This window comes from Heteronotia binoei, chromosome 15, assembly GCF_032191835.1.
Source record: "Heteronotia binoei isolate CCM8104 ecotype False Entrance Well chromosome 15, APGP_CSIRO_Hbin_v1, whole genome shotgun sequence".
Taxonomy (NCBI): Eukaryota; Metazoa; Chordata; class Lepidosauria; order Squamata; family Gekkonidae; genus Heteronotia; species Heteronotia binoei.
Window position 1 is genome coordinate 34,754,292 of NC_083237.1, and position 71,051 is coordinate 34,825,342.

The following is a 71,051-nucleotide window of genomic DNA, read 5'->3' on the forward strand; positions in this document are numbered from 1 at the left end:
AAGGAACTGTGCCCCTGCCACCTGCACCAGTGCCCCTGCCTCCTCCTGAAGAAGATCCAAGCCCCCCTGCCTCGCCCTCTCGGGTGGCTCGTGTGCGTGACCGCCTTCGTCAGGACCTCAGGGATCGGAGGAGGGCGGCACGCTCACAAGCAAGACGCTCCCTGAGCCCTGAGTGGTGAAAGGATTCTGGCCCTTCTAAGTGTGAGGATGCTTAAGTTTCGGCAGGATCCTGGCTGCTGCTCTGAGACAGCAATTAGCCCAAATGAGCAACAGGCAGCAGAGGGCTATATAGCTGTGGGCTTTGGGAGGAGGCTTTGTGGAAGCAACTAGTCACATACCTGACATCCTAGCATCCACTCCGGCTCTTGACTTTGGCTTTTGGATTCCTGACTTTGGCTTGGACCTCTGGACCCCCTGACTTCGGCTTCTGAACCTCTGACCTGTGATACCTGGATTACGATTCTGTTTTGGCGCCTTGGACCCTCCTTGCTCACGAGTTGCTGACCTTGGACTGCCCCTGGACTTTGCCTGACTCAGCCCCAGCTCGTGACAGATTGCTTCCACCCACAACCAACACCCATTCCACAGGATGGATGCTGAAGCAAGTGGAACCACAGGACTACTGGCTGCGCTCCAAGCCCAGGTACAGCAGCTGACACAGGCAGTAGTACACTTGCAGCAACAACCTGTGGCCAGTGCTCCAGCCAAGTGCCCAGTTCCCCCACCTGACAGATTTGGGGGTGCCGTGGAAGAATTTCCTGCTTTCCTAGCGCAGTGCCGGCTGTACTTCAAACTAAGAGCTCAGGACTTCCCCAACGACAAAACAAAGGTGTGTTTCATCATCAGCCTGTTAAAGGGGCAGGCGGCCAAATGGGCCACACCCTTGCTGGTTGCGTCCTCTCCCCTGCTGACTGATTACCAGGGGTTTGAGGCCCACCTGTCTGCTGCCTTCTCAAACCCAGTCCAAGCAGCCACAGCCAACCGGAAGATCAGGGCGCTGAAACAAGGCAAATCCTCAGTGGCTCAGTATGCCACCGAATTCAAGCTCCTGGCCCAAGACTTGGCGTGGAATGAGGCTGCCCAGATGGACCAGTTTACCGAGGGGCTGGCAGAGGAAGTCCTGGATGAACTGGCCAGGGTGGAGTCGCCACCCACGCTCCAAGGACTTATCACCCTCTGCCTCCGCATCGATGGCCGCCTGGAAAGTCGCCGCCAAGCCAAGACCAGAGGGCGCCAGCTCCCTGCGCCGTGCCACTTGGCTCCTCGCCCATCCCCAGTTAGTACCAGAGCCGAGGAGGAGCCTATGCAGCTTGGAGCTGCTCGACCCCGCCTGACTCCAGAAGAAAAGGCCAGACGCCGCACGCAGAATCTGTGCCTTTACTGCGGTACGGCAGGCCACTATGCCTCTGGCTGCCCTGCTAAGCATCGGATACCCGGACCCTCGTTGCCACCGCCGCCAAAAGAGCAGCCCGAGGCGTAAGTGGGCCCTCCAGCCTGGGGCGACTAGCTGGGTCCTCCGAACAGCAGACTGATACCCCGGGCCCATTCCTGCTACCAGTCAAACTCCGTCTGCCTGATGAACGCTGGCTGTTTGTATATGCCATGCTGGACTCGGGAGCGGCCCACTGTTTTGTAGATGCTGCCTTTGTAAAGCAGCACCAGATACCAGTGCAGACAAAAGAGACTCCGACGCTGGTGGAGGCTATCGACGGGTGCCTCCTCCGTTCTGGCCCCGTCACCCAGGAGACCTGCCCCATCACCTTCCACGTCCAGCAGCACCAAGAACAGCTGCAGTTTAATGTCGCCCGCATGCCTCGCTTCCCGCTGATTCTGGGCCTTTCCTGGCTGAAGCTGCACAACCCCATCGTGGACTGGGCCCAGCAGGAACTACGTTTCCGAGACCCATGCCCCCATCTGACTCCTCCCACCACTCTAGCAGCCGGCATCCTGAGTGGTGGTCCTCAGCTCCCTCAGAACTATGCGGAGTTCGCCGATGTCTTCGAAGAGACAGGAGCGGATCAGCTTCCCCCTCACCGGCCCTATGACTGTGCCATTGACCTAGTACCTGGGGCACCACTCCCGGTGGGGCGTCTGTACCCGATGTCAGAGCCTGAGTTGGCAGCCCTGCGAGACTACCTGGACAAGAACCTAAAACGCGGATTCATCCGACCCTCAACCTCTCCCCTGTCTGCTCCAGTCCTCTTCGTGAAGAAGAAAAGTGGGGAGCTGCGGCTGTGCAATGACTACCGGGCCCTGAACAAGATCACCATCCGCGACCGGTACCCTCTACCACTGATCCCTGAACTCTTGGATCGCTTAAAGGGGGCCCAGATTTACACCAAGCTGGACCTCCGTGGAGCGTACAATTTGGTGCGCATACGGCCCGGAGACGAGTGGAAGACCGCGTTTGGGACCCGATACGGGCAGTACGAGCACCTGGTGATGCCCTTCGGATTGACCAATGCCCCCGCTGTCTTCCAGAGGTTCATGAACGACATATTCCGGGACCTGCTCGACCGCTTCGCGATCATATACCTGGATGACATCCTAATTTACTCCCGCAATCCTGCCCAGCACGCCGAGCACGTCCGCCAGGTCCTGCAGCGCCTACGAGCCCATGGCCTCTACGCCAAGCTGGAGAAGTGCGACTTCGACCTGCGCTCCGTCGAGTTCCTTGGGCACATTGTGTCACCGCAGGGGATCCTCATGGACCCGAAAAAAGTAGAAGCGGTCCTGACCTGGCAGGCTCCTCAGAATCGCAAAGACCTGCAGCGGTTCCTTGGTTTTGCCAACTACTATCGGCAATTCATCCCGGCCTACGCATCCCTGACCACACCCCTGACTCAACTACTCCGCCCCAAAGAACCCTTCCGCTGGTCCCCAGAGGCCGATAACGCCTTCTCCACCCTGAAGACTCGCTTTGCCACCGGGCCACTCCTGAGATACCCTGACTCCCAGCTTCCCTTTACGGTGGAAGCTGATGCCTCCAACGTGGCCCTGGGAGCAGTGCTGTCCCAGCGCAAGGAGCCGTCCCAGCCACTCCAGCCCTGCGCCTATTACTCGCGCCAGCTCACTGCTGCAGAGAGGAACTATACCATCTGGGAGAGGGAGTTGCTCGCGATCAAGGCGGCGTTTGAGGTTTGGCGACATTACCTCGAAGGGGCTCGCCACCCTGTTCAAGTGCTCACCGATCACCGGAACTTGGAACACCTCCAGACCACCCGCCGTCTCAACCAGCGCCAGATCCGGTGGTCCCTATTCTTCTCTCGCTTCGACTTCCGGATCTCCTACATCCCCCATACCCAGAACTGGAAAGCAGACGCGCTCTCCCGGAAACCGGAATACGCCCCTGCCTCAACTGAGACCGTGCCCGCTGCTCCAATCCCGGGCACTTTGGACAGCATAAGACCACCCACTTGCTGACAAGGGAATTCTGGTGAACACGAGTTCGCGCTGATGTTGCCCGTTATGTCAGCTCCTGTGACGTCTGCTGACGGGCCAAAGACATCCCAGCCAAACCCTCAGGGTTGCTACAGCCCTTGCCCACATCTTCAGGACCCTGGGAGACCATCTCGATGGACTTCATCACGGAACTTCCGCGCTCCAAGGGTCAGACTTGTATCTGGGTGGTCGTCGACCTATTTACCAAGATGGCCCACTTTGTTCCGTGCCCGAAACTTCCCACAGCTCAGGAGACGGCCCAGCTTTACCTGCAACACATCTTTCATCTGCACGGACTCCCAGCCCATCTGATCTCCGATCGGGGCCCTCAGTTCTCCTCTCGGTTCTGGCAAGCCCTCCATTCCAGCCTGGGTACTCGAGTGCACCTGTCCTCAGCCTACCACCCACAGACAGATGGCCAGACAGAGCGCACCAATGCCACGCTAGAGCAATATCTCCGCTGTTACACCTGTTACCAGCAGGATGACTGGACCACCCTATTGCCCCTAGCGGAGTTTGCATACAACAATGCGGTCCATTCATCCACCCAAATGACCCCGTTTGCTGCAACCTACGGGTACCACCCTCGGTTCTTCCCGGCAATCCTACCACCCACGAATGTCCCCGCCGTTGATGCCTACCTGCAAGAACTCCGCGCCAGCCAAGACTTGCTCCGAGAGCAGCTACAGCAGGCCAAGGAGGCATATAAATGGGCTGCGGACCGAAAGAGGCAAGAAGGCCCTCCAGTGCAGCCGGGGGATCAGGTGTGGCTCTCAACTCGCTACCTGCGCCGGCCTGGTCGGTCTCACAAGCTGGATGCACGGTTCATTGGACCCTACCCCGTCGTAGAACAAATAAACCCCGTCGCCTTCAGGCTCCAGTTGCCACCCCACCTCCGCATTCACCCTGTGTTCCATCGCTCCCTCCTTGTTCCAGCTGCACCCCCTGACCCAGCTCGGCCTCCTTCCCCACCGCCGCCACCACCGGTGTTGGTGGATGACGAGGAAGAATATGAGGTGCGCCAGATTCTGGACTCCCGGTACCATCGTGGAGGCCTCCAGTACCTTGTGGACTGGGAGGGGTACGGCCCAGAAGACCGGTCCTGGGAACCTGTGGACAATCTTCATGCCCCGGACTTGGTGCAACGATTCCACAGCGACCACCCCGACCTTCCAGGCCCCTCGACGGAGGGGGGCCCTGGGGGGGGATAGTGTCATGGGTGCTGGGGACCCTGCAGAAGAAACCGAGCCTGCAGAGCCTGCAGAAGGAACTGTGCCCCTGCCACCTGCACCAGTGCCCCTGCCTCCTCCTGAAGAAGATCCAAGCCCTCTGCCTCGCCCTCTCGGGTGGCTCGTGTGCGTGACCGCCTTCGTCAGGACCTCAGGGATCGGAGGAGGGCGGCACGCTCACAAGCAAGACGCTCCCTGAGCCCTGAGTGGTGAAAGGATTCTGGCCCTTCTAAGTGTGAGGATGCTTAAGTTTCGGCAGGATCCTGGCTGCTGCTCTGAGACAGCAATTAGCCCAAATGAGCAACAGGCAGCAGAGGGCTATATAGCTGTGGGCTTTGGGAGGAGGCTTTGTGGAAGCAACTAGTCACATACCTGACATCCTAGCATCCACTCCGGCTCTTGACTTTGGCTTTTGGATTCCTGACTTTGGCTTGGACCTCTGGACCCCCTGACTTCGGCTTCTGAACCTCTGACCTGTGATACCTGGATTACGATTCTGTTTTGGCGCCTTGGACCCTCCTTGCTCACGAGTTGCTGACCTTGGACTGCCCCTGGACTTTGCCTGACTCAGCCCCAGCTCGTGACAGATTGCTTCCACCCACAACCAACACCCATTCCACAGGATGGATGCTGAAACAAGTGGAACCACAGGACTACTGGCTGCGCTCCAAGCCCAGGTACAGCAGCTGACACAGGCAGTAGTACACTTGCAGCAACAACCTGTGGCCAGTGCTCCAGCCAAGTGCCCAGTTCCCCCACCTGACAGATTTGGGGGTGCCGTGGAAGAATTTCCTGCTTTCCTAGCGCAGTGCCGGCTGTACTTCAAACTAAGAGCTCAGGACTTCCCCAACGACAAAACAAAGGTGTGTTTCATCATCAGCCTGTTAAAGGGGCAGGCGGCCAAATGGGCCACACCCTTGCTGGTTGCGTCCTCTCCCCTGCTGACTGATTACCAGGGGTTTGAGGCCCACCTGTCTGCTGCCTTCTCAAACCCAGTCCAAGCAGCCACAGCCAACCGGAAGATCAGGGCGCTGAAACAAGGCAAATCCTCAGTGGCTCAGTATGCCACCGAATTCAAGCTCCTGGCCCAAGACTTGGCGTGGAATGAGGCTGCCCAGATGGACCATGTGCAGTTAGTCCGGAAGGTGCTTTCCACCCTTTACCAGCACAAACTATATGCAAAACTGTCCAAATGTGAATTCCACCAGACGGAATTGGACTACCTGGGGTTCAGGATGTCCAGGAAGGGACCGGCAATGGATCCGGCCAAGATTCAGGAGGTGTTAGACTGGGAACCCCCAAGGAACGTAGGCAACTCCAGTCCTTCCTCGGGTTCGCGAATTTTTACAGGGGGTTCATTCAGGGGTTTGCAAAGGTGATGCTACCCCTAACGGACTTGCTCAAGACTAAGGGGAAGGGGCCCAAAGTTAAAAAACTAGGGGCCTGGCTGCTGTGGTCAACCGAATGCCAGGCGGCTTTCGATGAACTGAAGAGACTGTTCACTAGTGAACCTGTGCTGGCCCACCCGAATGAGCTAAAGCCCTTTGTGATCCAATGCAACGCCTCCGATGTAGCCGTTGGAGCCATATTAATGCAAAGGGACGAGGAGGGGAGGTTGAGACCCTGCGCTTATATCTCTCGAAAATTCTCACAAGAGCAGCGCAACTGGTCGGTCTGGAACAAAGAGGCGTTTGCAGTCACATTCGCCTTAAAAACATGGCGGTGCTGGCTGGAAGGGGCGAGAGTACCATTCAAAATCTGGACTGACCACAAAAACTTAGATGCGCTCACGGATCGCCGAAAACTGACCGCCAAACAAATTCGGTGGGCAGGATTTTTTGCAAAATTCAATTTCAACCTCTGGCACATCCCCGGTTCAAAAAATTTCTTGGCCGATGCGCTATCTTGCCTGCCCCAACACAAGAGTCAGAGAGAAGAAGTCATGGACTCTATCATCCCCCCATCGGCAGTGGCTGGAGGGGTGACCACTCGGTCTGGAAAGAAAACAGGGCAATCAGAACCCTGGGGGGGGGGGGCAAGAAGCTAATTGAAGAAACTGAAAAAGAGGGGGAAGGGAGACCAGAGGGAATTGTTAAAGGAGAAGGTGGCTTTTGGTACTACGAGGGGAAATTGTACGTGCCTAAAATCCTCTGTCAAGAAGTACTATAGCACTGTCACTGCACCAAACTGGCTGGCCACTTCGGCTACGTGAAAACTTTACACCTAGTGAATCGCCAGTTTTGGTGGTCACAAATGAAAAAAGACATTTCGGAGTTTTTGGGATCATGCCCCATTTGTATCATGGCGAAACGGGGGGGGGGGCGGACCTCCGGGGCTCCTACAATCAACCCCTACAGCCACAAGACCCTGGTCGGTAGTGTCAATGAATTTTATAGTGGAGCTCCCAGCTTCACAGGGAAAGACTGATTCTGGTGGTGGTGGACACGTTTTCAAAGCAGGCACATTTTATTCCTTGCAAGCAGCTCCCTACGTCCAAGAAGTTGGCTTATTTATTCTTTCAGCACATTGTTAGACTACACTCATTCCCAGACAAAGTCATTAGTGACCGGGGGCCACAGTTCGTTGCCAACTTCTGGCGGGAGTTTTGCAAAATGGCAGGTATAGAGCAGGGGCTAAGTTCCACCTACCATCCACAGACGGACAGGCAGACGGAACACGTGAATGGGCTTCTGGAACAATATCTAAGGTGCTATGTAAACTACCAGCAGTCAAATTGGGTAGAGCTGCTCCCGTTTGCAGAATATGGATACAAGAACAGCTTGCACAGTTCTACCAAAGCTTCACCCTTTCAGATAGTGAATGGCTACGAAGGGAAGCCTTTCCCCTTACTGCCTAGTCAAGAGGGGACAGCGCCACCTACCTCTTGTCAGCAATGGTGGGAAGACATTAAGAAAGGCTGGGCAGCCATACAGGAGAACTTGGAGGTGGCTAAAAAGGACTATAAAATGTACTTTGACAAAAAGCACTCTCCAGAATGGGACTTTAAAGTGGGAGAGAGTGTGTTTTTGTCCACAAAAACCCTACCTTTACCACAGACCTGTAGAAAGCTAGCGTACAAATTCTTGGGTCTGTTCAAGATCAAAAGGATGATAAATAAAGTAACTGTGGAATTGGAGCTACCTAAAATGTTTAGTAAAATTCATCCTGTTTTCCATTGCAGTCTTATCCAGAAAGATCCTGGAATTACATCATGGCACCCCCACCCTCAAGAGCCCACACCTATTCAAGTGAAGGGTCAGAGTCACCATGAGGTGCAGGAGGTGCTAGACTCAAAAGTAAAGAGGTGGGTATTGTACTATCTGGTTCGCTGGAAATATTTCCCTCCAAGCTGTGATGAATGGGTCAAATCATCAGACCTACGGGCCCCCCTCCTCCTCAAAAGGTTTTACCTACTGCACCCAGACAAACCCCGAGCAAGAGCTTAGGGGGGCAGTATGTCAGACTCTGGAAAACTACTGTATTAAAATGCTTTGATTAAATAAATGTAATGAAATGCTTAGCTTAACTAACTCCATTTTCTAACCTGTATTACTAACCATGAGAAGCGACCTTGCATATCAAAGTAGAAACATAGTATTTACTAACACTGGTGCGAATTCCTGTCCCAAGAACTAACAAAGGCAATTCCCCTTTGAAGATAAAACACCTCCGGGAATGGCAACCTAGCCATGTCTGTGAGATCAAGAACCACAGAAAGATAAGTGGAAAGCGCTGTGTGAAAAGTAACACTTCATGCTAAGAATGCTTGGGAACATAGTTTTGTTTAGAATACCTTTGATGTATGATTTGTTAAAATGACTCCTAACCAAGGAGAATGTATCAGTTCCAATCTTGCTACGCTCAGAAACTATGAACTATCAAATAAAGCCTTAAACTTTGTATCCAATGAAGTCTGGTTAATTTGAGGTTCCATCATCTGACACAGAGGCTGAAATAGGGGCTGGGATCTCCTTAAGTCGCCATAAGCTGCCAGACACGCTGCCTATAGGAAGTGGAGTAGGTGTCATAATTGGTTGCCAGTGTCGGGATTTCAAAGAAAACCCAAAAATAAGTGTTACTTTGACACACAGAAAGTAAAGGGACACTGCAATAAAGGGATTAAGATGGTTTATAGAAAAATTCCTGTCAGAAATGGCACCTCCTAAAAGAACTACCACAGCCACTGGGGATGGACAAGCACAGGAAGAGATTCCTGAGGAGAATCCTAGTCAGAGCATGGAGGCTATGGCCAGAATTGGCCAGAATAGAATCAGAAAAAGAAATTCAAATGGCCAAAATTCAAGCAGAAAGAGAACACAGAGAAAGGGAAGTAGAGAGAGAACACAGAGAAAGAGAAACAGAAAGAGAGATTTGAATGGCTAGCCTGCAAGCAGAGAGAGAGAGGAGAGAACATGAGGAAAAAATGTGCAGTTTGAAACTCCAGGAGATTCAGGCGAGGCCAGAGTTTCAAAATGACACTAGAAATTAAAGGCGCCTCACAGTAGAACAAAAGAAATTCCCCAAGTATCAAAGAGGGGATGATGTAGAAGCTTTTCTATTTCATTTTGAAAGGACCTGTAAGGATTTAAAAGTTGCTGATGAGAACAGAATGATCTATTTGAGACCTCAAATTTGTGGAGGGCTGAGTGAAATATGCTCTGAACTGAGAGACGAGGAGACCTCTAACTATCAATTATACAAGGAAAGAGTTAGAGTCCGCTTTGGCTTAACAGCAGAGCAAAGTAGAAAAAAATTCAGAGAAATCAGAAGAAAGCCTGGAGAAACATACTCTCAACTAGGATGTCGGTTAGACAGAGCCCTTAATAGATGGGTAGAAGGGAGTAAAGTTACCACAATAGAAGAGTTGAAAAATTTAGTGGGCTTGGAACAGTTTTATAACCAAGTCCCCCCTCAGTATAGATGAGTTCTGAGAGATAAGAGATTGAAAACAGTAAAAGAAGCAGCTGTGATTCCAGATGAGATCGAATCAGACTTAGGGAGATCAACAAGGACTGCTCCAGTGAAACCCCCCCGAGTCTGGAACTCTTCAGAAAAGTCTGGGGTGGGTAACAACAACCCTGCAAGGTGGTACAGTCCACCTCCCTATAAAAAGAATGAGGCTACCTGTTCCCAATGTGAAGAAATAGGACATTATAGTAGATTATGTCCAAGGAATGAAAGAGGGAAAAAGACACCACCAACTAAGACAGTTAAAGTGGTGCAGTGTCTAAAGCAAGAAGCAGATACAAACCCCTCACTTCCAGAGAACACACCACCAGAAAGACCCACTAGTGTTTTGAAAGTATGGAAGGTGCAGGAAGGCTTGAGTGAGGAGTATACTGAGACTGTGACAGTAAATGACCAGGAAGTCAAAGTTTATAGAGACATAGGGGCGCAGGTTTCCCTGATACAACCAGGATTAGTACAAAGTCATCAGTATTTACCTGGGAAATCCTACACCATAAAAGGCATTAGAGGACCTGCATTTGAAGTGGCCCTAGCAGAAGTTCCTATCAAGTACAGAGAGTTCCAAGGCGATTGGATAGTAGGAGTTCTAAATGATTTAGGAACCTCGCTTTTAGTAGGCAATGACTTAGCTTCTGAATTAAAGAGACAGCAAGCTAATCCAGTAAACATTGTTATGAGAAGCAAGCCAGAACCATCAGCTGATGTGTCAGAACAGCAACCAGAAGAAGAGGAAACAGTGTTGCAGACCGTCAATGCAGCAGAATTTCTCAGAGAGCAGCAACAAGATGATAGCCTGAAAGAACTGTGGCAGAAAGCTGGGGTGAGTGATACTGAGATCACAATTGAACATCCGTGCCAATTTAAAGTGATAGACTGAAAACTATACCGGGTAGCATTAAAAAGAAAACATAGCGTAGTCTGGGAAAGAAAGAAGCAATTAGTCCTGCCAAAAAAGTATAGGATGCAAGTGTTGGATTTGGTTCATACAACACCCATGGCCTCTCACCTTGGCATCAACAAGACAAGGGACCGAGTGCAGGAATGGTTCTTTTGGCCAAATATGGGCAAGGACATAAGGGCTTTTTGTAAATCGTGTCAGGCCTGCCAATTGGTGGGGAAAGCCCTGGATAAAACCAAAGGTCTATTACAGCCAGTCCCTATAGTCACAGAGGCCTTTGGAAAGATAGGAGTAGATATCGTTGGTCGTATCTCTAGAGTCACCAGAAGGGGAAACAAGTACATACTTACCATCGTAGACTATGCCACCAAGTTTCCAGAAGTGGTTCCATTTAAAGATATTGAGGCTAAAACTGTGGCGGAAGCCCTGCTGAATGTGTTTGCAAGATTGGGTTTTCCGAAAGAATTGTCAAATGTGATGCAAGAATTGTTGAGTGCTTGTGGGATCCGGCATGTGACCACAATGGCATACCATCCACAAGCAAATGGATTGAATGAAAGGCACCCTGAACCATATGTTGAAAACCTATGCATACAAGCATCCCAACGATTGGGACCAGCGTTTGCAACACCTGCTCTTCGGGTACAGGGAGATACCCCAAGAAAGTTCCGGGTTCAGCCCATTTGAACTATTATATGGGAGACAAGCCAGAGGACCCCTTGATGTTCTGAAGGAGGCGTGGTCTGTGAACGAGGACATCCAGGAGGCAGATGTCATCTCCTACCTATACGAACTACAACAACATCTGCAGGAGGTGAGGATGGCCGCTGCAGACAACATGAGAAGAGCACAATGACGGCGGAAACTGTGGTATGACTCCAAGTCCAGGGACAGAGAGTTTAAGACGGGGGACTGAGTGCTGGTTTTGAAACCCAGGAAGAAGAACAAGTTAGATGTGGCCTGGGAGGTGTCAAGTCTGTCTATAACTCTGGCTCAGTCAGAGAGCATTCTGGGTAGAACCAAAGTATATTCAATGCTGCTAGCTCAGTTCTTCCTTACCCCTCCCTTCCTGTAGTGAGTGTCCTTGTTTTGAAATGGAGAGATGTGAAAGTCTTATCTGTGCCTTCTCAGGCCTGGCTCGCAGAAGGGAGTCAGGAGTCTGCTATGATCAAGGCCATTGAGCCTGAGAACGAATTTGTAACATCAATGTGTGAATGGGTCCTGCATAATCCTCCCCCCTCCTAGGAATCCCTTTGAAGTGTCCCTTATATGCAACTGTCTTACAGGTTGTTCTTTAGTCTTTCAATGCTGGCTTTGCCTCAAGTAACTGTATCTATAAACTAGTTTCTTTGTATCAACAACGACTGGTTATTGAATCTGCCGACTTGACAGGAGGGACCTTATACCATCGTCCATAAGGTCTCCAACGTGAACTATTTAGTAACCCTAAGTGAGAATGGTGAACAGTGTAACGTATTCCATATAAACATGTTAAAACCTTATTTTGATAGAGGTAATTTGGTATTAATAGCTAAGAAGGAAATGTGTGGGGGAACTGAATTGTCGGGTTGGGGGAAAATATCCCAAGAAGTTACCATCAGTGAGGTTCAGTTCGCCCCTTCTCTTACTGGAGAACAAAGAGGCCAATTACAAGCAATATTGGGAAAGTACCAAACAATTTTTTCAAATGTACCAGGTAAAACAAACTTAGCATGTCACAAGTTTGACACTGGGGATTTGAGGCCTGTGGCACTCCCACTGTATAGAGTGACCGGCCCAAATGCCAAGTATGTACAACAGGAGGTAAAGGAAATGTTAAAATTGGGTCTGATTGTACCATCTGAAAGTTCTTGGGCCTCACCTGTAGTCCTAGTACCCAAACCTGATAAAACCATAAGGTTTTGCGTGAACTACAGGAGATTAAACAAAATTACGGTACCTGATGTGTATCCAATGCCTCGCATAGACAAGTTGGTGGAGACAATTGGAGCTGCCAATTTTATTACAACCTTAGATTTAACAAAAGGTTATTGGCAGGTGGCTATGGACCCTAAAGATCAGTAGAAGACAGCATTTGTAACCAAAGAAGGACTCTTTGAGTTTACAGTACTACCATTTGGGTTGAGGAACGCTCCCTCCACGTTCCAAAGATTGATTGATAAGATGTTAGTGAGACTTAAGGAATTTGCTCTTGCATATATTGACAATATTGCTGTTTACAGTACTACATGGAAAGAACATTTGCAGCATGTGGCCATTGTGTTCCAACGAATGAAAGATGCGGGTCTCACCATCAAAGCATCTAAGTGTCAGTTAGCCATGGCCCAGGTGAAGTATTTAGGGCATGTGCTAGGAGGAGGTAAGATAAAAGCAGATTGGAGAAAGGTACAAGCCATACACGAGTGGCCCAGACCCCACATGAAGAAACAAATTAGAGCATTTTGGGGCGTTGTAGGATACTACAGAAGATTTATTCCTGAGTTTAGCGTGATAGCAGCCCCACTATGTGAGTGCACAAAGAAAAAGAACCCTGATCCAGTAAAATGGAATGCAGAGTGTCAGAAAGCTTATGAGCATCTGAAAGTGGTTCTGACCACTGAACCAGTGTTAAGAACTCCAGATTTTTCAAAGGAGTTTACCCTCTTTACTGACGCATCTAATGTTGGGATAGGTGTAACATTAAGTCAACAGGGAGAGGAGGGACAATATCATCCATTTCTTTATTTGAGTAGGAAACTGTTAGACCAAGAGCAACACCTCTCAGTGATTAAAAAGGAATGTATAGCAATTGTATGGGCAGTAGGAAAATTAAAACCATACCTATGGGGGAGGAAGTTTACTTTATGCACAGACCATTCCCCCCTGAAATGGTTAAACCAGGTGAAAGATACAAACAGTAAACTAATAAGGTGGAGTTTACAGCGCCAGGATTTTAATTTTGACATACAACATATCCCTGGAAAACAAAATGTAATTGCGGATGCACTGTCGAGTCGAATGTAAATTTTGAAAAGTTGGTTTGTATTGTGACATTATTGAAGGTATTATTACTTATACATGAAGAAAAATGTATATAGTTATGAATTTAATGTTATAACATAATGTGTGAAGTTAGAATATAACCAAGTAAGTGTGCCCATGTACCCATTGCTCAGCAAAAGGCTGAGACCTTTCGCCTTACGCAATGATTCAGAAGGGAGGGACATGTGACGGTAATGGAAGGGTTAATAGAAAAACTAAGGACTCAAAGAGCCTGAGTCAGGTGATCTGAGGGTGGGGGACGGAGTGCTCAGAACTCTTAGGAGGAGTGATAATGGCTGGTGAGTCGGCAGTGAATAACTGTCAGAGGGAGACAGTTGAAGAGAGCAGTTGGTTTTTCAGCAGAGACCTGAAGAGACAGGGAATTATCAGCTGAGAGCTGAGGAGAAGGAGCTGAGACAGGAGCTGAGGAGAGACTTCTAGTGAAGTAAAGCTCTCTGCTAGCTCTGTGGAGATAGCCAAGGGGCTGAGTGAGACAAAAGGAGAGTCACAGTGAAAGACCTGAGAGGTCACAGAAACATATACACTTCTCTTAAGAACTAACAAGGTTGCTGAGGGAGAGATGTGGGTCTAGAGGAGTCAGAAGGGCTGGGAGTAGAGACACCAGTCAGCTCAAGAGACCAGACACATAAAGCCCAAGAGGCCAACCTAAAATAGTGAGGGAGAATGTTTAATTGGAAAAAAAAAAAGCCTTCAGCTCCTTTCTGGCATGATTAATGAATTCTTTATCCTCTAACAATCTTGAATTCATTCTCCACCCTGCACTTCTTTTGACATCTCTCATTGCCATGGTGATAGGGTTGTGGTCAGCAATTGTGTTAGGGAGGATTTCTACTTCTTCAATTAAATTCGTTAAATTTACTGAGATCCACATCATATCTATACGGGACCATGAATTGTGTCTACCGGAAAAAAAGGTAAAATCATTCTTGTCTGGATTTAAAGTTCGCCAGATATCTACTAAGGTAAATTCATCTACCAGCCTGAAAAAAGCCTCCGGTAGAGTATTACTTCCAGATCTTTTTGACTTTTTCTTTGAACTACTAGAGCTTCTATCTAGCTTTGGGCATGATACCGCGTTAAAATCACCCACCAGACATATCCTGTCATAGTCCTGAGTTCTAATTTCCCTGTATAGGTCCTTATAAAACTTATTCTGCTTGTCGTTAGGTGCATAGATATTAACCAATAAGATTTTCAAAGATTCTTTAACGATTTCTATCCCCTGAAATCTTGCATCTTCCGATTGGAAAACCATTCTAGCCTGAAGGTTTCCTCTCACATAAGTAACTAATCCTCTTTTTTTCTTTTGTACCTCAGAAGTTATAAATGCCGTGCCTAATTTTTCATTCCGTAATAGCCATTCATCTTTCTTTTTCAAATGTGTCTCCTGCAAACATATGATATCTGAATTTATTTTTTTTAATTGCAAAAATATACGTTTCCTTTTGTTTGGGGAGTTCAAGCCATTAACATTCAGAGAGATAAATTTTAACTTATTCATTCTTATTTAGGGAAGAAAAGAAAAAAAAGGAAATCGGCTTTTTATTCGCCTTGGAAGTTTTTCTTTTTTCTCTGTGCCCTAGTTTCTCGCTGGAACCGTTCCTCCCCCTGTACTTCCCCCTCCTCTCTTTCGCTCGAGGAAGATATATCTTACACAACCCTATGGGAAACGAGTAAAGCATATATGAGAGGTATAGCTATCAGTTTCAATGCTTTTAAGAGACGGGAGGAGAATAGATTACTAACAGATTTAACAGGAAAGATAAAGACAAAAGAAAGACAGCTAAAAGAGAAACCGACTCTGCAAGAAATTAAATCAGAAATAAAGATGTTGCAACATAAGGTCCATTTAATATTTTTGGCAGAGATGCAGAAGAAGGTTAGATACGCCAAACAACAGTTTTTCGAAAATGCTAATAAACCAGGGAGATGGTTAGCCTATAAAGTCAGAAAGGAGAGAGAGAGGAAAATAATAAACACCTTGAAGGATAAAGAGGGCAATCAAAAAATATCTCTAGAAGAGATGAAACGTGTAATCTGTGACTTCTATACTCAGCTATATAAAGGGAGTGAAATAGATGGTGATGTACAAGACAGGTATCTCAAACAAAAGGTAACACAAAGATTAACTAAGGATCAGAAAGAAATCCTGGGCTGTTCTCCTACGACATTAGAATTAGAAGAAGCCTGGGCTAAACTCAAGAAACATAAAGCGGCGGGACCGGATGGCCTCCCCGCGGAATATTATATAATGCTGAAAGAGACCCTGATAACGCACTTTAAACTACTTATTGACGAAGTCTGGAGAGTATGTAAGACTCCAGACTCTTGGAAAGGGGCTAATGTTGTCTTAATCCCAAAAACCACAACTGATTTAGATCAGATCAGAAATTACCGGCCGATCTCACTGTTAAACGTAGATTACAAAATTTATGCGTCGATCCTGGCCAACAGAGTGAAGAAGATTTTAAAAACACTAATACATGAGGATCAGGCAGGCTTTCTACCAAAGAGACATTTGAGAACTAATATAAGAATCGTATCGAATATTTTAGAATATTATGAGGTTCATAGGGAAAAGGAAATGTTATTGCTTTTCGTCGATGCCGAAAAAGCATTTGACAATCTCAACTGGGAGTTTATGTTTCGTCTATTAAAAATCATGGATTTTGATGAGCAGTTTACTAAAAACATCCAGGCTATCTATAAAGATCAAACGGCAAAGATAATAATAAACGGAAGTCTGACTGAGGAGATAATTATACATAAGGGAACGAGACAGGGCTGTCCGCTCTCACCGTTACTTTTTATTTTGTCCTTAGAGGTCTTAAACTCTTCCATAAGAGGTAACGATAAAATTTTAGGACTGAAGGTCAAAGGGGAGTCCTACAAAGTGCTATCATATGCAGACGATATGGCTTTGATTCTACAGAATAATAAGGTGACTATAGACGAAACGTTAAAAGAATTGGCGGAATATGGGTTTGTGGCCGGACTAAGAATAAACAAACAAAAATCTAAAATACTCACTAAAAATATTTCCCCACAAGGGATAAAGGAATTGGAGACAAAAACAGGGTTTAGAAATCAGCCAAAAGTCAGATATTTGGGGATAGAATTTACAGGTAGATGTAGTAATCTTTATGAAAATAACTGTGGACCACTGTTAAAGGAGATTGAGTCATTATTAAAAAAATGGGTAAATTTAAAGATTTCTTTTATGGGAAGAGTAGCACTCGTCAAGATGACTATTCTACCTAAAGTCATGTTTTTGTTTCAAACAATTAATTTTGTGATAAAGAAACCCTTTTTTGATAAGTTGGATCAACTAATCAAAAAATTCATTTGGCTTGGGAAAAAACCTAGAGTGAAATGGAAATTACTAAAAGACAGGAAAGAAAATGGTGGTCTAGGACTCCCGGATTGGGAATCATATCACACTGCTTGTGTTATGCTTTGGTTTAAAGAGTGGATCCTACTAGAGAACAATAGAATTTTAGCTCTTGAAGGCTTCAATCTTCATGCAGGGTGGCACGCGAACCTTTGGTATGTCACCAAGGGACAGAGTTATTTTAAGAACCACTTAATACGTAAAACTATTCTCGAGACTTGGTTAAAGGTAAAAAGAAAAGTTTATGTTAGAACCCCGAGATGGCTATCCCCCGAAGAAGCCTCGATTCTACCGCAATTATGGTGTTCTAATAGGAAAGTTAGATATTCAGATCTACTAGATGAAAAGGACAATCTTAGAACGAATGAGGATCTGGAATCTAGAGGGATAAAGTTTGATTGGTGGACGAAGAATCAAATTGTAGCAAAATACAACAGGGACAAATCTAAGGGTTTCACTAAAGATAACTTTGTCCTTGACAAGATCTTATTTAAAGAGGAGGATAAAGTAATTAAAAAAGTTTATAATTACTTGATGCAAATCAAGTTAGAAGACGAGTTGGTCAAAGAACCAATGATAAAGTGGTCGCAAAACCTGCAGAGGACTGTAGACTTAGAAGAATGGGACTCCTATTGGAGGTTAAATTATAAATATATTAAACCAATAAATCTTAGAGAAAATTTTTTTAAAATTTTCCATAGATGGTACATTACTCCTTTACAACTCTCAAAAATAGATAAATCGATCTCGCCAAAGTGTTGGAAATGCGGCTCGACTATAGGTTCCTTTTTCCATATCTGGTGGAATTGTAAAGTCACAAATAAATATTGGATAATGATTTATGAGCTCTTAAGGGCAATATTACAAATTGACATCCAATTTAAACCAGAATTGATGTTATTATCTTTCGTTAGAAAAGTAATCCCCAAAGATGATATACATGTGACGATGTATATCCTAACCTCTGCTAGGACAATTTTTGCTAGATATTGGCGACAAGAGAAGTGTCCCAAAATGGAGGAGGTGATAGATAAGATTTTTAACGTAGCAGAAATGGATATACTTTCGAATATGTTGAAAGGGGACTCCGAATCAGAGGCCAGAATGAAATGGGAGAAATTTTACAGATGGTATGAAGGAATCAGGCATGAATCTGTGTTTGTAAATTAACCATTCATAAGTTCGCCCCTCTTTTTGCAAATTTTCTACAATATTGTTTTTCTTTATGAAAATTTAAAATTACCTACAAGGAGAATTTTGTGTGTTTGGTAAAATTGCCAACAATTGATACAAAACCACAGGTGACCCTTCTCAAGGACAATAAGTAATTAATTTGTACAGTAACTTTTTTTTTGCTACTTTTTTTTTGTGATGACAAACTCTGTAATTTACTGTATGACGTTTTCGGATTGAATAAATATTTAAAATCCAAAAAAAAAAAAAATAGTGAGGGAGAATGAAGGATATATGAACTGTGAACCCTGAGAGACCTCAGTAAAATCTGTACTGTAAAGCCTGAACTAATTAGCAACTGTTATTTAACTGAGATACAATATAGCCCATCCCCCAGTTGGAGACTGTGTGTAAATAAAATTCTGTGGTTTACTTTTAAGTTCTCTGGTGCCTGTATATTGGGAATAACCATCAAATCTGCTATGGTCCCCTACATATTGAGTTCTCCATCCATCTGAAAATAAAACAAAACCCCCGAAGAGACTACTATTGAGAAATCCATATTATACCCACCCCTTTTGTTCAGTAGTAGTGAGGTAAAATACAGGATGAAGGAACAGAGGCTGAAATAGGGGCTGGGGTCGCCTTAAGTCACCATAAGTTGCCAGACACACTGCCTATAGGAAGTGGAGAAGGTGTCATAGAGGCCCTCCCCCCGCTTTAGAAAGCATGTGGTGGGGGGGAGGGAAATGTCTATTGGGCACTCTATTATTCCCTATGGAGAACAATTCCCATAGGGAATAATGGGGAATTGATCCGTGGGTATTGGGAGCTCTGGGGGGACTATGTTTTGAGGTAGAAGCATCAGATTTTTAATATAGCATCTAGTTCCTCTCCCCAAAATACCCCCCAAGTTTCAAAACGATTGGACCGGGGGTCCAATTCTATGAGCCCCAAAATATGGTGCCCCTATCCTTCATTATTTCCTATGGAAGAAAGGCATTTAAGAAGGTGTGCTGTCCCTTTAAATGTGATGGCCAGAACTCCCTTGGAGTTCAATTATGCTTGTCACACCCTTGTTCCTGGCTCCACCCCCAATGTCTCCTGGCTCCGCCCTCAAAGTCCCCAGATATTTCTTGAATTGGACTTGGCAACCCTAGTAGCAAACCATCCTGACTAAGCTAAAACTCTGTATGTTGTAACCATGCATTGATATATTTTAGACCATTGTATTGTTCTGTGTAGTGCTTAGGAAATAGCTTACAATCAAAACTATGTTCTAAGGGGAATGGAAAGGGTGGGGAGAGCAACTTGGAAGAAAACAGGACCCAGAGATATACACTAATTATGAGCTAAAGTCAAGAGTGTTTTAGCTCTATAGCCCTGCACATATGACAGAATATGTGCATGTTAGGGGGCAGTGGAATTGAATTTGCTGGCCTCAAGTCCCACCCGGAATTAATGGTGTTGGGCCTTTTACCCACTTAATGAGCATTCACTTCAAAGTGGGCCTAGTGCTACGTGTGTAAAAATGTTACATGCATAGACTTGTGTGTAAAATGTTACATGCCTGTGATTAGGAGTGTTCAGACAACAATATTCCTTAAAATAAGTGGCATGAGAGGATAAGTGGGTGATGGGACCCCATGCTCAGTCCTGTTACTTCTTATGTGTTCTGCCCTATATACAGCTACCTGTAGAAGATTTTTCAGTTTTCTTCAAAATACGGAGGAATTCTCAGAGGTAGGCCATCTATCTCTAAGCCTGTAGAGAAGAATGGATACAACTTCCTGGAAAAACTGTAAGGGCGTTTTCGCACTGACCTTAATCAGCAGCGACGCCCCTCTTCACCGCGCAGGATCGGCGCGGATTTCGCACTAATTGCCACGGAGCACCCGGAAGAGCCGGAAAGTCCCGTGGCTTTTGCGGCACAAACGGAAACCGCCAAAAACCAGTTTCCATTTGTGCCGCAAAAGCTGCGGGACTTTCCGGCTCTTCCGGGTGCTCCACGGCAATTAGTGCGAAATCCGCGCCGATCCTGCGCGGTGAAGAGGGCGTCACTGCTGATTAAGGTCAGTGCAAAAACGCCCTAAGTGATAGTGTACAACTTAATTTTCTTAAGGGCATCATACAAAACTAGTCTTTGTTCAGATATATTTAGAAGTAGACCTATTTTTGTAGGCTTTTCATTCACTTTCACACTCAAGCGGCTTTCCTGAGCCCAATATTCATTCCCATTTTCAAGTTTTATGACCCAGTAACCATTCTGAGGGGACAGTGTGATTATTCCTGTACTACAAATGGATTCGTAACCCTTTCAAGAACAACTGGATTTGCAATATTCCTCTAGTCCTGTGTGTGTGAGAAACTTCTGAAATAAAAGCATACTATTTCAAATGTTATTTCTCTCTTGCTTCTTTGTATAAATCTGAAGTCGTCCTCCAAACTGATACTATTGTGAATGTGGGGCCATGAGAGGAAAGAAGGAACAGAAAAAGTAGGACAGATGACGTTCTCTTCACCCCACACTCACAATATTTACTTCCAAAGCAACTCTGGACTTAACATTTTCCAAGCAGCATTACATCATAGCAGGCTTTTTGAAATAAACAGTATTTATATCTACTCAAGTGTGATTTCTTTAAAAAATGAAAAATCTTTCACTCCGAAGTGAATCCAATGCCTAAATGTGTACAAATGTTGCATGCATAGGCTTTGAGTCTGTGGTTAGAAGTGTTCAGACAACAACTGTCCTTAAAATAAGTGGCATAAGAGCATAAGCGGGTGATGGGCCCCATGCTCAGACCTGCTCCTTCTGTATGTGTGTTGCCCTATATACAGCTATCTGTAGAGGTCTTTTCAGTCTTCTTCCTCTTCAAAATATGGAGGAATTCTCAGAGGTAGGCTATCTGCCTCTAACCCTGTAGAGAAGAATGGATACAGCTTCTCAGAAAAACTGTCAGTGAAAGTGTACAACTTAAGTTTCCTGTGGGCTTCATAAAAAACGAGACTTTTGTTGGATATATTTAGAAATATACCTATTCTTGAAGGTTTTTCATTCAGTTTCACACTCAAGCGGTTTTCCTGAGCCCAATATTCTTTCCCATTTTCAAGTTTTATGACCCAGAAACCATTCTGAACGGACTGTATGATTATTCCTGTTCTACAAATGGATTCAGAGGCCACTCCTAAGACCCAGTTCTTTTTCTGTCCAACCTCCACTTCCCAGTAATGTTTGCCTTTGGAAAACCCATCTTTTGCCAGGATGAATATATGGGAGTCAAATCTCTTCTTGCTCTTAGAAACATTTGAAATATTTCCTGTGTCCTTCACACATTTTCCATCTTTAGACACTTCTAGTCTTGGGTGTGCTGTCTCAGGGTCAAAGAATACATCATCTGCAAAGGAAATAAAAATGCTTAATTAGAAGGCACAAAGGGCATGTATTAATATGTGGAGATTAAAATTAAAGCCATGGTCTTTTCAGAGACTAGAATTAAGTTCAGATGGCTCATAATGGTTGTCTTCTGGAGAAAGTTCATTCTGTAAGTCTTTGGGCATTATATTTAACTTTTTTGGTATACATCTGCATTATGCACCAGTGGAAACTGAACAATCTGTTCAAACAGCTCCCTAATAATGCAGCCTATTTATTTTGTCCTGTCACTAATAACACCGGTCAAGATGCAGGACAGGAACCTGGAAGTGACCGACAGGCTGCTTCAGCGTGCCGCTGCGCCGGCCCCCTGGGCCCCACAATGATGGGACCGATGCCACAGGGACGGGCTCGAAACACTCTATAACCCCTCAAAAGAACAGCAGTCTAGCTCGCTTCCCCCGAGCCCTGCCGCCATAAGCCTCAAGGGGGCTCATTTTGCGGCATCTCCCGGCGGGAGGGTGGCACCCGCACGGGACACATATCAAATGAAAGAGGGGGCGCAGAGCTATCAGAAACAGCCGGCGGAGGGAGTCGGGAGACCACTCCACTGGGGGATCCACACCCCGAAAGTGATGAAGGTGGCGCAGATAGAGCCAACAGAGCCAACAGGACAAAATAAATAGGCTGCATTATGCAGCACAGTTGAGAAAGTGCCTTATCCCATATACTGATGAAGTAAATACAGAATCTGAGAACAAAATTGCACTAGAAGACACAAACACAAAGCTCCCTTACACTGAATCAGTGCTTGGGTCCACCAAAGTCAGTATTGTCACATAAGAGAAGCCCTGTTGGATCAGGCCAGTGGCCCCTCCAGTCCAACACTCTGCGTCACATAATAACATAAGAGAAGCCCTGTTGGATCAGGCCAGTGGCCCATCCAGTCCAACACTCTGCATCACATAACAACATAAGAGAAGCCCTGTTGGATCAGGCCAGTGGCCCATCCAGTCCAACACTCTGCATCACATAACAACATAAGAGAAGCCCTGTTGGATCAGGCCAGTGGCCCATCCAGTCCAACACTCTGCGTCACATAACAACATAAGAGAAGCCCTGTTGGATCAGGCCAGTGGCCCATCCAGTCCAACACTCTGCGTCACATAAGAACATAAGAGAAGCCCTGTTGGATCAGGCCAGTGGCCCATCCAGTCCAACACTCTGCGTCACATAAGAACATAAGAGAAGCCCTGTTGGATCAGGCCAGTGGCCCATCCAGTCCAACACTCTGCGTCACATAAGAACATAAGAGAAGCCCTGTTGGATCAGGCCAGTGGCCCATCCAGTCCAACACTCTGCGTCACATAAGAACATAAGAGAAGCCCTGTTGGATCAGGCCAGTGGCCCATCCAGTCCAACACTCTGCATCACATAACAACATAAGGAGGGAGGGAGGGAAGGAAGGAAGGAAGGAAGGGAGAAAGGGAGGAAGGGAAGAAGGGAAGAAAGGAAGAAGGGAGGGAGGGAAGGAAGGAAGGAAGGGAGGGAAGGGAGGGAGGAAGGAAGGAAGGGAGGGAAGGAAGGAAGGAAGGAAGGAGGGAAGGAAGGAAGGAAGGGGGAGGGAGGGAGGGAAGGAAGGAAGGAAGGGGGAGGGAGGGAGGGAAGGAAGGAAGGAAGGAAGGGGGGAGGGAGGGAAGGAAGGAAGGAAGAAAGGAAGGGAGGAGGGAGGGAAGGAAGGAAGGCAAGGGAGGGAGGGAAGGAAGGAAGAAAGGAAGGGAGGGAGGAGGGAGGGAAGGAAGGAAGGGAAGGGAGTGAGGGAAGGAAGGAAGAAAGGAAGAAAGGGAGGAGGGAGGGAGGGAAGGAAGGAAGGAAGGGAAGGGAGTGAGGGAAGGAAGGAAGGAAGGAAGGAAGGAAGGAAGGAAGGAAGGAAGGAAGAAAGGAAGGAAGGAAGGGAGGGAGGGAGGGAGGAGGGAGGGAAGAAAGGAAGGCCGCCCCCCGCCCCCCCCGCTTTCGGCCCCCTTACCTTATTCCAGGGCGGCGGATCCAGCGGCGGCGGCGGGGAGTCCTCCGGCGGCGGCCTCGCGACGAGGGAGGGAGGGAGCTGCCGGGGCTGGCCTCTGGAGGCCTCCAGGGACCAGCGCCGGCTGCTCCGCGGCTTCCCTGCGGCCTCCGCTGGTCCCTGGAGGCCCTCCAGAGACTCTGGAGGGCCTCCAGGGACCAGCGGAGGCCGCGGGGAAGCCTTCGCTGGCCGGCGCTGGTCCCCGAAGGCCTTCCAGAGGCTCTGGAAGGCCTTCCGGGACCAGCGCCGGGTGCCCCGCGGCTTCCCCGCGGCCTCCGCTGGTCCCTGGAGGCCCTCCAGAGACTCTGGAGGGCCTCCAGGGACCAGCGGAGGCCGCGGGGAAGCCTTCGCTGGCCGGCGCTGGTCCCCGAAGGCCTTCCAGAGGCTCTGGAAGGCCTTCCGGGACCAGCGCCGGGTGCCCCGCGGCTTCCCCGAGGCCTCCGCTGGTCCCTGGAGGCCCTCCAGAGACTCTGGAGGGCCTCCAGGGACCAGCGGAGGCCGCGGGGAAGCCTTCGCTGGCCGGCGCTGGTCCCGGAAGGCCTTCCAGAGCCTCTGGAAGGCCTTCCGGGACCAGCGCCGGGTGCCCCGCGGCTTCCCCGCGGCCTCCGCTGGTCCCTGGAGGCCCTCCAGAGACTCTGGAGGGCCTCCAGGGACCAGCGGAGGCCGCGGGGAAGCCTTCGCTGGCCGGCGCTGGTCCCCGAAGGCCTTCCAGAGGCTCTGGAAGGCCTTCCGGGACCAGCGCCGGGTGCCCCGCGGCTTCCCCGCGGCCTCCGCTGGTCCCTGGAGGCCCTCCAGAGACTCTGGAGGGCCTCCAGGGACCAGCGGAGGCCGCGGGGAAGCCTTCGCTGGCCGGCGCTGGTCCCGGAAGGCCTTCCAGAGCCTCTGGAAGGCCTTCCGGGACCAGCGCCGGGTGCCCCGCGGCTTCCCCGCGGCCTCCGCTGGTCCCTGGAGGCCCTCCAGAGACTCTGGAGGGCCTCCAGGGACCAGCGGAGGCCGCGGGGAAGCCTTCGCTGGCCGGCGCTGGTCCCCGAAGGCCTTCCAGAGGCTCTGGAAGGCCTTCCGGGACCAGCGCCGGGTGCCCCGTGGCCTCTCCGCGGCCTCCGCTGGTCGCTGGAGGCCCTCCAGAGTCTCTGGAGGGCTTCCAGCGACCAGCGGAGGCCACGGAGAGGCCTCCACCACTGCCGCCGGGCCCCGCGCGCGGGCGGGGAAGGCGGGGAGTGAGGGTGGGAGCGTCCCTGCGCGTGCGCAGGGGCCCTGCGCAGGCGCAGGGACGCTCCCTCCCTCACTCCCCGCCTTCCCCGCCCGCGCCCGCGGCCCACCGGCTCCGGGGCTGCCTAAACCGGGACCTTTAATGGTCCCGGTATAGGCAGCCCGGGATCCGGGATTGGGTGGCCAGATCCGGGAATGTCCCGGGAGACCGGGCCGGTCTGGCCACCCTACCCCTCCCTGATGCATGACTCTGGCTCCTGACCACTGTCACCTTGTCCTCTCCCATCACCAAGCTGCCCTCAACAAAGCCAAGCCACCCCCCTCTCCCTGATGTGTGACTTGGCCTCCCACCTCATCCTATCCTGCCACCCTCCTGCCTGACATGGCCGGCAAGCACTTATTCTCACCATTTTTTTTATAACATCACATTTTTTTTAAATTAAAATTAAAAATCAGTAAATTAAAAATGTGAAAAGTTTCAAGTTTGGCGCTCTTCAATTCCTCTATATTTTTTTAATAATGGGGGGGTGCTAGTGGGTGATTCGCCTAGAGTGCCAGAAAGCCTAGCACTGGAGCTGCAAAAGTAGTGAGAATTAACTAACATTTTTATATATTCTACAAAGATATTTTAAGTATAGATAACCTTGTATAGTGTTTGAAGCTATAAGATGAGTTAGCCATATCAAGTGGGAGCTATTATTAGGAGATTATTTTAATATCTTATAAATATGGGGATTCGAAGTGATCCAGAGCTGCTTCTCAGAAGAGGCTCCTTGCTTTATAGGCTCTTATAGACTCATGTAGTTGCTCTGCTTTAATCTATGTAACAATTATGGATGGATGTTATAAGGCTTTAGTCTATGTTAAGAATGGAATACTTAAGCTTTAATAAAAAGCTTAGAATGAAAGCAGAGACTCTCTAATAGTATTTACTTGTATGCCATTCCCAGAATGAACCTAAAGCATTACTGAAGTGTAAATGACCTGGTACAGGAAAGTTAACTAGATGCCTAGGGTTTCTTAAGTGCACACATATACCTGAATCAGGCCTGACCAGAGTCAACCAGAACAGTATATTTCATTTGCAGTACTCACTGTATGAGGTGCACATCTTCCTCTCATTACCAGTGGAATGTTTACATTTTGAGGAGTTTGCTTTGTTCTAATTTTAAAATGTATCTGTACAAAGGTAAAGGTGCTTCTCCTCTTAAACACTATTCACTTTCTTGGCTGTTCAAAATGTTCCTTTAAAAAAAAAAAGAGGAAATATTAACATGGTTGTTCAGTGATGAACTGATGGAAAAGGTAGAGCACTCTTTTTTTGGTAAAGATTAAATAAAGATAGCTAATACAAAAGCATTATATCCTTAGGAAACAAATGTTGGGGACTTTTTGGAGGAATTCTAGAATCTGTGCAGCCCTAAAATGAACTCTTTGAGGAGTGCTTGTAGTTACAGTGTTTTTGCATGGCATTTTGAGTTTCTGCTGTAACTCAAGATGCTGTCTGAATTTCATTATCGTGCATGTTTGAAGTAGTGGTTAAATGTGTGGACTTTTATCTGGGGGAACCGGGTTTGGTTCCCCACTCCTTAACTTGCACCTGCTTGAATGGCCTTGGGTCAGTCATAGCTCTGGCAGAGGTTGTCCTTGAGAGGGCAGCTGCTGTGAGAGTCCTCTCAGCCCCACCCACTTCACAGGTTGTCTTTTGTGGGGGAGGAAGATAAAGGAGATTGTGAGCTGCTCTGATTCGGAGCGGAGGGCGGGATATAAATCCAATATCTTCTTCTTCTTCATGCTTATTGATGCTTTTTTTTTTTGACCCTCCCATTTTTTTTAAAAAAACAATTTTCCTGTAAAACAGAAGATTCTTCTAGATTTGCAGTATTCTTCAGTCATGGCTAGGTGTTCTCCCAGTCTGAAGATTTACTTTTTGAGGGCACAATCAGACAGAAAAACATCACTGTCTACACATCCCTGTGTTAAATTACACTAAGATCATGAATGACAGAATAATGAAATATGCCACAGGGTAGGAGCAAGGCTGCTTCTTATGGAGGGAGTTTGTAGAATGCTGCTGGCACCTTTTCCTGGCAATTACAGGGGCTACAGTTTTACTTGGTTTTGGGTTTTTAAAAAATGATAGCTAAGAATCTGGGGACAACTATAAGTATAAGGTCTCAGAGTTTTGGGAATGCTCAGACCTCTTCACACTTATGGAGGGCTCCTATCAGGCCCCCAAACAACTGGCTGTTGTCTGCTTTCTGCTGCATCACAGCTTCCTTTGCCAGGTTTGCACAATTTCACAGGAGCTATAGAGCAAAGCATTGATTTTCTTCATTGGCTAAGGCTCCTCCCTTGGGGATGGAGGGGGAGGGATAGCTTGTTTTGGCAGAGCTGCTGAGCCAAGCCTCTCTTCCTTACATAGGCTGAAGCTCCCCCCGCTCCTGGTCCCCTGGGGAAGGAAGGAAAGAGCCAGAGCTTCTTTTGACCAGTTTCCTGGATCTCATGGGAGAAATTCAAAGAAATCACCTTTAAGACCAATGATCGCTAATGTTTAAGCATGTTTAAAGGATTTTTTTTTTAAAAATCATTAATTGTGTTTGTCTGTGTCCTTTATAAAATTTATATCTCTGTTACCTACTCTTAAATAGGTACATACATGGCCCACCCTGACAAGGTCTCATTTACATCAGATTCGGCCCTCATAACAAATGAGTTGTACACTCTTGATATAATGGAATTAGTTCTGTTCAGAGTGTAACCAGCAATTCTGGCCCAAGAAGCTTATGGAGGGAGTTTGTAGAATGCTGCTGGCACATTTTCCTGGCAATTACAAGGGCTACAGTTTTACTTTGGTTTTGGGTTTTTAAAAAATTATAGCTAAGAATCTGGGAACAACTATAAGTATAAGGTCTCCAGAGTTTTGGGAATGCTCAGACCTCTTTGCACTTATGTCCCATGTCGGTTGTGGGGCGAGGAATGTTTACCCAGCTCCAACATTGGTGTTGATTAATGCCAGATGTATCAATAATAAGAACCATACTCTATGTGATTACATCGTAGAGCAACAGGTTGATCTGGCATGTATGACCGAGACCTGGGTGTGGGAGGGCAGAACTGTTGCCCTGAACCAGCTTATTCCACCTGGGTTTTCAGTCTTCCACCAATCTCAGATGACTGGGTGGGGTGGGGGGTTGCAGTGCTCATTCATGATTCTTAATTTCAGGGCACTCCCTACCCCAAATATACTGGGCATTGAATGTGTTGGCCTGGTATGGAAGGCCAAGGAGAGTTTGGCTATCTGGGCAGTGTACTGACTGCCTAACGCAACACCAGAGAGCCTGCCCACCTTGCAGGACATGCTATCGGCAGGGCATTGGACTTCCCTAGACTGTTGGTCCTGGGGGCTTTCAATGTCCATCTTGATGATGTGGCATCCTCACAGGCCTAGGACCTAGTGTCATCCATGGAGACACTAGGACTCATCCAGATTGTTTTGGCCCCCACTTGTCAGCGAAGGGGGCATTGAAGTTTCAAAATAAAGAGACTTGTCTTTGTTCAAAACTAAGTTTCATTTTATTAGATTACTACAATGCTACTCTCTACACAGGTCTATTGATACTGATAATGAATAAGGCAAAGGCATTGGCATTTATGGATACTCATCAAAGCAAGGGGCTTTAAATCAGTTCTCATAATAAAGTTACATTCAGGTTGTTGAGAGGAACCACTTCACACATTCCTTATCTCTTCCCCAGTCAGGCTGTGCCTCCCTTCCCGTTCTGTCCTTGCAGGCGCTTGAGAAACGGTTGAATATTTTGCATTTCAAAGACCTTGCTGGCCTCCGGCGCCTAAATCACTCTTTCTTCCCCCCCCCCTTCACATTCTATTGGAACCACAGTGTTAGTCAAGTATAGAATTATAGGGTTAGTGAGCAATAAATGAACATTCCAAACAGCAGAGTAAATAAACTCGAACAACAGAATTTGCTTCAAAGCACACAATTTGCTTCAAAGCACACAAGCTGACATACTGCCCCCCCCCCCCAAGCTCTTGCTCGGGGCTTGTCTGGGTGCAATAGGTAAAATTGCTTTAGCAGTTGAGGAGCGTTTAGATCGGAGGACTTTACCCTCTCATCGCAGCTAGGTGGGAAGTAGAGCCAGCGGACTAAATAATATAACCCCCCCCTTTGAATCTTAGAGTCCAGGATCTCCTTCACCTCGTGATGTTTCTGGCCCCTCACCAGAATAGGTGTCAAGTCTGATGCTTCAATAACGAGACTTTCTTGATAAGAAGTTTCTAGTTTATTGTAACATGTTGCAGAACTACAGACGAGAGATTGCGAGACTGGCGAGCATACACAAAGGGCAAACTTTTAAGGTACAAATCAAAAGCATTCCTGAGGGGGGGCACACTATGCAGGGCACATTCACACATCGTTGTTACTTTTATCGTTTTCAGGCCTTGGTTGGCCTTGGGCGCTTCCTTAGCGCTCGTTATCTCTGAGAAGGCTCTACAATCTTATTCCCATATTCTCGTTACCAAGCTGTGCTACATAACAAAGGAAAGGAGGGGGAAGGAGAGGTTGAGCTAGCAGCACTTGAATACAGTATAACTTTTACCCAGGAGCCCTTTCCTGAACCAGCGTTTGGGCCTAAACTACTCAGACATCATAGCAGACTTGACATACTGCCCCCCCTAAGCCCCCTCCACTGCGGGGGGAGGGTGTTTGGTCGCTTCACGCTCCAGGACTTCTCGGTTGAAGGCACATCGGTCGGTTAGGGCGGTGGTGGCCCCCGCGGGTGGAGGATGCCAGCTGGATGGCCTGGGGTCCCGGCGGGTCAAACTGCAATGAAAGACAGGGTGGATTTTACCCAGGGTGGGGGGCAGGTCCAATTCCACAGTTACTGGATTAATCACCCTTTTTACCCTGAATGGCCCCAGGAACTTAACTGCCAGTTTGCGTGAGGGCTGGGTTAGAGGTAGGTTCTTGGTTGAAAGGTACACAGAGTCCCCTATCTTAAATTCTCCCGCCGGGATATGGGACTTGTCATATTGCTTTTTGTAGGCTTCCTTGGCTGCTTCCAAGTTTTCCCTTATGATGGGCCAGCTGCTGCTTGGTCCATCCCACCATTGCTCGAACGTGGTGGGAGTGTCTTGGCTGCCCCCTCCCGGGAGCAGGGGGAGGGGTTTTCCCTCGTAGCCGAACACGGTGGAGAAGGGGGAAGTTTCGGTGGAACTCTGCATGCTATTGTTGTAACAGTACTCCGCAAAGGGGAGCAGATCAACCCAATCGGACTGTCGTTGGTTCACAAAGCACCTTAGGTATTGCTCTAGCACCCCGTTGACCCTCTCCGTCTGTCCGTCCGTTTGGGGGTGATAGGCTGAGTTCAATCCCTGTTCCATCCCCACTAATTTACAAAACTCCCGCCAGAAGGTGGCAACGAACTGAGGCCCGCGGTCGCTAATGACCTTCTCTGGGAATGAGTGTAGTTTTATGACGTGGTCAAAAAACAGGGTTGCCAATTTCTTTGCTGTGGGCAGTTGGGTGCAGGGGATGAAGTGGGCTTGTTTGGAGAAGGTATCCACTACTACCAAGATGACTGTCTTCCCCCGGGAGGGAGGGAGTTCTACCATGAAGTCCATGGATACTATGGCCCAGGGGTGTTTAGCTGTCTCTAGCGGCCGCAAGACCCCTGGCGGTTCCCCCCCCTTTTTTGGCCATTATGCACATCGGGCAGCTTGTGACAAATTCAGACACGTCTTTTCAGAGGGACGGCCACCAGAATTGCCGATTGACCAAGTGCAGCGTTTTTACGTAGCCAAAATGTCCCGCCAACTTGGACGAGTGGCAAAGTTGGAGGATTTCTCTTCGCAGGCACTTGGGCACGTACAGTTTGTCTCCTTTGTACCACAGCCCGTCTCCCCCTTTCTGCACGCCCTCGGGGCGCTCGTCCCCCTCCCTTCTGGCTTCTAGCTCTATGCGCTCGCGGTTCACCCCCTCCAATTCCTTCCTTTTTTGGGAGCGAGTGGTGACCATGGCCACCACTTGTGACGGCTGGATTAAGGAGTCTACCACCTCCTCCCTCTGGCTCTCGTGCTGCGGGAGCCTTGATAGGGCGTCTGCTAGGAAGTTCCTCGTCCCAGGGATGTGCTTTAGGGTGAAATCAAATTTGGAAAAGAAGCCCGCCCATCTGATTTGCTTTTCACTCATTTTGCGCTTCCCCGTCAGTGCTTCCAGGTTTTTGTGGTCGGTCCACACTTCGAAGGGGAGTTTTGCTCCCTCTAGCCAAGACCTCCAGGTTTTTAGTGCAAACATGACCGCAAACGCCTCCTTGTCCCACACTGACCAGTTGCGCTGCTCGTCTGAGAATTTTTGGGAGATATAGGCACAGGGTCGCAGCTTCCCCTCCCCATCCCTTTGCATGAGAATGGCTCCTACGGCCACGTCGGAGGCGTTGCATTGGACCACGAAGGCCCTTTGCTCGTCCGGGTGGCTTAGGACCGGCTCGCTGGTGAACAGCCGTTTCAGATGATTGAAGGCTTTCTGACATTCGGCCGTCCACGTCAACCCCGCCCCGGGCCGTTTCGCCTCTGGGCCCTTGCCTTTCGTCTTTAGGAGATCGGTCAAGAAGAAGAAGAAGAAGATATTGGATTTATATCCCGCCCTCCACTCCGAAGAGTCTCAGAGCGGCTTACAATCTCCTTTACCTTCCTCCCCCACAACAGACACCCTGTGAGGTGGGTGGGGCTGGAGAGGGCTCTCACAGCAGCTGCCCTTTCAAGGACAACCTCTGCCAGAGCTATGGCTGACCCAAGGCCATTCCAGCAGGTGCAAGTGGAGGAGTGGGGAATCAAACCCGGTTCTCCCAGATAAGAGTCCGCACACTTAACCACTACACCAAACTGGCTATTCGAGCGAACCCCTCTATAAATTGCCTGTAGAAATTTGCGAACCCGAGGAAAGATTGGAGCTGTCTACGTGTCCTCGGGGGAGCCCATTCTAACACTGCTTGGACCTTGGCCGGGTCCATGGCCAGGCCTTGTTTGGACACCCAGAACCCCAAGTAGTCTAGTTCCGTCTTGTGGAATTTGCATTTAGACAGTTTCGCATACAACTGATGCTCCAGCAACGTGCTGAGCACCTCCCTCACTAACTTCACGTGCGACTCCAAATCTTGCAAATAAATAATGATGTCATCCAGGTAAACCACCACCCCCTTAAACAAATACTTTCTCAAAACATCATTGATGAAGTTCATAAACACCCCCGGGGCCCCTGCAGCCCAAATGGCATCACCAGATACTCAAATTGTCCCATCGGGGTGTTGAAAGCCGTTTTCCACTCATCCCTTTCCTTGATGCGCACGCGGAAATAAGCGTCGCGCAAGTCCAGTTTGGTAAAAATCTTCCCCCCCGCCACCGTACTCAACATGTCCCGGATGAGGGGGATGGGGTAGGCGTTAGACATGGACGCCGCATTAATCCCGTGAAAATCTGTGCAAAGTCTAAGTGAGCCATCCTTCTTCTTCCGGAATAGCACCGGGGCGGCGTGGGGGGCCGTGGCCGGCCGGATGAACCCCCGCGCTAAGTTTAAGTCTAGGAACTTGCGAAGCTCCTTCTTCTCAGCCCACCCCATCTGATACAGCTTGGCCTTGGGCAGGGCTTCCCCCGGGATCAGCTCTATGGCGCAGTCGGTGCTCCGGTGGGGGGGCAGTTGGTTGGCCTCCTCCTCACTAAACACCCGCATTAGGTCCCGATAGACCGCGGGGATCGGGTGCACTTCCTCCACCGATACACACGCTCTCTCATGCGCCACTGGGGCCTTTGGTCCCCAGGCGGGGTTCCAGAGGTGTGGCTTGCACCCTGGGTCTAAAAATCGGATGGTCTGCGCCCTCCACCGGATTAGGGGCTCGTGCTTTTCCAACCACCCCACCCCCAGCATGATCGGGTAGGAGCAGGAGGGGGCGATTACAAAGAATTCTTGATCCCAATGTTCCTCTATCCCCATGGGGCAGGGCAATGTCTCGCGGGTGCACGGCTCTCCGCACATCACGGACCCGTCCATTTGCTCAAACAGCATGGGGTAAGGCAGCTGTGAGCTTTCTAGTCCCAACGCCTCCACTACCTTGGGGGAGATCAGTTCCCTGTTGCACCCTGAGTCTATGAGGGCTCGGATCTGCATGAACCTCCATAGCTTGGGGTTCAGTAACTTAACAGTCACAAAGTACAGTCTCCCCTTTACTCTCACCGTCAGCGGCACCTCGTCGCGGTCGACCTGCCGTTGGGCGCCCAGAGCAGCAAGTCGGGCTCGTTTCCCGCCGGTTCTTCCACCCATGCGAGGTCGGCCAATTCTGCGGAGAGGAGCACTTCTTCTTCCTGCAGCTCCTCCTGCACCAGCACACTGCTTTTCGCCGCATCCTTAGGGCGGCTGGGGGTCTTCTTCGGAGCCGGGGTGACCAGTTTTGGCTGGGCCGGGGACGACCGGGCCGGCGGGGGGTGAGGGCAGGCGGACGCCAGGTGGTTCGGGTCTCTGCACTGGTAGCATCTGCGGGGTCCCACTGGCGCGGCAGTTGCCGGTTTCTTCGCCTTGGCCAGCTCGCTCTTCACCGAGGCCCCCTTCGGTTGGGCCTTCCCCGACTGGTGTTGCCATAGCATAGCCACTCGCTTGAGGTTGTTTTCTACCTCACTGGCTAGCTGAATCCACCCCACCAGGGTTGTCGGAAGGGCTTGGGTGAGGGCCCGATCCAAAATGCTGGCGTTCAGCCCGCTGGTGAACTGCTCGATTTTCATCACTTCGTTCCACCCCCGGACCCGGCCAACGTTGGCTTGGAAATCGACCGCGTACTCGCGAATGGGTCGGGCTCCCTGCTGCATGTCCCGCAGGGCTGCCAGCGCTCGGGATTCTTGCAACGGGTCTTCAAATTGGGTCAGCAGGGCTTGTAGGAAGGTGTGCACGTCACCCAGGATCGGGCTCCTGGCCTTGCACAGGCTCACGTACCATCTCTTGGCTGCCCCTCTCAGCTTCGACCCCAGGTAGTCGACCTGACTGAATTCATCCGGGAAGGAGTTCCCCCAGTAGTGCATGAAGCTGTTTGCCTGGATCCCAAAGTAGTTCACCTCCTCCGGGTCCCCGTCGAAGGTGGCATCCAGCTCACAACGCACATTTCTCGGCCCCGCTGGCGGCGCTGGAGGTGGCGGGGCAGGGGCTGGGGCGGCCCCGGCCCGCACTGGGGCGGCCCCGGCCCGCACTGGGGCGGCCGGCACAGCGGGTTGGCTAGGGCGGCCTCGGGGCTTCGCCGGGGCTGGTCTTAGGGAGGTAGGTATCCCAAGCGCCCTTCCGAGCTGGATGGTCAGGTCGCGCACCTCGTCCCTCAGACCTCCCGCCTTGTCGTCGCCATCGTCTCTGACCTGGACGACGACGATGCTGTCTGCTTCCCCCGTCTCCCCTGAGCCCGGGCTCGCGGCTTCAGATCCAGCCACCTGAATCGACCTGATGTGGTGGTTCAGGATAGCCTCTCGGCACAGAGGGGCCTGGTCCATGATGGTGGTCGAGGTCCTCTGCTGGTATTGCCGGGGCGATAGCACCAGCTGGAACTCCTGGGGGGACTCCACGGCTTTTCTAGGGTCTAGGCCGTGCCACGGGGCCGGTCCCTCGGGTCCCGGTTCGAGTGGGAGTTTTCCGTCATCCGGAATCTGGTCGGCCATCGGGCCTTTCAAGTTGCCGGAACGGTTAGGTCCCAAAAAGGGAGTCTTGCAAAATGTCAAGTCTGATGCTTCAATAACGAGACTTTCTTGATAAGAAGTTTCTAGTTTATTGTAACATGTTGCAGAACTACAGACGAGAGATTGCAAGACTGGCGAGCATACACAAAGGGCAAACTTTTAAGGTACAAATCAAAAGCATTCCTGAGGGGGGGGGCACACTATGCAGGGCACATTCACACGTTGTTGTTACTTTTATCGTTCTCAGGTCTTGGTTGGCCTTGGGCGCTTCCTTAGCGCTCGTTATCTCTGAGAAGGTTCTACAATCTTATTCCCATATTCTCGTTACCAAGCTGTGCTACATAACAAAGGAAAGGAGGGGGAAGGAGAGGTTGAGCTAGCAGCACTTGAATACAGTATGGCTTTTACCCAGGAGCCCTTTCCTGAACCAGTGTTTGGGCCTAAACTACTCAGACATCATAGCAGACTTGACAATAGGTTCCGGTGCGGGGCTCCGAGGATGCCACTTCGACCCACCCGGATCTCGACAGATAAGACTGCAATGGAAAACAGGGTGTATTTTACTGAACAGTTTGGGCAAGTCCAGTTCTACAGTTACTTTGTTAATCACCCTTTTGATTTTGAACAGCCCCAGGAATCGGTAAGCTAACTTCCGGGAGGTTTGTGGCAATGGGAGGTTCTTGGTAGAGAGGAATACAGTCTCCCCTACTTTGAAGTCCCACCCTGGGCTGTGCTTTTTGTCAAATTGGGCTTTGTAGTCCTTTTTTGCTTCCTCTAGATTTTCCTGGATCACCTTCCAGGACTTCTCCAGTCTTCCCCACCATTGTTGACATTCGGGGGATAGAGGCGGCTCTTTCCCTCCCAGGAGAGAGGGGAAGGGCTTTCCCTCATAACCATGCACTGCTTGAAACGGGGACACTTTTGTCGAGCTGTGGAGGCTGTTATTGTATCCATACTCGGCAAAGCGCAGTAGCTCCACCCTGTTGGATTGCTGGAAGTTTATGTAGCAGCGCAGGTACTGCTCCAGGAGCCCGTTCATCCTCTCGCTCTGACCGTCTGTTTGCAGATGGTAGGCGGAACTTAGTCCCTGTTCCACTCTGGTCAATTTGCAAAACTCCCGCCAGAAGTTGGCAATGAACTGTGGCCCGTGGTCGCTAATGACCTTGTCGGGGAATGAGTGGACCCAGACCACATGTAAGAAAAACAAGTAAGCCAGTTCTTTGGCTGTGGGGAGCTTCCGGCACGGGATGAAGTGGGCTTGCTTGGAAAAAGTGTCCACCACCACCAATATCACTGTTTGCCCTCTGGAGGGCGGTAGTTCCACTATAAAGTCCATTGACACCACCAACCATGGCCGTTCTGCCGTGGGGAGGGGTTGCAAAAGTCCCGGTACTTTCCCTCCCCTCCTTTTGGCCATGAGGCAAGTGGGACATGTCTGAATGAATTCTGAAATGTCCTTTTTCATTTGGGGCCACCAAAACTGCCGGTGAACCAAGTGGAGGGTTTTCACGTAACCAAAGTGCCCAGCCAGTTTATTGGTGTGGCAATGCTGTAGTACCTCCACCCTTAAAGATTTGGGCACATACAGTTTCCCATCGTGATACCAGAAGCCTCCCTCCCCTTTCGTGAGTCTCTCCGGCCACTCTTACCCTTCCACCTCTGCTTCAGTTATTAGTTTGTTCCCCCCCCACGGGTCTTTCTTTTGGGCAGCCGTTTTTGATCTGGTTTGCACGGCCCTGGCCACGGCCTCAGGGGGTATTAGGGAGTCTATCACCTCGTCTCGCTCGCTCTCATGCTGGGGCAATCTTGAGAGCCCGTCTGCTAAAAAGTTCTTTGAGCCCGGGATTTGACGCAAAGTGAAATCGAACTTGGCGAAAAAACCCGCTCATCGGATCTGTTTCCCTGTTAGCTTTCGGTGCCTGGTGAGGGCCTCTAGGTTCTTGTTGTCAGTCCAGATCTCAAACGGGACCTGCGCCCCCTCCAGCCACAATCGCCAGGTTTTTAAGGCGGACGTTACTGTGTAGGCTTCCTTGTCCCACACCGACCAGTTTCGCTGCTCGTTAGAGAATTTGCACGAAATGTAAGCACACGGTCTCAGGCGCCCCTCCTCATCTTTCTGTATCAGTATTGCTCCTACGGCAGTGTCGGAGGCGTCGCATTGGACCACGAAGGGTTTGAGCTCATTAGGGTGCGCTAGCACCGGCTCGCTGGTGAATAGCCGCTTTAGGGTGTCGAATGCCTCCTGGCACTGTTTAGTCCAGTTTTACTTAGCCCCGGGCTTCTTGGCCTCTGGACCCTTCCCCTTCGTTTGAAGGAGGTCGGTTAAGGGGAGGTCCACCCTAGCGAACCCCTGTATGAATGACCTATAGAAATTTGTGAATCTGAGGAACGATTGGAGCTGTCTACGTGTCCTCGGGGGTTCCCAGTCTAACACTGCTTGTATTTTTGCGGGGTCCTTGGCCAGCCCTTTGCCTGATACCCGGAAGCCTAAGTTGTCCAGCTCCTCTTTATGGAACTCGCACTTGGACAGCTTGGCATACACTTTATTCTGATACAGGGTGCTCAGAACTTCTCGAACCAGTTTCACATGGGAGGGCAGATCTTTCGAATAGATAATGATGTCATCAAGGTACACCACCACCCCCTTATACAGGTATTTCCTCAGCACATCATTGATAAAGTTCATGAACACCCCCGGGGCCCCCTGGAGTCCGAACGGCATCACTAGGTACTCGAACTGGCCCAGAGGGGTGTTAAACGCCATTTTCCATTCGTCCCCCTCCTTGATGCGGACGTGGAAGTAAGCGTCTCGCAGGTCGAGCTTGGTGAAGATGGATCCCTCCAATACGGCACTTAGCAGATCTTTGATCAGGGGGATGGGGTAGGTGTTTGACATGGAGATCCCATTAATCCCGCAAAAGTCTGTGCAAAGTCTCAAACTCCCGTCCTTCTTCTTATGGAACAGGACTGGGCTGGCATGTGGCGCCGTGGCGGGGCAGATGAAGCCCCGGCGGAGGTTCTTGTCGAGGAACTTCCGCAGCTCTGCCTTCTCTGCCCAACCCATTGAGTAGAGCTTAGCTTTGGGTAGGGACTGGCCCAGAATGAGTTCTATGGCACAGTCCATGCTCCGGTGGGGCGGTAACTCATCGGCCTCCACCTCGCTAAACGCCCCCTTCAAATCTCGGTACTCCTTAGGGATAGATCTAATCTCCTCTATGGTCACACACAGTTTCTCATTCTTAGGGGGGGCCGTGGCCCCCAGAGTTCTCGCCACAGGTGGGAGGTGCACCGCTTGTCAAGAAAATCGATCGTGTGTTCCCCCCACTGTATGTCCGGTTGGTGCCATGCTAGCCAGCCCACCCCCAACACAATATCAAAGGAGCAAGAAGGGGCGATCACAAACACTTCTAAGTCCCAGTGATCCTCTACCCTCATAGGGACCTCCTGGGTCTGCTCCACACAGGGCTCCCCCTTCATTCGTGTCCCGTCCATTTGCTCAAACTTGAGCCGTCGGGGGAGAAGTTCTTTCGTTAACTCTAACATTTCCACCAGTCTAGGGGTTATAATCTCCCGGGTGCAGCCTGAGTCTATGAGGGCTTGAGCGTGCACAAACCGTTTCAATTTGACGTTTAACAAAGTCAATGGGACAAACATTAGTTCCCCCAATATTCTCACCTGTAGTGGTGCCGCTTTCTCCGGGACCTGCCCCTTGGCACCGTCTAGTGCAGGTCGGTCCCGTTTCCCGCCGGCTCAATTTCCCACGGATCTTCCCCCAGCTCCTCCAGCATTATAGAATCCTCGTCAAGCACCACCGACAGTGCGGTGCTTCCCCCGCTCGATTCCTTGGGCTTGCTCGTCTTCTTCGCCCCGATCGCGGGCTCCTTTGGCGTTGGGGTGACTGCTCGGGTCCTCTCTGGGCAGTTGGCCGCCAGGTGGTTGGGCTCCCTGCATTGGTAGCACTTGTGGGAGATGGCGACGGTTTTCAGGACCCCCCCCCCCCGGCACCTTTTTGGTTTTGGTCTTCTGGGCCGGACGAGCGTTGTGGCTTGGTTTGCTCTGGTGGCCTTGGCGCTGTAGGGCCACCTCCTTCATGTTGCTCTCAATCTCCCTTGCCAGTTGGATCCACCCAACGAGGGTGGCCGGTCTCGCTTGCGCCAGGGCCCGATCCAGCAGCCCCGCGGTCAATCCCTTCTTGAAGGCCCTTATCTTCATCGCCTCACTCCAACCCTGTATCTTGCGGACGTGGTTGCAGAATTCCAGGGTGTACTCCCGGATCGAGCTGCCCCCGTGGTGGATCTCGGCTATCGCCGTGATTTCCCTCGTCTCTTGCAAGGGGTCCTCGAACTGCGACAGGAGGGCTTGCAGGAACCCGGCCACCATGGCGACTTCAGGGCCCCGAGTCTCGTAGAGGCTCACGTACCACAGCTGTGCCTCTCCCATCATCTTTGACCCCAGGTAGGCCACTCGGCTGTGTTCATCTGGGAAGTAGTGCATGTAGCTGTTGGCCTGGATGATGAAGTACTCCACCTTGTCGGGGCTCCCGTCGAAGGTAACATCCAGTTCGCGAGTTTTCACCCTCGCTCCCGGTCCTGCCGGGGTGGTGGCTCCCGCTGGTGCTGCGGGCCCCGCCGAGGGTGCTGGTGGGGCAAGGACCGGTGGTTGCGCCCTAGCTGGTCCTCCCAGCGCTCGTGCCAGCGCCCAATCGATCTGCTTCTGCACCTCTCGAATCATCAGTGACATGTTCGCCTTCATTTCTTGCCTCAGGTCACACCCCAAGATCTCCATCTCCTTCCGGAGATCTTCGGTTGGGTCGTGTCTGGGGGAGGAGGCCCGCGAGTCGCACCCGTCGTCCTCCTCCGAGCCGGCCTGTCAGTCGGTCGAGTGCTCCCGCATGCCCCTTTCCCCGGTCATGCTGTCGCGCCGGTCCAGCAGCTCGATCGGGCTCCCTCGGTCCTCCGGTTCCCTTGGGGTGCGGAGGATATTCGCATGCCTCTGCGCCGCCTCATCCATCAGCGTGGTCAAAGTGCGGGGGTTCCAACCCTTTGGGGTGATGAACAGCTGCTGGCTGCTCACCTTCTTTGGTTTCCACTGCTCGATAACGTGCCACGCCGGAGTTCCTGGTATTGCTTCAGGAGTGGAGGGCTCTGGGTCATCGGGTGCTTTTTCAGCCATTCGCTAAAAAGTAACTCTTGCCGATAAGCCCCACTTGGGATCAGTATCAAAATGTCAGCGAAGGGGGCATTGAAGTTTCAAAATAAACAGACTTGTCTTTGTTCAAAACTAAGTTTCATTTTATTAGATTACTACAATGCTACTCTCTACACAGGTCTATTGATAATGATAATGAATAAGGCAAAGGCATTGGCATTTATGGATACACATCAAAGCAAGGGGCTTTAAATCAGTTCTCATAATAAAGTTACATTCAGGTTGTTGAGAGGAACCAGTTCACACATTCCTTATCTCTTCCCCAGTCAGGCTGTGCCTCCCTTCCCGTTCTGTCCTTGCAGGCGCTTGAGAAACGGCGAAATGTTTTGCACTTCAAAGACCTTGCTGGCCTCTGGCGCCTAAATCACTCTTTCTTCCCCCCCCCCTTCACATTCTATTGGAACCACAGTGTTAGTCAAGTATAGAATTATGGGGTTAGTGAGCAATAAATGAACATTCCAAACAGCAGAGTAAATAAACATTTCGAACAACAGAATTTGCTTCAAAGCACACAAGCTGACACCACTCACCAGGCTGGTCACATGCTGGATTTGGTCTTTGGGGATGGTATAACATTGGATCTGATAGCTGTTGATACAGTTCTGTGATCAGATCACTATGCCCTGAAAGTCTGATTTAACCTGCAGCTCTTCTCCTGTTTAGGTGGTGAGCAGATTTATGCTCACCTGTGGAGCCAACTGAACCCTGAGTGGCTTTGGGAAGCTCTGCGGGATCCAATGCTGCCTGGCAGGCTGCTAGATGAACAAGTGGGGGACTGGTATTCCTGGCTCTCTGCAGCCATTGACGACATCACCCCCTGGCTTCCTCTTTGTTGCCGTACCAAAGTGGCTCCATGGTATACCTTGGAGCTGCAGAGGATGAAGTGGCAACTTAAATAGCTAGAGTGAGTGTGGTGGTGTTCTTATGACAAGGACTCAAGAACTTCTTATAGATCATTTATGAAGGTCTATGAGAAGGCAGTGAAATCTGCTAAAAGAGAATTCTATGCAACCTCCATTGCGTCTGCAAAATCGCACCCAGCCCAATTATTTAGGACAATTTGCTCGCTAACTACAGTGCTGACAGGTTAGGACAATGGCTGCAGGGCTTTTGAGACTTATTTTGCAGATAAAGTCCTGACTCTCTGCCAGGATCTTCCAGCCACAGTTGATACAGGACGGGAACTGGAAGCCAGTTGTCCATCTTCTGGCCCTTTTTTGGAGCACTTCAGTTGACTTTCTCTGGAAGATGTGGACAGGGTCTTGGCTGCAGTGAAGCCTACCACCTGTCCTCTGGACCCATGCCTGTCTTGGCTTGTCAAAGCAGGTATCTGGAGCCCTCTGGTTGACATTGTGAATCTGTCACCATCATCAGGGATGTTCCCAGTTAGGCTCAAAGAGGCAGTGGTGGGTCTGCTTTTGAAGAAGCCATCTTTGGACCAATTACTGCCCAGTTTCAAATTGTCTGTTTCTGGGCAAGGTAACTGAGAAAGCATTGGTGGAGCAGTTTCAAGCTTTCCTGGAGGATACCTCTATCCTTGACCCTTTCCAGTCCGACTTTTGCCCTGTGGTTGCCCTCGCAGATGACCTCAGAAGGCATCTGGATCAAGGTGGGTCAGCACTGCTGTTACTTTTAGATCTTTCAACACAGTAAATTAATGACCCACCGCCTTGCTGACATTAAAGTTCAGGGAGTTGCCTTACAGTGGTTTTCCTCCTTTCTCCGTGGTTGGGGACAAAGGATGGCTCTTGGTGAGCAGACCTCCACGCGTCACCCACTTGAATGAGGTGTACTACTGGGAGCTATTCTCTCACCAATGATGTTCAACATCTTTATGAGCTCCCTTGCCCAGATTGCTTGACGTTTTGGACTGGGTTGTCACCAATATGTGGATGATACCCAGCTCTATCTGCTGATGGATGGCAAATCAGATTCTGCCCCAGATTATTTGATTAGGGCTCTAGAAGCTGTGGCTGGATGGTTGTGACAAAGCCTGCTGAAGCTCAATCCAGTTAAGATGGAGGTCCTGTACCTGAACCAAGGGGGATTGGAGTTGGGCTTCCAACTCCCAACCCTGGATGGTTTATCTCTTGTGCCAGCTCAGAAGGTGAAGAGTCTGGGAGTGATACTGGATGCCTCACTTACCATGGAGGCTCAGATCACAGCAGTTGCTCGATCTGCCTTCTATCATTTTTGGCAAGTCAGACAGATGGCGCCCTATCTATCCCAGCTACAGTGATCCATGCAACAGTCACTTCCAGACTGGATTACTGTAACTTGCTCTATGCAGGCTTGCCCTTGGGGCTGATCTGGAAACTCCAGCTGGTGCAAAAGGTGGCAGCACGGCTGTTAAGTGCATTGCCTTTACAGGCGAGCATTTGACTGGTGCTGTGCCAATTGCACTGGTTACCAATTTACTAGATCTGCTTCAAGGTTTTGGTACTGATGTTTAAAGCCTTTCATGGCCTGGGACTGACATACTTGAAGGACTGCTTTTTCCCATATATGCCCTGGAAGTCGTTGCTGTCTGCTACACAACACCTGACCACCCCTGGCCCAAAGGATGTCCATCTTGCCTTGACCAGGGCCAGGGCTTTCTTGGCTCTGGCACCTGCCTGGTGGAATCAGCTCCCTATGGAAATCTGGGCCCTCCCTGAGTTACTACCATTTTGTAGGGCCTGCAAGATGGAGCTATTCTGCTTGGCTTTTGGTTGAGGCAGTGGGCATCCCATTCCAGCAACTATTCCATCAGTTGGCACCTTGTTGTGACATCATGCTTTACAGCCTTGTTGTGGTGCGATATCTTAATATTAACACCATCACTTTTTCTTGGGCCAAAAATTGTTGTATTTTGTGAAATGTACCCTTCCTGCCTGTGATGCACCTTATTTCGTTCTATTGTTCTATTGTTTTTGGTTTGCTAATTTTATTGCATTGTTTTAAATTTAAATTATAGGGTTTTTTTATTGTTGTTTAATTCATGTTGTGATTCGCCCTGAGCCTGTTATGGGAAAGGGTGGAATATAAGCCTATTAAACAAACAAACAAAAGAATAAATAATCATGGCCAAACTAAAGCTTCTGTACTGCATGGCAACTGTACATTGAGTGATGATTACAAAATAAGAAGTGTGGTATGATGGTGTGATTGATAGTTCATCTGGATAAGCCCTATGCAATCAAGAGGAGTATGTGGAAATTGCCCCAACCCCATATTCCCTCTCTTTTTTGGCTATTTTTAAAAGGTTACTCTTACCTCTGTAGAAACGAGCATCTGAGAATTCTGTGGGGGGGAAAAAGAATAAAGACATGACACAAGGATGTCAAACATGCGGCCTGGGGGCTCAATCAGGCCTCTGGAGGGCTCCTATCAGGCCCCCAAGCAACAGGCTGTTGTCTGCTTCCTGCTGCATCACAGCTTCCTTTGCCAGGCTTGCACAATTGCACAAGAGCTATAGAACAAAGCATTTATTTTCCTCATTGGCTGAGGCTCCTCCCTTGCGGAGGGAGGGGGAGGGATAACTTGTTTTGGCAGGCTCTCTCAATCGCATAGCAGAGCTGCTGAGCCAAGCCTCTCTTCCTTATATTGGCTAAAGCTCCCCCCCCTCCTGGTCCCCTGGGGAAGGAAGGAAAGAGCCAGAGCTTCTTTTGCCCAGTTCCCTGGATCCCATGGGAGAAATTCAAAGAAATCACCTTTAAGACCAATAATTGCTAATGTTTAAGCATGTTTAAAGGATTTTTTTTAAAAAAAATCATTAATTGTGTTTGTCTGTGTCCTTTATAAAATTTGTATCTCTGCTACCTAATCTTAAATAGGTACACACATGACCCACCCTGACAAGGTCTCATTTACATCAGATTCAGTCCTCATAACAAATGAGTTGTACACTCCTGATATAACAGAATTAGTTCTGCTCAGAGTGTAACCAGAAATTCTGGCCCAAGAAGTCCCAAGCCCATTCTGGTTCTGGCAGAGTTCCTTGCACTGGTCTTTGCCTTGCAAATTGCAGGTCGACCTAGAAATGGGCCATTCATTCTGGGTGATTCCTTACTGGCAGTTGCTCTGCCCCTGTGCTTCTGCTTGAGCTGGCTCAAGCGATTGATTCCCCACCAGTTGCTGGGCAGGTGGCTTTTGATCTGCGGCTACCTCCCATTCCCCTTGCAGTGACCAGATCTGGGTTTTTTTTGGAGATCCGGTTGCCATGAGAAGAATGGGAGATAGCTGTGGATCAAAGGTGCTCACGGAGCAACTTGTGGGGAATAGATCACTTGAGCTGGCTCAAGCAGAAGCCTGGTGGTGGAGCAACTGCCAGTGAGGAATCAGTGTTTGTCTCATCCAGATCTACTTCACAGGGTTGTTAAAAGGATAAACTGGAGGTGAGGGCAATGAAGTAAGCCACTTTGGGTCTCCACTGAGGGTAAAGACAAAGTATGACATTGATTATAAATTTCATTTTGTCTACATCTCAGCAACAAAATATGATCACTCCTGGTGTTACCTGATTTGGTATTTGTGCACCTCTTTTAGCAGGATGCTTGACTGCTGTTGTAATATTTGGACTACCATCAAATTTGGTGAGCATAGGGAGCTATGGGTTTGGTGAGTGAAGTAAGCAAGGGCAGAGTCCATGGCTGCCAAATCAGGTTTGGGAAATTCCTGGAGATTTGAGGGTGGTGCCTTAAGGAGAGGCTGTGATCACATATACTAAATAATGCACCTTCAATCCATTTTCAATCCATTTTCAATACATTTTTCAACTATTCTGCCCAGTTGGAAAGTGCATTGAAAGGGAATTGAAAGTGCAATTTAGTGTGTGTGATCACAGTCAGTGTTGGGTTTGCAGGTGAGGTAATTCAGCAGGGTATAATACCATAGAATCCACCCTCCAAAGCAGCCATTTCCTCTGGGAGAACTGATCTCTGCAGTGTAGAGTTTCATTATAATTCCTAGAGGCCTTGAGACTCCACCTGGAGGTTAGCAACTGTAGGAGAATCCCTGGTTTTTAAATGCAAGTTGCTGGAAAAAGCCACAAGTTACTCACTTACCTTTTTCTGCCATTAGTCTTTCTGAAAAAGGAATTATATTTGTTTTAAAAAATAAGCAACCAACAATGCCAGCCCAAGAATCCAAACCCCTTTCTCCAGGCACCAGCCTTGCCTAGCAAGGCTAATGTCAGTCTGGACCACATTTGTGAGATCCTCATCTGTGCACTGGTTATTCCGGCATCAGTGCCTCAGGAACAGAAGAAAACATATGAAGAAATCAGTCCGGCAAAAGAGGTACTTTACATTCAACTACCTTTCCCAAAATCAAAACAATTTTAACTACAGTTATGTGGATGGAACTTGGAGCTGTAGCAGCTCTCCTCTCTGAGGTAACAGCTTGCTTTTAATATTATGTTGTTGAAAAATCTATTTTAATAAACAGATCCATCAATCTGCCCATTCATCTATGGTATTAAAAACTCCTCAGAAATAGTTAGAAGTTTCCAAATTGACACCAGCTTCAGGATCAGTTTAGGAATTGTGGTGCAAGTATAAAAGGAATTGGAACATCCTGACCTGCATAATATCCAGAAATGTCCTCCTCTTATTTTTGGTGCTGGAAGCTCTGGTTGTCTCTGGTAGGGACAATGCATGAGAAAACAAAGCCAGGCTTTTGAAAATTGGCCACCATATTCAGGATGATGGAGTTGAAGAGCCAAAAATGAAGAGAATCAGGACATTCTGACTTAGATTATGTGCAAAAGTCCCCTGATGTTATTTTAGAGCTGCCAATCCCCAGGTGGAGAAAAACACTGTTATAAAAACTGTATACTCAAATTATACACTCAGTTGAATTCCACTTATTTATCACTTGTGTTATTTACATTCCACAACTCTATTTAACACAACTCAAACATAAGTGATTTATACCACATAACAAAGTCTTCGGCATCCACATTAGCACTGCACTTCCTGGTTGCTGTTAGATGAACACTGACTCAGAAGTAGAGACATTCAGACACAGCTTGAATGATGGAAGTGGCAGTTCTTGAAGCCAAAATTTTTTTACCATCAGTAGATAAACAGGATAATGCTCATAGCCTTGCAAACTTCATTGGCTGAATGAAGAGGGTTGGCTACCATTATTCACTACAGAAATCACTCCAGATACTTCCCAACCAAGGCACCAGTTCTTGCTGGTGCCTTGGGAAGTATCTCTATATTTCTGTAGTGAATAATCGTGAGCACAGGTTCCGTGGTAAGTTGGGTGGCCAGAATCAATTATTCAAGAACTGCCACTTCCATCATTCAATCTGTGTCTGAATTGTGTCTACTTCTGAGTCAGTGTTCATCTAACAGCAACCAGGAAGTGCAGTGTTGATGAGGATGCCAAAGGCTTTGTTTTCTTATGTAATATAAATCATTTCTGTTTGAGTTGTGTTAAATAGAGTTGTGGAATGTAAATAACACAAGTTATAAATAAGTGGAATTCAACTGAGTGTATAATTAGAGTATGCAGTTTTTGTAATTGTTTTTCTCAATCTAGACCTTAGTTCTGTTGTTTGTTTGGGTTAATCCCCAGGTGGGGGCAGTGAATTCCCTGGTTTGGAGGCCCTCCCCCTGCTTCAGCATCATCAGAAAGCGGGGACTGGGGGATGTCTTCTGGGCACTCCATTATTACCTATGGAGACTGATTCCCTTAGGGTATAATGGAAAATTGATCTGTGATTAGCTGAAGCTCTGGGGGGGGGGCTGTTTTTTTTAGGTAGAGGCACCAAATTTTCAGTGTAGCATCTGGTGACTCTCCTCAAAACACCCCCCAAGTTTCAAAAAGATTGGATCAGGGTGCCCAATTCTATGAGCCTCCAAAGAAGGTGCCCTTATCCTTCATTATTTCAAATGGAGGGAAGGCATTTTAAAAGAACACAGCCCCTTTAAATGTGATGGCCAGAACTCCCTTTGGAGTTCAATTGTGCTTGCCACACCCTTGCTTCTGGCTCCACCCTCAAAATCTCCTGGCTGCACCCCCAAAGTCCCCAGATATTTCTTGAGTTGGACTTGGCAATCCTATGTTATTTGCAATGGAAGCCATAGTCTGTGGCAAGCATAACTCATACAAAAATAGAGGCCTCAAAATTGACCACCGAGTTCAATTCAGTTCAGTTCATACCTTTATTGGCATACATAAAACAACCACAATAACAATGAATAGAGATCAAAATGATTCTTGGCCACCAAGTTTTAAATCAACAAGCTTTTCAAGAAAAAAAATTACTTGAAAAATAAGCAATCAAGAACTCTGGCCCAAGGATACCAACGCCCATTCTGGCTCTTGTAGATTGCTTTGAAGAAGCTTTGCCTCTCAAGTCAGATGTAAGTGGGCTGGTCACATTCCATCAGCCAGATTTATTTATCAGGGTTGTTATAAGGATAAATACCTTGTAGGAGAGCAGAATGCTCTGCATTGGAATTTCCAGATTAGTTTCAAGGGTAGGCCAGTGTAAAGTGAATTAGTAATGCAATTTGGAGGCGACCATTGCATGGATTACTTTGGCCAGGTCAGGGTGAGACAGGAAGGGGGCTAGGCCTGGCATAGCTGGTAAAACACCAGAATTTATGGGTTCATGATCTGGGCCTCAATTTATACGGAGGTATCCAAGACCACACCCAAACTCCTGACAGCTTGAGCAGGTATTAAAGGTGCACCATCAAGAGTGGGAAGTTGGTAAAAAGGTAAAGGTAGTCCCCTGTGCAAGCACCAGTTGTTTTCACCACTCAGTACAATAACTTAGAGTTCACCCTCCAAAGCAGTCATTATTTCCAGGGGAATTGATATCTGAAGCCTGGAGATCAATTGCAAAAGCAGGAAAACTCCAGTCTACAACTGGAGGTTTGGCAACCCCATCTTGACCTCCTTTAGTAGTTGAGAACCCTAGAAAGGTAATACAAAACTCACCTTTTTCGCTCTTTAAGATATCTAGGGGAAAATACATTTAGTTTAGGCATGGATATACTGAACCATGAATTTGATTTGTGTATGAATTGGGTCGATTTGTGGTTCGTTCCAAACTATTCTAGACCTTGGTGCTTCATTTGGTTCATTTTTGTAGTTTGGTTTCCCAGAAAGCCTAGTGCTGATTCAATCAATTCCTAGGCAATGCTGGGGGTAGGCTTCTGAGCTTTCCTAGGGGCTATAACTCGGACATTTCAAATTCAAACTTTGTCAAACCTGGAGGGTGGGTGCAGGAGAGCCTGCTAAAGACTCCCAGTGAGTTTTACACTTCCTGATCTGAATGAACCAACAAACCATGAATTGCTCAGAAATCAAACAAATTGTAAAATAAAATGAACTATATCCCCAGTTTGTGCACATCTCTAATAAGCAGCCAATATGAAGACCTGAGAACACTAAAACCCATACTCTAAAACCCAACTTAGGCTAGAATGGGGCAATTCAGTAAATTGAATCTATAAATAATTTGAAAAAAAAAATGCTGCTCCACCAGAGCCCTGTGCAGTGCCCTTGCCTTGTTGGCTGAATGGTATTTTGGGAGTGGGCAACTCAGACCTTCTCAATCACATCTGTAACTCACCATTTTCTCTCTTTTGATTTTCTGGAAAAATAATAAATTCAGTTGAAAAATAAGCAGTCAACATGCTGACCTGAGAACTCTAAAACACATACTCTAAAACCCCACTTAGGCTGGGATGAGGCTATTCAGGAAATCAAATCTATAATACAAATAAAATAGGATAAATAAATATTGGCTACACTAGAGCCCTCTGCACTGCCCTTGCTTTGTTGGCTGGATTGCATTTTAGGAGCGGGCAACTCCAACCTTCTCAGTCAGATTTGTATCAGAGGCTTGTTTTGCTTTGGTTCTCCAATGGGGAGAAAGGTGGCATTTAGAATCATAGAGTTGGAATGGACCTCCAGGGTCATCTAGTCCAACCCCTGCACAATGCAGGAAACTCACAAACAACTCCCCCTAAATTCACAGGATCTTCATCACTGCCAGATGGTCATCTAGCCTCTGTTTAAAAACCTCCAAGGAAGGAGAGCCCACCACCTCCCGAGGAAGCCTGTTCCACTGAGAAATCGCTCTGTCAGGAAGTTTTTCCTAATGTTGAGCCAGAAACTCTTTTGATTTAATTTCAACCCATTGGTTTTGGTCCTACCTTCTGGGGTCACAGAAAACAATTCCACACCATCCTCTCTATGACATCCCTTCAAGTACTTGAAGTTGGTGATCATATCACCTCTCAGCCGCCTCCTCTCCAGGCTAAACATCCCCAGCTCTTTCAACCTTTCCTCATGGGATTTGGTCTCCAGACCCCTCACCATCTTTGTCGCTCTCCTCTGGACCCGATCCAGCTTGTCTATAGCCTTCTTAAAAAGATGTGCCCAAAACTGAACACAATACTCCAGGTGAGGTCTTACCAGAGCAGAGTAAAGCAATACCATCACTTCACGTGATCTGGACACTTCTTTTGATACAGCCCAAAATTGCATTTGCCTTTTTAGCCACCGCATCACACTATTGACTCATGTTCAGCGTATGATTCACAAAGACTCTTAGATTCATTTTGCACATACTACTGCTAAGACAAGTCTCCCTCATCCTATAACCATGCATAGGATTTTTCCTGCCTAAATGCATGTATTTATCCCTGTTAAAATTCATTTTATGGGATTTAGCCCAGTTTTCCAGCCGGTCAAGGTCATCCTGTATCCTGTTACTGTCTTCTACTGTATTTGCAACCCCTCCCAATTTAGTATCATCGGCAAATTTAATAAGCATTCCCTCTATTCCTTCATCCGCTTAGGGGAGGGACGGTGGCTCAGTGGTAGAGCATCTGCTTGGGAAGCAGAAGGTCCCAGGTTCATTCCCTGGCATCTCCAAAAAAGGGTCCAGGCAAACAGGTGTGAAAAACCGCTGCCAGTCTGAGAAGACAATACTGACTTTGATGGACCGTGGGTCTGATTCAGTATAAGGCAGCTTCATATGTTTATCCAAATGTTATGGATCTAGTCTTGCCTACAGCTCACCAGCACACTTGTGTTTGCTTCATCTGGTATTTGTGCAGCTCTTTAAGCAGGAGGCTTAACTGCTCCTACAGTATTCAAAGTACTATCAGATAGGGCAAGTGCTAGGAACTTTGGAACTGGAGAGGAGAACAAGCAGGGGTGGAGCCAAAGGTTGACAACTGTAGGTTGGGAAACTCCTGGAGATTTGGGAGTGGAGCCTGTGGAGGACAAGGACATCAGTGCTGTACCATGCCATACAGTCCACCCTCCAAAGCAGGCATTTCCACAGGTAAACTGATATCTGTAGTCTGGAGATCTGATGTTATTCCTGGAGATCTTTAGGCCCACCTGGCAGTTGACAATCTGAAAAGAACCCTTCATTATATTTAAAAGCGGGCCAGGCACATTCTGTCAGCCAGACCTGCTTCCCAGGGTTGTTGTGAAGATAAATACAATGCAGGAGAGGAGAATGCTGGAAACTGCTTTGGGTCCCCATCTGAGAGAATGGAAGTGCAGTCAGGAAGGTTGGGATATAACCCCTCCTTTGCTAAACAAGGGGATTTAAGAAGTATGCTGAGTTATTAAAGACAATGTGGTCCAGCATTAAGAGTGACTGGATCTAGGAGACCTAGGTTCAAATCCCATCTATGTTAACAGAAGTTTGCTGGGTGATCTAGGGCCAGTCAGACCCTCTCACCCTGACCTCCTTCATATATTTGGGACTGCCACAACCCATATGAGCCCTGTTGGTCTTTAAGATCAGCATCTCAACACCTCCTGGTGGTCCCTGGCCGCAGAGATGTCCAACTTGCTTTGACTAGGGCCAGGACTTTTTTGGCCCTTGCCCCTTCCTAGTGGAATGAGTTCCCTCTGGAGATGAAGGGCCTGTGGGATCTGTTGCAGTTCTGCAGGGCCTGTTATACAGAGCAATTATGCCAGGCCTTCAGTTGAGGTGGTGGAGTCCCCTTTTATCTGGCCCCCCTTCCTGGTGATTGGGATTTGATGGATCTCTGGACCCGATTGGTCATACCTTTTGAAGCAGAATTTTAAACTGGTATTTTAGCAGTTTATATTGTAATATTCTCTTTCATGGATTGCTGCCTTGAGTTTTAACAATTTATTAATAACATATTGTTACAATATTTAATTATCTTTTTCCTATACTAACCCATATGATATTTCACCCCCCTCCCTCCAATATTGACTTCCCCGAAGTTATAAATTTGAGTTTAATTCTAAAGGTACCACTAATCTATCAAAATTTAATACTTTTGATTAATACTAAAAAAATGTCCAATGTCTTTTTACGTTCCACTCTTTCTCCATATATCCTTTAAATTTCTTCCATTCCTTTTTGAATAAATCTAAATCATAGTCTCTTAAAGTTTTAGTTAATTTGTCCATCTCACTCCACGATAAAACTTTTACAATCCAATCCCATTTCTCTGGTATTTTCCCTTGTTTCCACAGCTGTGCATACAATGTCCTAGCAGCTGAGAGCAAGTACCAAATTAAAGTCCTGTCTTCCTTTGGAAATTTTTCTAATTGTAATCCAAGCAAAAAAGTCTCTGCAGTTTTCTTGAAGTCATAACCCAAAATTTTGGAGATTTCTTGTTGTATCATCTTCTAGTACTCTTTCGCTTTTTCACAAGTCCACCACATATGAAAGAAAAAACCTTCATGTTTTTTACATTTCCAACATCTATCCGACATCTTTTTACTCATCCTAGCCAGCTTTTTCGGAGTCATATGCCACCTATACATCATCTTAAAACAATTCTCCTTAATACTCTGACAAGTTGAGATCTTCATTGAGTTCTTCCAAAGGTGCTCCCATGTATCCATTTGTATTTCTCTATTCACATTAATTGCCCATTTTACCATTTGAGATTTTACTACTTCTTCTTCTGTAGACCATTTCAATAATAATTTATATACTTTCGATATTAATTTTTCATTATCCCCAAGCAGGACCCTTTCCAGTTCTGTTTGCTCGCGCCTAATTTCATCCGATTTAATATCATTTTCCATCAAGCTTTTAATTTGTTGCCTTTGAAACCAATCATATTTATTATTTAACTCTTCAGCAGATTTTAATTCAATTTTGTCTCCTTGAATCTTGAGCAGTTGATTATATGACATTGCTCTTTCTTCATCAGATTCAGCTGTTATTTTTATTACTTTCGCTGGCACTATCCAAAGCGGTTTTCTCTTGTCGCCATATATCTTATATTTTATCCAAGTGTTTAACAAACTATTTCTGATATAGTGGTGAGAGAAAAAACCATCCATCTTATTCTTCCCATAACACAGATACGCGTGCCAGCCGAATTTATTCCCATGAGCTTCTAACCGTAAAGGTTTTTTATCTAACAGCATTATCCATCATGGATTGCTGCCTTGACTTGGCGAGAGGGTTTGCACGGTTCAGTGAGGCTGTGGGCTATGCCATGCAGGGCCACCCAAGATGGACATGCTGCAGTGGAGAACCCAGACAAAATGTGATCCACTGGAGAAAGAAATGACAACCCACTCCAGTATCTTTGCCAAGAAAACCCCATGGACAGTAACAAAAGTTATGGCACTGGAAGATGAGCCCCTCAAGTTGGAAGGTGCCCAATATGCTACTGGGGAAGAGCGGAGGATAAATACCATGGAGGAGAGCAGAATGCTCTGCATTGGAATTTCCAGATCAGTTTCAAGGGTAGGCCAGTGTAAAGCGAGTTAGTAATGCAATTTGGAGGCAACCATTGCATGGATTACTTTGGCCAGGTCAGGGTGAGACAGGAAGGGGGCCAGGCCTGGCATAGATGGTAAAACACCAGAATTTATGAGTTCATGATCTGGGCCTCAATTTATAAGGAGGTATTCAAGACCACACCCAAACTCCTGACAGCTTGAGCAAGTATTAAAGGTGCACCATCAAGAGTGGGAAGTTGGTAAAAAGGTAAACGTAGTCCCCTGTGCAAGCACCAGTCGTTTTAGACTTGGGTGACGTTGCTTTCACAATGTTTTCACGGCAGATTTTTTTACAGGGTAGTTTGCCATTGCCTTCCCCAGTCATCTACACTTTCCAATCCCCCCCCCCCCAAAAAAAGCTGGGTTCGCATTTTACCGACATCAGAAGGATGGAAGGCTGAGTCAACTTGGAGCCGGCTAGCTGAACCAGCTTCCACTGGGATTGAACTCAGGTCATGAGTAGGGGTGTGCATTCGGTTCGGCTGAACCGAATCAACCACCGAATCACCCCTGATTCGGCTGCATACGGAATCGCATACAGCCGATTCCAATTGGGGCCCATTATGTGGGAGCCGAGTATAGCTCCCCGTATATTTCCGTATAAGTATTCGTAAGTATACGGCTGTCAATACAAAAGGCGGGAAAGTAGCTTCTGTAGCCTCAGGGGAGCTGTTTGTCTCCTTCCCTGCCTCTCCCATAGCCTCTCTGGGATCAGGGAGGGGGGAGGGGGAAGAGGAGCCCCAATCCAAAGCATGCAAAATTGCAAATGCATGCTTTGAAGGGCTTTTGCGTAGCTGATCCTCCAGCTAGGGTGGCCAGATTGTCCTGCCCACCTGGGAAGGTCCCGCCCCTGCCCCCAAATTCCCGCCTCACAGGTTGGCCCAGTCAAATCCCGGGTTCGCCAAAATCCCCGGGGAGCAATGCCTCTCTTCTCAGCCAAAATCTCAGAGGCCCATCGGGTTTGGAAGCGCGGCTCAGCTTCCTTTGAAGACCAACAGCAGGTGCCTGGGTGTGGTGGGGGGGAGTGTAAAAGACTGGGGAAGGCAATGGCAAACCACCCCGTAAAAAGTCTGCCGTGAAAACGTAGTGAAAAGCAACGTCACCCCAGAGTCGGAAACGACTGGTGCTTGCACGGGGGACCTTTCCTTTCGTGATGCGGGGCTGCTGCAGCCCAGATCTTGCTCCCACCCGGGCTTGCTGCAGAAGGAAGGAAGGAAAGGAAAGGGGGGTTGAGTCGTCGCTTCCCCTTCTCGGCGGCGAGTTTCTCCTCCTCCTCCTCCCGGACCAGAAACTCCAAGCGCCTCTTGCGCCACTGGGCAGGCTGGCTGCTTGGCGTGAAGTTGTTTTGGAGCGCCGGGGAGGCTCCGCGCGCGCGTCCTGCTGCCTGCTCGGGCTCGCCTCTTCCTTTGCTTCGCGCGCCTGGCCAAAAGTTCGCAGCAGCATCCCGAAAGCAAGGCGGCATGTCGGAGGAACCTCCAGCCGGCGGGAGGGGAGAGGAGGCGGAGCCCGGGTGGCGGCAGCCCGGAGGCGCTTGAGAGGGTGGAGAGGGGAGGAAGGCGCGGTGGGGGAGACTCCAGCGCCGGAGGCAGCAGCGGACGCGGCTCGGGGAGGGGGCAGAGGAAGGAGTCCCCCGCCCACTTGCAAGGAAGGAAGCAGGAGGGAAAGAGGGAGGGAGGAAGGAAGGGAGCCCCTGGGAGGGAGGGAGGCAGAACTCTTGGGGCGTGGAAACAAGAAGCCGGGGAGCGGTTTCCCGGCGAGGCCGGCGTGCTGTGGCTGCTTCACCCGGAGGCCTTCGGGGAATGGAGCAAGTGGACCGGCAGGCAGGACTCCCTTCCTTTCTTCTTTCCCCCTTTCCCTCCTCCCTTCCCTCTTTCCTTCTTCCTTTCTTCCCTCCTGTGGCAGGAGGGAAGAAAGGAAGAAGGAAAGAGGGAAGGGAGGAGGGAAAGGGGGAAGGAAGGAAGGGAGTCCCCGGGAGAGAGGGAGGGAGGCCGGTGCCGCTGGGCCAGGCAGGGGGCGGGTAGGCTGGAACTGTTGGGGCGCGGAACCCAGGGGCCAGGGAGGGTTTCCCGGCGAGGCTGGCGTGCTGTGGCTGCTTCACCCGGAGGCCTTCGGGGAATGGAGCAAGCAGACTTGCAGGCAGGAGGGAAGAAAGGAAGAAGGAAAGAGGGAAGGGAGGAGGGAAAGGGGGAAGGAAGGGAGGAAGGAAGGAAGGGAGTCCCCGGGAGAGAGGGAGGGAGGCCGGTGCCGCTGGGCCAGGCAGGGGGCGGGGAGGCCAGAACTGTTGGGGCGCGGAACCAAGGGGCCAGGGAGGGTTTCCTGGCGAGGCCGGCGTGCTGTGGCTGCTTCACCCAGAGGCCTTCGGGGAATGGAGCAAGCGGACTGGCAGGCAGGAGGGAAGAAAGGAAGAAGGAAAGAGGGAAGGGAGAAGGGAAAGGAGGAAGAAAGGGAGTCCCTGGGAGAGAGGGAGGGAGGCCGGTGCCGCTGGGCCAGGCAGGGGGCGGGGAGGCTGGAACTGTTGGGGCGTGGGACCCAGGGGCCGGGGAGGGTTTTCCGGTGAGGCCAGCGTGCTGTGGCTGCTGTACCTGGAGGCCCTGGGGGAACGGAGCCCGCGGACTGGTGAGTCTTGCAGCCCCCTCCTGCTGCTGGGGCCGGGGCAGAGTAGCTGCTGTTGTACGCCGGCTCTGGCTCCCCGAAGGCAGCCCCGCTCGCTCAATGCACAGAGCCCAGCGAAAGGAGGCGAAGCCCCCGGGCAGGCGGGAGGCCTTGGCAAGCAGAGAGGGCTCTGGAAGCCTGCAGGGAAGGACCCGCCTCTCCTTCCTGGGAGGGGTTTCAAGAGAGACTGCGGGGGCCCCTGACAGCAATGAGGGTCCTGTGGATGGAGGGGAGGGGCTTGTGAGTTCCCTGCATTGTGCAGGGGGCTGGACTAGATGACCCTGGAGGTCCCTTCCAGCTCTAGGATTCTGTGCTTTAACTGGGCTCTCCTTCCTGGGAGGTTTTCCAACAGAGGCTGCCTGTCCCCCTGACAGCAATGAGGGTCCTGTGGATGGAGGGGGAGGGGCTTGTGAGTTCCCTGCATTGTGCAGGGGGCTGGACTAGATGACCCTGGAGGTCCCTTCCAATTCTAGGATTCTCTGCTTTCAGGGGCTTGGGTGGTATTACAATGACTATTTTCATGTGTGTGGGGGGGGTCATCCTCCTTACCTCATTGTTTGTACTTGCAAGCAGCTTTAGGGCTCCTGCCCCCCTTTTTTTGTGGCAGTATTTGTGGGTACTGAGAACCGGCACCTGTTGGTGGGAGTTCTGCCAAGTCCTGAGAGGGGGATTGGTGGAAAGTAGTGAAGCTTTCTTTTTGAATACAGGCACTTCCAACAACAAGAAGCAGTGGTTTTAGGGGCTCCTTTTAGGCATCAAGCACAATTTTGTGTAGTTTGGTGGCAGGAAATGCCAGTTATAGAGGGTCACGTTCGAGCTGAGCACACTTCTTCAGATTCATTGAAATGGAGGCTAGCAGTCCATATCTATAGGAAGAGGGTGAGCAGCAGATTAGCACACAACACAGTGAAAATGTGTAAGAGATGTGAGGACCCAAGTTGGTGGCCACAGCCTTCCCTTCGGGGGCTTGGCTATGGCAAGGGCAGAAGAGCCCTTTTTCTGGTGCCGCACTTTCCTTTTTCCTGGGGGTCATGGAAGGGCTGCTCTGCAACACGGCCTTTACCCCAGAATGACGCCGAAGAACCCCCCCCCCCACACACACACACAAACACCATCATTTCTGGGAGAACCGGGTTTGATTCCCCACTCCCCCACTTGCAACTGCTGGAATGGCCTTGGGTCAGCCCTTTCAAGGACAACCCCTGCAAGAGCTCTCTTGGCCCCACTCACCTCACACGGTGTCTGTTGTGGGGGAGGAAGGTAAAGAAGATTGTAGAAGATTATGGCTGGCCCTGCCTTCACTTTGGCATCCAAGAGTGCAAACCCTAAGTAGCTACAGTTTGGATCCAGTTTGGTGTAGTGGTTAAGTGTGCGGACTCTTAACTGGGAGAACTGGGTTTGATTCCCGGGGAATCACTTCCTGTTTCCAGCAGTGGCATTTGGGGGAAATGATGTCACCAGAAGTGACGTCACTTCCTGTTTCCGGCGGTGGCATGACATCACCGGAAGTGACGTCACTTCCTGTTTGCGGCGACGCGCGCTTCGCGTGCGCACACACACATTCATTCCCCCCTCAAGGTGTCCCTGGCTGGCATGTAGATATTATGGCCACCCTACCTCCAGCCATCAGCAACAATGTTGTTCTTTTGTCTGTGTGTGAGAGAGATTGTTCTGTTCTGGCTTTTTGGCCTCAGGCAGCTGCTGCTGCTGCTCAGTGCTCACTCAGGCTTACCAGACTTGCTTGGAGTAAGAGAACACGTCTAAAAGGTAAGACAGTCTTGGATTTCTTGTTTTTATTTTAGTTGTAAAAGGACTTTTAAAGACTCAGAGTCCCTTTACTTGTCCAGATTTGGGTGGTGCGTACTAGCTTATTTGGGGTTAGGGGGTTCTGTTGGGGTGGGGTTTTTTTTGCCAATTTGCCCATATCTTAATTTAGTGAGAGGACTTTTAAAAGTGCAGTGTCCTTTTACTTCTCCTGATTTGGGTGGCTTGGATTTCTTGGGGTTAGGGTGAAGGGTTTTTTTGGGGGGAGGGAGTTGGCAAAGTTCCTGTATTGTTAAAAGTTAAGTTTTTTACTGTTTTTTAAAAATTCTGTGTTTGATTTGTTGCTACTTGTTGTGCTTGGCCATGTTGTTTGGGGTAGGGCTGGAGAGCTGGCATCTGTAGATTGTGTGTTCTGTGGCAGGGAAGCTGGCACCTGGGTGAGGGACCCAGAACCAGCTGGCTTGTGTGTTTGGCCAGCTCTCCTCGTGTTGTTTGGGGCAGGGCTGGAGAGCTAGCATCTGGGTTTGCTGCAGCCAGGTCTGCAGAGCAGACCTTGAGCAGATTGTGTTTTGTGTGGTGGTGATGTTGGCAACTGGGTTTATATTGGTTCCAGGCCTGCACTGCAGGGTTCATAGAGTAGATAGAGGGATGTAGTGCATTTGGGTCCTATAGAGATTATCTGGTGTGTGAAGTTAGGTTTGGCTTTGGGTGCCCCAGGAATTGGACCCCCTGGTCCAATTTTTTTGGGACTTGGGGGTTTTGTAAGGGAGAGTCCCCTACAGGTTCCCTGCAGTTTTTGGGGCTCTCCCTCAAACCCCCTGCCCCCCAGTAGCCTCTAATTATGCCCTATGTTGCCATTGATTTCAATGGCCCATAGGGTTTAACGGTGGAATAGGGGCACCCTCTTTGGGTGCCCCTGGAATGGGATCCCCTGGCCCAATCTTTTTGGGACTTTGGGGGTTTGTAGGGGAGAGTCCCCTGCAGGTCTCCTGCAAATTTGGGGGCTCTCCCTCAGACCCCCTCCCCTCCAGGTGGTTTCAAATACACCCTATTTGCCATTGATTTCAATGGCCCTTAGGGAATAATGGGGCCGTATATTCGGAAATAGCCGCGCATCTACCGTATATGCGGCTATTCCGACTACTAGGGGTCCCAATCCTCCCGCTCTAGCAGGGGACCCCAGGTTTTCCAGCCTCTTCCCCCGCTCCCCCCAAAAACAGAAGTGGGGGAAGAAACTGCACGAAGGAGCGCGGCGAGCTGCCCCTTCTCCGCTTCTGGGATGGGGTGGGGAGGGGGCGGCGGCGCAGCGGCATCACCCACTCCACCTCTGAGGTGGAGTGGGGGGGCGGGCCAGGAGCGTGGCGGGGGGGTGGTGGTGGCAGAGAGAGTGTGCCTCTCTAGGCTGCGCTGGGAAGTGCCTCCTCCTCTTCCTACTTGGGCAACCCAAGTCAGATGCCTTAGCTGCCTGCCCGCCACCTTCTGGCGCGGCCTCCTGGGAGGGGGGGGAGGAAAAGCAAGAGGGCCGCTCCAGGCTGCGCGTGGAAGTGCCTCCCCTTCCTGCTCGGTCTCCGGGGCAACGCCAAGCAGAGGCTCGCTCGCCCGCCACCCGGCAGCTGCTGGCTTGGCCTCCTGGGGGGTGGGAGCGTGGCTCCCAGGGAGGGTGGGTGGGGGTGGCTCCTTGCCTGCCCCCTGGGTCCACTTGGGGTGAGGGGGGAGTCGCTGGTGGGCGGGCTGCTGCCATGGCTGGTCCTGCCGCCGCCATCTGGATCGGGGACCAGCTCATCTTGGAGGAAGACTATGACATCCACAGCGAGCATGGTATCCCCTCCTCGCCCTGCCCGGGGGGGTAGGGGTCGCCCGAGGGGGGTCTGGGCCATCCTCCTCCTCCTCCCACTGTAGGGTTGCCAATCCCCAGGTGGGGGCAGGGGATCCCCTGGTTTGGAGGCCCTCCCCCCACTTCAGGGTCATCAGAAAGCGGGGGGGAGGGGAGGGGAATGTCTGCTGGGAACTTTATTATTCCCTATGGAGATGTATTCCCATAGGAAATAATGGAGAATTCATCCGCGGGTATCTGGGGCTCTGGGGGGGGGCTGTTTTTTGAGGTAGAGGCACCAAATGTTCAGTATAGCATCTAGTGCCTCTCCCCAAAATAACCCCCAAGTTTCAAAAAGATTGGACTAGGGGATCCAATTCTATGAGCCCCCAAAGAAGGTGACCCATCCTTCATTATTTCCTATGGGAGGAAGGCATTGAAAAGGTGTGTGGTCCCTTTAAATGTGAGGGCCAGAACTCCCTTTGGAGTTCATGATGCTTGTCACAGCCTTGATCTTGGCTCCGCCCCAGTGTCTCCTCGCTTCACCCCCAAAGTCTCCTGGCTCCACCCCCAAAGTCCCCAGATATTTCTTAAATTGGACTTGGCAACCCTACCGACTTCGGAATTCAGAAATATACGGGATTCCAAATCCCCCCCCCCCCGTATACTTCCGGATCCGTGTAATTCCGAATTTTTTTTTTTGCACATCCCTAGTCATGAGCAGAGGGCTCCAACTGCAGTACTGCACCCAATCCTAAATCCCGCCTCCCCCAGTCACAGTACCTCCATCTTGGTTGGATTCAGTTTCAGCCAACTCTTCCTCAGCCATTCCACCATGGCCCCCAGTCCTGTGGCCAGATCTTGTGGGGGAGCACTCATCAACAGGCACAACCCAGCCTGAAGATTTGCACCAAATGGGAAAGGGAGGTACATATAGATATTAACATTGGAGAGAGGATTATCCCCTGAGGGACCCCACATGTTAAGGGGTATCTAATTGACACCCTCCCCCCTAGCGCTACCCTCTGTCCTTGACCTTGGAGAAATGAGGTAAATCACTGCAAGAATACCCCATGTCAGTGAGGTGGTGTGTCAAAAGATCATGGTTGACCATGCTGAATGCTGCCGTAAGATCCAATAACAGCAGCAGCACTGATCTGCCGTGATCCAATTGCCTGTGGAGAGCATCCATGAGGGCAACCTACACAATCTCTGTAGCATGCCCAGGGCAGAAACTGGACTGGAATGGGTCAAGTGCTGATGTGTCATCTAGGATACTCCAGAGCTGCTAGGCTACCACTCTCTCAGTTACCTTACCCAGAAATGACAAATTCAAAACTGGGTGGTAATTGGAAAAATCTAAGGGTTCCAGATTTGGCTTTTTCAAGAGCAGTACTACCACAGCCTCTTTCAGACCCTCCAGGTAGAGAGTCTACCATAGAGTTCATTCTCCATAGCAGACTCTTCCTCCAATGGAACTATTTCCTCCAGTGGCATCTGGATCGAGGTGGTTTGGCAGTGCTGTTGTTGTTAGACCGATCGGCTGCGTTCGATACGGTCGACCATCAGTTACTGACCTGCTACCTCGCCGATGCAGGGATTCAGGGGCTCGCCTTGCAATGGCTTTCCTCTTTCCTTGATGGTCAGGGACAAAGGGTGGTGATTGGGGGAGATCTGTCCCAGAGGCACTCACTTAATTGTGGGGTGCCACAAGGGATGGTCCTCTCCCCGATGTTGTTGAACATCTACATGCGCCCCCTTGCCCAGATTGCCCGGAGGTATGGGCTGGGTTGCCACCAGTATGCTGATGACACCCAGCTCTATCTACTGATGGACGGCTGGCCTGGTGATGTCCCAGAAAATCTGGACCTGGTGCTGCAAGCCATGGCAGGTTGGCTCAGGCTGAGTAGGTTGAAGTTGAATCCAGCGAAGACAGAGGTCCTTTGCCTGAGCTGTGGCGGCCTGGGAAGGGAAATCCCCCTACCAGTTTTTGATGGTGTGCCATTGGAAACGGCGCGCAAGGTCAAGAGCCTGGGGGTGCTACTGGAGCCTTCCTTGTCAATGGAGGCCCAGATAGCAGCCACTACTAAATCTGCCTTTTTTCATCTTAGGTGGGCGAGGCTTTTGGCTCCCTTCCTGGAGTGTGATGACCTGGTAACAGTGATCCATGCAACGGTCAAGTCAAGGTTAGACTACTGCAATGCTCTCTACATGGGGCTGCCCCTGTGCCGAACCTGGAAACTTCAGCTAGTGCAAAACGTGGCAGCCAGACTGTTATTGGGACTCCCTAAGTGGGAGCACATACAGCCCAGGCTACGGGAACTGCACTGGCTGCCAATTGTGTACCGGATTCGTTACAAGGTGCTGTTTAATACCTTTAAAGCCCTATATGGCTGAGGACCTGCCTACCTTAGGGACCGTCTCTCCCCATATGTTCTCCGAGGGTACTGAGATCTGGCTCACAAAATATACTGACAATCCCTGGGCCGAAGGAGGCAAAACTGAAAGTTACAAGAGAAAGGGCCTTCTTGATTACAGCTCCCCACTGGTGGAACCAATTACCAGAAGAGGTACGGGCCTTGCGGAGCCTTAACCAGTTCCACGGGGCCTGCAAGACCACCCTCTTCCAGCTGGCTTTTTCTTAATGTGGAATTATTTTACCGTTGTCATGTAAAACTGTGTCATAATGAATAACATCAAGATTGTAGCACTGAATTAATTTGTTGTTTTTAAATTTGATAGGTTTAATTGATGGTTTTAATGTAATAGTATATTTAACTGAGAAATATAATTGTTATGTAATTAGTTTATTTTATTAATGTATTGTTGTAAGGTCTGTATTTTATGCCATGTAAGCCGCCATGAGCCTGCTTTGGCGGGGAGGGTGGGATATAAATTAAAAATTATTATTATTATTATTATTATTATTATTATTATTATTATTATTATTATTATTATTATTATTATTATTATTATTATTATTATTATTATTTTTCCTGGTTCCCAGTTCTGGGTAGAAAAATACCTGGCAACTGGGGATGAAGAAACCTGGAGCAGGTGAGGTTTCAGGAGGGGGGGGAACCTTAGCATGGTACAATAACTTAGAGTTCACCCTCCAAAGCAGCCATTATCTCCAAAGGAATTGATCTCTGAAGTCTGGAGATCAATTGCAAAAGCAGGAAACCTCCAGCCTACAACTGGAGGTTTGGCAACCCCAACTTGACCTCCTTTTGTAATTGAGAACCCTAGAAAGGTAATACAAAACTCACCTTTTTTCTCTTTAAGATATCTGGGGAAAAATACATTTCATTTAGGCATGGATATAAACTGAACCATGAATTTGATTTGTGTATGAATTTGATTTGTGGTTCGATCCAAACTAGTCTGGACCTTGGTGCTTCATTTGGTTCATTTTTGTAATTTGGTTTCCCAGAAGGCCTAGTGCTGATTCAATCCATTCCTAGGCAATGCTGGGGGTAGGCTTCTGAGCTTTCCCAGGGGGCCCTGCTTTAGGGGGCTATAACTCGGACATTCCAAATCCAAACTTTGTCAAAACTGGAGGGTGGGTGGAGGAGAGCCTGCTAAAGGCTCCCAGTGAGTTTTACACTTCCTGATCTGAATGAGCCAACAAACCACAAATTGGTCAGAAATCAAACAAATCACAAAATGAAATGAACCATATCCCCAGTTTGTGCACATCGCTAATAAGCAGTCAATATGCAGACTTGAGAACTCTAAAACCCATACTCTAAAACCCAGCTTAGGTTAGAATGGGGCAATTCAGTAAATTGAATCTATAAATAATTAAAAAAAAATGTTGCTCCACCAGAGCCCTGTGCAGTGCCCTTGCCTTGTTGGCTGAATGGCATTTTGGGAGTGGGCAACTCAGACCTTCTCAGTCACATCTGTATCAGAGGCTTATTGCGAGGGTGAAATGGAGGAGAGAGAAGAATGATGTAAGCTGCTTTGGTTTCCCGCTGGGGAGAAGGGTGGGGAATGACATTTGTTATGAATCTAGTTTGACCTACAGCTCAGCAACAAAAGATCATCAGACTTGGTTTGGTTTCATCCAGTACTGGTGCAAGTCTTTTAGCAGGATGTTTAACTTCTCCTGCAGGCCCACCTGGTAGTTGATAGTCTGAGAAGTTCCCTTCCTTTAAATAAATGACACTGGAAAAAGCAAGAAAGAAACCCACTTACCATTTTCTTCGCTGAGTTTTTCTGGAAAAAGAAACACAAACTCATTTGTTTGAAAAATAAGCAAGCAACTATGCTAGCCCAAGAACATGAAAGCCCATTCTGGCTCTTGTAGAGAGCTCTTTGCACCAGCCTGGCCTCACAAGTCAAAGGCATGTTTGAAAGTGGGCCAGACACACTCTGTCAGCGATACCTACTTGGCACGGTTGTTGTGAGGATAAATAAAATGGAGGAGAGGAGAAGGCTGGAAACTGCTTTGTTTCCCCATCTGAGAGAAAGGCAGCACAGGAAGGAAGGATGGGACATAACCTGTCAAGCGCCCTTGCCATTTTTAAGTTACTGTAGACTGACTTGCTTCTTTGTTTTGGGAATATGGGGGAGTGTGGATGTGCCTGCTTTGCTCTGTCTGTGTAATGGTTATAAGTATTCATTTTTACCCTGCGGAGAGGTTTGGAGTAGGGGTGTGCATTCGGTTCGGCCGAACCGAATATACAGCCGAATCAACACTGATTCAGCTGTATACGGAATCGGCTGTAGCCGATTCCCATTGCCGCCTATTATGCGGCAGCCGAATACGGCTCGCTGTATACTTCTGAATAGCTATTCAGAAGTATACGGCTGTGAAAGCAAAGCTGTCAAAACAAAAGGCGGGAAAATCGCTTCTGCAGCCTCAAAGGAGCTGCTTGCCTACTTTCCCGCCTTTAGTGGCCTCCTCCCGCCTCTCCCATAGCCTCCCTGGGATCAGGGAGGGGGGGAGGGGGAAGAGGAGCACCAGCAGCCAATCCAAAGCATGCATTTGCAAAATGCATTGCAAATGCATGCTTTGCAGGGCTGTTGTGTAGCTGATGGCCCAGCCATCAGCTACATTGTTGTTATTTTGATCTTTTGCTTACTTGGGTATCCAAGTAAGCACTGTTGTCTGGCCAATCAGAGAGCAGTGCTATTTTTTGAAATTGCTCTCTGTAGGGCCAGAGAACCTTTTTAAGGAGTCTGCCTGGCTGGACTCCTCCATTGCTGCTGTCTTGGTGTATGTTGGTTGGTGTGAGAGATTGTGCTGCTGCTGCTGGCTGGTCCTTGGCTTCAGCTGCTGCCTGCTGCTCTCTCACTCAGCCTTACCAGACTTCCCTGGAGTAGAGAAGACAAGGTAAGACAGTTTTGGGGTTCTTGTTTTAGTTTTTGTTAGTAAAAGGACTAGAGTCCCTTTACTTGTCCAGATTTGGGTGGGTGAGTACTGGGTGGGTAGCCTATTTGGGGTTGGGGTTAAGTAGGTTCTGCTGGGGGTGGGGGCCTGGGGTGAGGTTTTTTTGCTAATTTGCCCATATCTTAATTTAGTGAGAGGACTTTTAAAAGTGCAGTGTCCTTTTACTTCTCCTGATTTGGGTGGCTTGGATTTCTTGGGGCGAGGGTGAAGGGTTTTTTTGGGGGGGGGGGGGTTGTCAAAGTTGCTGTATTGTTAAAGGTTGAGTTTTTTACTGTTTTAAAAGTATTCAGTGTTTGATTTGTTGCTGCTGTGTGGTGCTGCTGCTGTCACTTTTCTCTTCAAGTTATGGGGGGGGGGTCTGTTTCGCATAATTTTCATTGTTTAAAAGGCCACTTTTGTCCCCTTTTTCCTGGTTCTGGTTTTAGGGGTGGGGGTGTTGTTGACTGATTTGGCCTGAGTTTTCTTATTGGTGAAAGGCCACTTTTAAAACACTTGCTTGGCCTTTTTTCCTGTTGTCACTTTTCCTGGTTTGGGGGTGGGGGACTGGGGGTGGGGGTGTTGTTGGCTGATTTGGCCTGAGTTTTCTTATTGGTGAAAGGCCACTTTTTAAACACTTGCTTGGCGTTTTTTTCCTGTTGTCACTTTTCCTTGTTTGGGGGTGGGGGACTGGGGGTGGGGGTGTTGTTGACTGATTTGGCCTGAGTTTTCTTATTGGTGAAAGGCCACTTTTTAAACACTTGAGTTGCTTGTCCTTTTGTGATTCTGCTGGTTTTGTTTTGGTTTTTTTAAATTACCTCTGGTTGGTGTGGGGGTTGGCGAGGGTGTGTGTGGGCTGGGTCACTTTCTTGTTGTTATAGAGTGATTTTTGGAATCTGAGTGTGCTCTCGGTTTGGCTAGGGCCACTAAATAGGCTGCCCCGCTAATAAGGGTGTTTTTAGGGATTGTGTTTTTTTGAAATTTAAAACAAAATTAATCCAGTTTAGGGCTTTATCTCCTTTCACAATTCAAGTAGGCCAGATAGGGGTGCTTTAAAAAGATTTTAGGTTTCTCATAAAAAGCAGCGTGACTACTAGGCCACATCAGGCTCCCTTTTAAAGAGACTAGGGTTGCAGCAGCGGTGCATCTGGCTTTCAGCCACTGAAAGCCGGTGCATCCTTAGATTTCCATAGGGTAAATCACAGCTTCTCTCACCTTCTTATAGGGGACACCTGATTTCTAGTTTGCAAGGAAATCAGGTTTGTCCCAGGATCTAGTTAGGAGAAGTTTATCTAGGAGGATATAACAAGGATTGCATTCATCTCAAGGTAGCCTTTTAAAAACTGTAGCCAGGTAGAGGTAGGATCACCTAGTCTCCTAAACTTTACCAGACTACTACCCCAACCCAAAGAAGGACAGGTTAGGGACCAAAAAAACAAATAAACAAGCTTTGGTGGGAGGGTTTTTAAAAAGAAGTCAGGGCACCTGTTGGTTCAGGGTACAGTGCAGTGAGTTAGGTTTGTAAAAAACCCCACTCTCAGTTCAGGTTCTGTGAGACTGGCCAATGGTGACATGAGTGGCAGGCAGCAGAAGAGGGGCCCTGGGGGCAAGGTCAAGGAGAAGACTAGAGGGGTGGAGGGGAGGGGGAGGACCCAGGTCTCCCCCCCACCTGTGCGTAGGGCCACTCCACAGCCACCTACCAGCACTCCGACCTGTGGCCAGAGTGTGATGAAGAAGAAGGCCCGCCTTGGGCCCTTCATCGAGGCTGTTGCTGGGGCGCCCCCAGCAGAGGTGCCATTAGGTGATGGCACTGCGTAGGGGTCTGCTGCTCGGGCAGTCTCTCCTCCAGCTGATGTCACTCGGCCTCAGCAGCCGGAGGAGGGGCAGCAAGAGCAGCCCTCCTTGGAGATGAGCTTTGGGGACAATTTTCTGTCCAAAACGATCACCCCAAGCAGGGTGCAGAGTGTCGTGCAGAAGCTGGAGGAGAAGCTTGTTGAGGAGGACCAGCCCCCTTCTTTGGTTCCTTCGGGCACCAGCAATCCTTCAGGAAATGGCCAGGAGGGGAGGCTGCATGGGGTGGAGGGGGAAGAGATGGAGACACACGAGGTGTTTCCATCTCCGCCCACTTCCCCCCGGCGGCCAGCCCCTCCTGCCACTCTGAGACACGATGTGTCTGCCCAGAGCACCTCAAAGGAGGTGGCTCCGGACACCCAACCTGCCAGTCAGTTTGGGCATCCGTTCACCTCCGAAGTATGGAAGCATTTCCAACTTATGGAGGATCCACGCTATGCGCAGTGCAAGCTGTGCAGGGCCCGGATCAGTCGTGGGCGGGACCCTGCCCACCTGACTCCGGGGGGGATGCGGAATCACCTGTGAAAGCACCACCCGGGGGTGCTTCTTAAGAAGGAGAAGCAGGCTGGTGCTGTGTTGCTCGAGTACCTGGCGCCCTGGTACAAAGTTCCTGCTAGAACCACCCTTAGCAGGACCATTGTGCCAACTGTTTTCAGGGTGACCAGATCTGTGGTGAAGGAGCATTTGTCCTGTGGTGCCAGGGGGAATGTTCATTTCACCTCAGATATCTGGAGCTCCCAACATGCGTTTCAGGAGTATCTCTCCCTGACTGTGCATTGGTGGCAACCCAAAGAGCTGCAGGGTGGGGGTGGCAGTAGCAACAGGCAGGGTCAGGGCCGCCGGGCCGGCTATCGCTGGGCCTTGCTGCATGCCAAAGTAGTCGACACGCCGCACACAGTGGACACTCTCAGAGCCATCCTCTCACGGCAGTTAGAGGGCTGGGTAGGCAGCGGGGACGTTGCCAAGGGCTTCGTGGTGACTGATGGTGGCTCCAACATCAAGGCGGCTGTCCTGCGTAAGGGCCTAAAATGCCTTCCTTGCGTGGCCCACCTTCTCCACCTCATGGTTAAGGACGCATTGGGACAGATGAAAAGCCAGGATTGTGATGGAAGAATTAAAGATAGTGGCTAAACGTAAAAACTGTGTCATAATAGGTGATTTTAACTACCCACAGATTGATTGGGTCAATATGTGTTCAGGTTGAGAGAAAGAGATTGAGTTTCTAGATGCTCTGAATGACTGTGCTACAGAGCAGATGGTCACAGAATTTACCAGGGGTGGGGCGATCCTGGATTTGGTCCTAAGTAAATCCCAAGACTTGGTTAGAGATGTAAAAGTGACCGCACCGCTTGGGAGCCGTGACCATAACATTATTGATTTCACCATTTGTATAAATAGAGAGTTGCCCCAAAAGACCAGAACAACCACATTTAACTTTAAAAGGGGTAAATTCTCTGAGATGCAGAGGCATGTGAAGAGGAAACTGAAAGGAAAGGTAAATACAGTCAAAACCCTTAGGGAAGCTTGGAGGCTATTTAAAACTAGAATCCTAGAAGCTCACATAAAATATATAGCATAAGTTAGGAAAGGCACAAAAAGGTATAAGAAAAGGCCTGCATGGCTAACAAACAAAGTAATGGAATCTTTAAAAGGTAAGAAGGACTCCTTTAAGTGGTGGAAAGCTAGTCCATGTGAGATTAATAAAAGGGAACACAGGCTGTTGTCAAGTCGGCTGAATTCAATAACGAGTCTCATGATGAAACAGAGTAACAAGTTTATTGTAAACAGAACTAGAGACCATGGCAGAGATTGAAGGACTGAAATACATAGGCACTAAACCAGCATTTAAGGTATGGATCAAAGGAATTCCTACGGTGGGGGTAATCTATGCAACACATTTTCGCACTAGGATGCTACTCCCTTCATTCCCAGGCCGAAGCCTCGACGCCCCATCCTCCCACAGAGAACAAGCCTGGGAAGGCGCCCTTATCTTATTCACATGTTAGCATTTCAAAGCAGACTACACAACAAAGGCCTCTCTAGTGAGGGGGCAGGAAAGTGAGCTAGCAGCAATCGGTGTACACTGTAAAGTACCCAGACTCCTTCACTTCAGAACCAAACTTAATACAGGTATTGAGTAACTCATAGCAGACTTGACATACTGCCCCCCCTAGGCCCCCCCCTGCCGGGCGGGCTTCCGAGGAGGGCGGTTCACATTTATGGCTCAGCAACTCGAGCCCTGAGAGGCTCCGGCACTCCCCCTTCGAGGGGAGGGTTGGTGAATCTTGTGAGTGCCACTTGGACGGCTCCGGAGATCGGCGCAGTAGGCTGCAATGAAAAACAGGGTGGACTTTACCAAGAGCAGGGGGGAGGTCTAGCTCTACTGTCACCGGGTTGATTACCCGCTTGATCTTAAATGGCCCTAGGAACTTAAAAGCCAACTTCCTAGACGGTTGTGCCAGAGGCAGGTTTTTTGTTGACAGAAATACAGAATCCCCCACCTTCAAGTCCCAGACTGGCACATGGCTTTTATCGTACTGTCTTTTATACGCCTCTTTGGCCAGCTTCAGGTTTTCTTGTATGGCTGGCCAACATTGGCTGGGACCTTGCCACCATTGCTCGAAACTTGAGCCCGTCAATCCCTCCCCCCCCTGGCAACATGGGGATCGGCTTCCCCTCATACCCAAACACTGTTGCAAAGGGAGATGCTTTGGTGGAACTGTGAGCGCTGTTGTTGTAAGCGTATTCTGCGAAGGGGAGGAGGTCCACCCAGTCTGATTGGCGTAGGCTTACAAAGCACCGTAGGTACTGCTCTAGCACCCCGTTCACTCTCTCCGTCTGTCCGTCCGTCTGGGGGTGATAGGCAGAGCTTAGCCCCTGTTCCATCCCTAATAATTTACAAAACTCCCGCCAGAAGGTGGCAACGAACTGAGGCCCCCTGTCACTTATGACCTTGTCAGGGATGGAGTGATGTTTGGCCACGTGGTCGAAAAATAAAGCTGCTAGTTTCTTGGCTGTGGGTAACTGGCTGCAGGGGATGAAGTGGGCTTGTTTTGAAAACGTGTCCACTACCACCAGTATGACTGTTTTCCCCCGGGAGGATGGCAGCTCGACTATGAAGTCCATGGACACTACGGCCCATGGCCGTTTCGCTGTTTCTAACGGCTGTAGGAGCCCCGGGGTTCCCCCCCCCTCTTTTTTGCCATCACACACACCAGGCAACCAGCCACAAAGTCCGACACATCCTTCTTTAGAGACGGCCACCAGAACTGCCGGTGCACTAAGTGCAAGGTTTTGACATAGCCGAAGTGCCCAGCTAGCTTGGAGCAGTGATACAGTTGGAGAATTTCTTTCCTTAAGGTTTCCGGGATGTACAGTTTCTCTCCCTTGTACCAAAGACCGTCTTTTCTTTTCTGCAACCCCTCTGGCCGCCCACCTCCCTCCCGTTCGGCCTCTAGGGCGATTCGTTCTTTGCTTAGCCCACTCAATTCCTTTTTTCTCTGCGAGCGGGTAGTGACCATAGCCGCCACTTGCGTGGGGGGGATCAGGGAGTCTACCACCTCCTCCCTCTGGCTCTCATGCTGTGGGAGCCTGGACAGGGCGTCCGCTAGAAAATTGCGGGTCCCCGGGATGTGCTTCAGGGTGAAGTCGAATTTGGAGAAGAAGCCCGCCCACCTGATTTGTTTTTCACTCAATTTTCTTTTCCCTGTTAGGGCCTCTAAATTTTTGTGGTCCGTCCATATCTCAAAGGGCACCCTGGCTCCCTCCAACCAGGACCTCCAAGTTTTCAGTGCAAACATGACAGTGAAAGCCTCTTTGTCCCACACCGACCAGTTCCTCTGCTCCTCCGAGAACTTTCGCGAAATGTAAGCGCAGGGTCTCAGCTTCCCCTCCTCATCCCTCTGCATGAGAATGGCTCCTACGGCGACATCGGAGGCGTCGCATTGGACCACGAACCCCTTCCGCTCATCTGGGTGGCTTAAGACCGGCTCGCTTGTGAACAGTTGTTTAAGCCGGTCGAAAGCCGCCTGACAAGTCGGTGTCCAATTCAGCCTGGCCCCTGGTCGCTTTGCCTCTTCCCCCCTCCCCTTCGTCTTCAGGAGGTCTGTTAGGGGCAGAGCGATTTGGGCGAACCCCTCAATGAATCCCCTATAGAAATTGGAGAATTCGAGGAAACTTTGGAGCTGTCTACGTGTCCTCGGGGGGGCCCACTCTAAAACTGCCTGAACTTTGGCTGGATCCATGGCCAGCCTGTCCCCAGACACCCGGAAGCCCAAATAGTCTAGTTCCGTGCGGTGGAACTTGCATTTGGACAACTTGGCGTAGAGCTGGTGCTTCAGCAGGGTGGCCAACACTTCCCTCACTAGTTTCACATGGGACTGTTCATCTTGAGAATAAATAATGATGTCATCAAGGTACACCACCACCCCCTTGTACAGAAATTTCCGCAATACATCATTTATGAAATTCATGAACACCCCAGGTGCCCCTTGCAATCCAAACGGCATGACCAAGTATTCAAATTGTCCCATCGGTGTGTTGAACGCCGTCTTCCACTCATCCCCCTCTTTGATGCGCACTTGGAAGTATGCGTCCCGCAGGTCAAGCTTTGTGAAAATTCCCCCCCCCCCCCGCCACCGTGCTTAGCAAGTCTTTGATGAGGGGGATGGGGTAGGCGTTTGACATGGAAATCGCGTTAATCCCACGAAAGTCAGTGCAAAGCCTAAGACGGTTGTCCTTTTTCTTTCTAAACAACACGGGGGCCGCGTGGGGGGCCGTCGCGGGTCTGATGAACCCCCTTTTCAAGTTCAAGTCTAGAAATTTACGCAACTCCTTCTTCTCAGCCCACCCCATTTGGTAGAGTTTGGCTCTGGGAAGGCTTTCCCCGGGGATCAGTTCTATCGCACAGTCTGTGCTCCTGTGGGGGGGTAGCTGGTTGGCCTTCCGCTCACTAAATACTTCCATCAGGTCGCGGTAGGTGTCCGGGACATGGTGCACCTCTTCCACCAGGACGCACGCCCTCTCCCGAGCGGCTGGCGCTCGTGGCCCCCATGCCGCTTGCCAAAGGTGCTGGCTGCAACTTGGGTCGGGAAATCTGATGGTCTGGGCTCTCCAGCGGAT

General features: G+C 49.2%; 1 protein-coding gene across 1 annotated transcript; it reads right to left on the minus strand.

Moving 5' to 3' along the window:
• Positions 1-21,001: 21,001 nt before the first annotated feature.
• On the minus strand, positions 21,002-53,938 carry LOC132584548 (E3 ubiquitin-protein ligase TRIM39-like). The gene is made up of 3 exons (XM_060256453.1): positions 53,665-53,938; positions 42,979-43,005; positions 21,002-21,540 (listed from the first exon to the last, which is right to left on the minus strand). The coding sequence occupies exons 1-3, from the start codon at positions 53,936-53,938 to the stop codon at positions 21,002-21,004; spliced, it is 840 nt and encodes a 279-aa protein (XP_060112436.1).
• Positions 53,939-71,051: the final 17,113 nt, after the last annotated feature.

What these genes read in the sequence shown, in the direction of transcription:
- LOC132584548 (XM_060256453.1), bottom strand. Translation starts at nt 53,938, where the DNA reads ATGCCGCCTTGCTTTCGGGATGCTGCTGCGAACTTTTGGCCAGGCGCG. An exon ending in TCCTTCTGCAGCAAGCCCGG is followed by an intron (nt 43,006 to 53,664) that starts GTGGGAGCAAGA and finishes TCCCCCCCACAG; the next exon opens with AATTCTCAGATGCTCGTTTC. An exon ending in AGATGCTCGTTTCTACAGAG is followed by an intron (nt 21,541 to 42,978) that starts GTAAGAGTAACC and finishes TTTCCTTTGCAG; the next exon opens with ATGATGTATTCTTTGACCCT.